This window comes from Phragmites australis, chromosome 16 (assembly GCF_958298935.1).
Source record: "Phragmites australis chromosome 16, lpPhrAust1.1, whole genome shotgun sequence".
NCBI lineage: Eukaryota > Viridiplantae > Streptophyta > Magnoliopsida > Poales > Poaceae > Phragmites > Phragmites australis.
In genome coordinates this window covers 20,571,184-20,643,272 of record NC_084936.1, presented here as the reverse complement: position 1 = coordinate 20,643,272, position 72,089 = coordinate 20,571,184, and the positions used below count along the sequence as shown (strand labels likewise).

Sequence of the window (72,089 nt, the reverse complement as noted above, 5' to 3'; positions counted from 1 at the left end):
AAAGAATTTTATCATAAATACGTGGCTACAAACCAAACAAACATTTGACCTAGTCAAACTTACCTAACTCGGATTGCGGCATAGCGTTATAACATGAGGCTACAAACTAAATAACTTCTAATTGTTTTGTTGTTTTTATTACTCTCTCCGGTCATAAAAATTGAAAATCGATTTAGTCACTAACACACTATTTTGACCACTATTACTAGTATAAAATAAATGTAAAATAATATAGAAAAGTTGTAATACTTTGAATATACATTTCAAGCAAATATAGTTGTATCATTTTTAATATTCAATCGAAATATTCAAACAGTAATTGATTATCAAAGTTTAAATAATGTGTTGACCAAAATGACACTCTTCTAACTGGAGAAAGTATTATAAGGATCAAGGAGACAAGTAGCAGCTACCACTCGCACGGCCACAGCCAACGTACGTATATATAACACATATATCTTGGGTTAATGCCTAGGTTGTGTACCTAGGGCTCGGTTTCCGCAGACAACAAGCTAGTTAGGCCATCTTCAGTAGCTACTTTAAATTTTTATCCTCAAAAATACTATTACAGCATCCCCTATCATTATTATAGCATCTCTTATTTTTTCATCTCCAGCAGCTACCCTATTTTCTACCTTCTACTCTTCTTTTTCTCTCTCCAAACCCGCTGTCAGCCTCCCTGAACAGTACAGCTACAGTACAGCTACAATAACAGATATTGTTTTCTTCCTCCGGGCCCACTGTTAGTCTCTGTGAGCAGTGTTGGTACAGTACTACTACAGTGTTGCTACAGTATTACGTGCTGCAGTAGCTCCGCGAATTTGCAGATTTAATTTCTCTCTCCGCAGTACTGTAGCACCGGTACCGATTCTGCTGGAGTTGCTACAGTACGTGAACAGTACGCGGCAAATCATTGTAGCACCCGAATCTGCAAAAATGCCTCCTCTGCTGAGATGGCCTTAGGTGAGTTTATGCTGTGAATTATTATTAGGATTCAATCATGTATGATGTTTTAGTTGCCGAGCCTTTAGGATAACTTTGCATGAACTAGCGAAGTTATATGCTTCGACTCCACTGGATGTATGCGAGTATGCTTACCGGGTAAGTACAACTAGTTTGATAGGCGCGTTTACGTCGTGCCCGTTTTTATTTTACTATATAGAGCATAATAAAAAAAGACTAAAAAATTAGATTCACAAATTTTATATATTTCAATATTTATTTATAAAATTATTAATGTTAAATATATTTAATTAATTATAGAGAAAATAATAGTATTTTTATGCATGCATATAGTTTTAACATATAGGTGAAAGTAATACTAATCTAAAAAAATTTGTTTCATATTTTTTTGAGTTTTAGATATTTTTCTTTGCATTTTAGATTTTTTTTCAGCTGATTTATTAATGTAACTAATATTCATTTCGACATTTTTCTATAATTTTTGAAAAAAGTTACATATATATGCATACCTATGCATATATATACATATATATGAATACTATATATATACATATATACGTATACATATACAGAACCTACTGCTACAGTACTACAGTAGCAGGGGCATGAGAGCTTGTCCATTCCGTCAACGTTAGTAGATAGTATTAATGTACCATGTATGTATAACTCTTGCGTTAGTTATGGCCGAGCATCTAGCGGCGAGCACAGGTATTGGAGTACACGTGTGTGCATCCCAATGCGGAGGAGTCCAGAAGCACCCACGCATGTATGGACGCAGAGCACTAATAGGTATCCATAGATCTACGCTAATATAATTTAATTAACTAATTAATCATTTTAATTAGTCAAAATAATTAATTAGTTGATTGAGTTGAACTAAAATAAATATGTGTTATCATTTATGTGCATCGATCAGGAAAACTGGATCCACGCCCATTCCTAGTTTACATGCATGTGGATCGATCAGGAAAACTGCGTCTCACCGCAAAGCAGCTTTGCAGGAGAGTGACATACATGGCTTCGTTTGCACAAAGTCAAGGCTGATATAAACACATGACATGAATTGTCTACTTAGATTATTTCATGTGACGACCCATATTTTCATAACAGAACCCTCAAATTAACTGGTCAGCCTGAAGCCGATGGAGATGGTTTCTGAGGAGTCGTACTAGATTACGACATTGGAGATGATACGGCCTTCTCGATTTGTTGGAAGTAAATCCAGCTGCGGTAGAGAGTACTCCGGTGAATAGGATGCGTCCTTCGAGAGCTCCTCCGGTATCCACATGCTGCAGCGTGAGCCTTTTCCCGTCAACGCTCGCGAGGGTCCCACGCGCGAGGGATCGCGTGGACCAGGTGGGAAGGCAACATAGCCTGCAGGAGGGTCCGGAGCAATGGATTCCATAGGGTAGGGTTGGAACCTTGCTTGAGGGCAGTTGAGGGTTTTCGCCATGGTGGTTCTAAGATCCCTATTTCTCTTAGCAATCGCTTACAAACCCTAATCTAGTGTCTTCCCTTGTCGTCCCTCTTCCCTCAACTTCACCTTGCACTGCCTGATTTACCATCTTTGTCCTACTAGATCTACTTCTTTTGCCTCCAATTTTTCGGGTTGGATCTGTGACCGGAGATACGAAAACGTTCTCGCAGGTTGTTTTCTCTTTGTCAAAGTGTTTGGTTGCCCTGAATATCATGGTTGGTCATCATGGACAGGGTGCCGCATGGAGAGAGGCTTTCGGATCTGGTCATCATGGCCACAGATCTAGAAGAATATCTGCTCGTGAAGGTTTTCACTGTGAGGGTTAAGGAAAATTGTGGCAAGAGGTTAGGTCTTCAGGAGTTCCTAGACCTGATCTGCAGCAGAAGTGTATTCCAGAAGTTCCTAATCCACCTCCCCCCCCCCCCTCTCCCAAAACAACAATCTCCAGATCCTTGGACTGCTGTTGTGGTAGGGGCTAACTGTTGGTCGGATGGATCATCGTGACAACATGAGCTAGGAGCGGTTGCCTACCCCGTAAGTAGGTGAGGATAGTGGCCTTTCGGGGGAGAGAGCTCCTCAACCCCGCTGATATCTTCTCGGGTTCATGTGCGGTTGCTCCTGTTGTGCAGGAGCATGACATTCAAAGGTACAACTAGTCTTCCTACTTCCTAGGCAGATCTAGAGATCTATGAGGCCTACATGGGGCAGATTTTGATGTTAGGGGCATGTTATGGGTGTGAATCTTTCGATCATGTCGTTAGTACTTGTCCTCTTGTTGTTTGGTATGTGAGACGTGGTAAAGAGGGGCATACATAATGTCTCTGCCCAGGAAACCATGGGAATTCATTGCGCTAATGTGGGGCACTCAAAGTGATGATCATGCCTTCTTCTTCATAGAAAATATCCCTAATGCTAACGTTTTCAAAGAAAGAGAGAGTCTAGCTATGATAAAAGTTGTCAAGGGTTCTGGTTCTAGTTCTGCTTTACAAATTGAACAAGAATTTTCAGGACATATTTGGTAGTGCCTGGAGATGTCATGCTAAACAATGGTGTGAAAACTAGTTTACCATGTGTTTTTCCTAATGCTAGAAAGATCGAGAAATTGGCTTATTTTAAAACTATGGGAATGAGAAGGGCCAATGCAAAAATCAAAGTTTTTACATGGGATCCTACAGTGAGGGCTATGGGCTCCTTACAATATGCTTGGTTTCATGTTAAGGGTATTCCTCATGAAAGTATATCAGAACCAGTGTTGGCTTATGTTGGAGCAAGATATCGTCTTGCGCTAACAAGTGCGGCGAGAGTTTCTTCTAAGGAAGAGACTCAAGCTTGGAGACAAAGTTTGAGAGGAAGAGACACCAACAATGTATTGATAGTAGAAAAGATTGGTCCTTGGTCTGATGGCCATGGCCCTGTATTTATAGGGCTACCCCTGGCGTAGCGTAGAAGTTATCGCTACTAACAAAGATCTAGGACCAGCCGACTTACATGACGCAAGTCCAGGTAAAACTACTTTTTACCTTACTTAGGAGATAATATCTACCACAGCAAATACAGGGGCTGAACCAACCTCGGGTCAGTGCTAGGCCGGTCACCAAATGCGTCTCAGCGTTGTGTTGTCCCGTGTGTCAGGCGTCCTCCACTTGCGTCATCATGTTAAGATGGTGTCCACTAGCCTTTGTATGGAATGCCGATCGCATCCTTGCAGGAGAAGGATAACCGGTGTTCCCCTTCTGGTAGATCTTTCTTGAGGCCTGATGACTCACCCCGTAGCCTTCGGAAAGCCTGCTCGAGCTCCGGAGGCTCGGGCTCCAGGAGGCACGGCTCTGGGATGCTGAGACTTCCTCGAAGCCTGGAGGTCCAAAAGCATCCTTTGGGGGTTTAGGTCCATAGGCATAGACTAGCTGAGCCAAGGGGCCGTTGAGGGTCCTTAACAACGACCCCCAACAGTAGCCCCTCGCGAGGGTGGACAGCGGTGCGGTTGGGCCCGTGCTTCTTTTGGAGCAGGGCCTCCGGCAGTCCCTGCCTTCATTGCTAATGGCTTATGGCCCATAGTATCGCTTGGCTTGCCTTGGAAGATTCAGCCCGCTTGATTAAACCGACCGTTCGGTGACGATGGTGACAAGGGGCCTTGAATGCGCCCTGTGAAAAAGGCATGATTACGCCTTGTCAGGCGGACATGGGACGTGTGGCATCTTCTCGTTGGGGGGGGGGGTCGTAGCGGGTGGTTCTGCTCCCCCATGACCATAGCCTGGCAGGTGAAGGGACAAGGCGTGCGCTCATTTCCTTAGAGGAAGTAATTTCTCCCTTATCTTTATAAGGAGAGGGATTATTCCGAGCGACGATGTCGCTTTGCGTCTCATTCTTATCTGCTTTTGTCTCTAGTCATTCTTGTCTTTATGCATGTGTCCATCGATTGCTGTTCTTCCCTCTTTCTTGCCGTCTGGTGCCTTTTGCCACCTTCCTATGATCCACATGGCTAGCTCAAGTGCCCCGGGTGGAGCCGGAACTTAGGCGGCGAGCGAAGCTACCAATGTGGCCGTGTCGGTGGGCCTTCAGATGGCACCGATTCCTCCGCTGTTGTTGGGGCCACCGCCAGGAGTGGAGCTCCGCCGTGTCAGCAGGACGCATCCCCAGCAAACCATCGTGCTAGGTGTATCTGCCATTGATGATGAGGAGCTCAACCGGATGGTTAGGGAGGGGAAGATTCCCTCTAGAGCTTTCGCCTGGTCTCCACTGGAAGAGGAGGTCCCGGAGCCTCCAACCCATGAGGTCGTGGTGTTCGAGGCCTTCTTCAAAGCGGGCCTGGGCCTCCCGTTGGTGATGTTGCTCCGAGGAGGTGCTCTGCCACTTCTACATGGAGCTTCCGCAGCTCCATGTCAATGACATCGCCTGCCTAGCCACCTTCAAGTGGGCCATGAGAGTGGAGGTGCGAAGGGAGGGCAGATTTCTTCGCAGCCCTCCACTTCGCCAGCTGCCAGCCAAAGATGTTCAAGGAGGATGGGGGTGAAAAAGGCCTCAGCTTTGGCAACGTTAATTTTTGGATACAGCCACAATACCACAATGCCTTTCCGATGACGGCCATTAACAGCCGGTGATACACCGGTTGGTCCAACTATGGTTTTACTATAACGCCGGCCTCCAAACCCCCTTTCGCTCCACAAACCGGGATATCACGTATGTCCAGGAGCCAGAGCCGGACATCACGTATGACCATTTTACTTCACGGATGGCCCTCTTTCAGAAGGTGGCTGGAAAGATGAGCATGCGTGACCTCATGGAGGACTTTGTCATCTTGCGCATTCGGCCCCTTCAGACCAGCTGGGACTATGTCTTCGAGCAAGGTGTGGAAGGGTGGCCGAAGGTGTACTCTAGAGTCCCCATCAGCTTTGGTGAGTCCTCTTCGTTGTCTAGTTTTGGATCCACTGATGTGAGCCTCCTTTTCCTTTTAGAGAGCTGTCTTCCGCTGGAGCAAGTGGCTGAGATTGTAGAAGTGATCCTAGGCCCACCTACTGATGCAGAGCAGAAGCGGTGGGTGGCTTTGACAGGGAGCTGGGAGCAGTACAACCGTGTCTGCTATCATCTTGGAGTGGTGGCTCCGACGTGGCGGGATCCGCCAGAGCTTAAGGTCATTGGGAAACGAGCGTGCGTGGCTCCCGCGACTCGTGCGAAACCACTCCGGGCTCAACAACCTTCTATCCCCAAAGGCTCGCATACCAGCTCAATGGCCGAGTCGTCTGAGGTGCCAATGGTCCACAGGAAGTGCCAGAGGTGGGCTGGAAGCGTAGGCTACCAGTCCGAATGTGAGGGTCAGCTCAGAGGTGGTGACTGGGGGAAGGGCCTGGCCCCTCCAGACATTACCAGCCACAGCCAGAGCCAAAGAGGAGGTGTGGCCTCCATGGAATATGACTTTGGGTTTTCTGGTTCGTACGTCGATGACGTCTTGAGCCCTTCTATGAGAGGGGTTGAGGGACTTGGCGAGACATTGTTACTTCGTTAGTTATATCTTGTTTTCGTCGTGCACCAGATCTTGATTTGTGCTTCTTGCGATCTTGCAGTGACAAGCGAGGTGGATGTGTCCTCGACCCCTCCTCCAGAGGTTTCAGAGCCCCGGCAGGGGTCGGGGACCCCTCCGGAGGTGTCCTTGAAGGCTTCTTTGGAGAACGCAACCTTGCCTCCATGGAGCATTGAGCCAGTTTATAACTTGACCCTGGCGACCTATGCTGGGGGCACTAGACCCTCCGCAGGGGCACCCTTTTGCCACGGCCGAGGGGGGCCCTGGCATTGAGGTCTTGACCCTAGATGACTTTATGTTGCGCCCGGAGGCATTAAGGGCTTTCATCGTGGCCTCATCTCCCCTCCGGAATGGAGTGGTTGAGCGACCGATGGCCTGACATCCTCTGGAGGAAGTGGAGGCACGCCTGGCAGCGACGGTCCTATAGGTCATTATTTAGCCGTGATATGCCAGATCCAGTATCTGGTTTTAAGCAGCTTATCTTGTTTTTTTTCTTTTTGTGTTGTGCTTCGTAGCAAGTGATTTTGATGAAGGCACTGGGAGATGGGGGCTCCAGGCCCTCGCCGTGGCCCGCGACGAGGTGACAGGCTTTCGACAGGCCTTGGAGGAGGCTTGGAAGCAGGTGGAGTTTGCGGAGGGTCGTCTACAGGAGGAGACACGCTCCGCGAGTGTGAGGAGGGTCTTCGGCGGGAGAAGTCGAAACGGGAGCGCGCGAAGGCTGAGGCACGGAAGGCTGCCGAAGATCTCCAGGAGGCGAGGGAGTTCGCTTACACAGCCAACGCAGCTCGTGTGTCGGCCAAAGGTGAAATTAAGACCCTTCGAACTATGGTGGTCGAGGCACAACGAGAGCTAGAGGAGGCTCAAGCATCGGAGGGGGCATTGTGTCTGGAGTGCCAGTGGTTAGCTGCACGTGCGTTAGAGGTGTAGCTCTACGTAGGCTGTTGTTTTTGGTTTTCTTTCCTTTACGAAGGGGGTCAGAGTCTTAGTGTGTTGACTACTCTCTTCTGCTTCATGTATTTGTACTTTTTCTTGCCAAATGGAACCATGTATGTCTCCTTGTGGTTTGCCTGTGTTGTTCTGGAATGCTCGTGCCTTGAGGCTAACTGGAGTCTGATTTGTGCACATAGGTGTGGCGACCTGAGGCCGGAGAGGACCTCACTTGTGCCCGGAACGGTGCCTCTGGGGAGGGATCAAGTGTGTCTGGAGTGTTTGGGGCCACTCCATTTGTCCGGCGGTGGAGTGGCTTCATGATGCCCTGCGATTCCAATGGGTGTGTGGATTCGATGGTGGCCACTAATGTCTTGGTCAAGGTTGAGCCGGAGGAACCCCCTATGTCTGATCCGGATGTGTACTTTGTTGAAAAGGACGACTAGTGTACAACCTGGATAGCCCGGGAGGTTGCCGGCTCACACTTCCTTCAATGTTTTGTCCTCCCCTGAGATTCTGGCGGAAGGGTCTTCGGAAATCCTTGAGCCTATTCTGACTGGAGTGAAGGTGGAGGAGGTATAGGCTGCGGAGTCCCTGCCGGAGGAGCAGGAGGAGGAGGAGATGGATTTTTTGGCCTTCGACTTGTATCCCTTCCCAGTGGAACCTTTGTCTTCCCGAGCTTGGGGGGGCTCTATCTTTGGCAATAGGCGTTTGTGTGGAGGGGATTTGCATCGACCCTCAGTGTGTCGTTACCGGGGTTAATCCTCTAGATCCCGTGGTACTTCTGGGAGGAGTGGCGGTCAAGCACCCTCCACATCCGGTAGTGCTTCAAGGAGGCACAACAGGCTAACAAGTTTGCTAGGCATAGATTCAATAAACAGTGACTATCCCAATACAAACTTTTGTATGTCATGTATGAATAAGCTTGCGTTGTGCTAACTTTGTTTTTTTGGCGTTTTAATTTTATTGCATAAACACCTCACCTGTGCCCCTATCCTAGTCCCTTCGCATTCTACAGCTGTTAGCAGCCGTGGGATGCGAGATCCGAGGGGCACTGAGTTGCATTAGGTGCGAGTAGGTTAAAGCAACTCATTTACTAATGTTGTGATGTGTGACACCTCTATAGTACGGAGTATATGCCTTCAAGATACCGGAGGGGTCAGATGATTTTGGCATGGAGACTTTTAGTCTTCATGATGCCGGAGGATCATAACTTTGTTATCAATCCTTTTTGGCGTGGAGGCTAGGCCTTCAAGACGCCGGGGAGGTTATCCCTCCACCTCATAGTTCAGCAAGTCCTTAAAGATGACGGAGGGTTTATGCCTGTTCGGCACGGAGGCAATACCTTAAAGATGTCGGAGCGGTCTTTGCCTCTCTGCCACGTAGGTTAGCTAGACCTTAAAGATGGTGGAGGGTATGTGCATGTCTAGCATGAAGGCAATACCTTCAAGATGCTGGAGCAGTCTTTGCCTCTCCACCATGTAGGTCAACCAGGCCTTAAAGATGATGGAGGGATAGGGTTCATGTAGGCTTTGTGTGGCTATTTCCCGTGTATGTAAACCTATGACTTTTATTGTCTTGGACCTTTAGAGAGGACTGAGCCTGGGGTCACCTCCACATAGTATTTGCAGAGGATCTCTACATTCCAGCTGTGTTCAAGGGGGGTCCCTTCTGTATCGGTCAGATGGTTATAGCGAGGATTGACCTGTTTGCCCTAGGCCCTTTCACCGTTGTATCGCTCTGCGGTGGTCAAGGCGTAGGAGGTAAGGCCAGCTGCGTAGGGTTCTGTAAGGCCAGACGATCAACCTGTCGGCTTCCTGATGACCTGTGATCTTCGGACCGCTCATCAATGCCCTCCTCAGCCATGGCGAAGGCTACCTACCTTCCAAGGTACTCCTCTCGGAAGGTTGTGAGGGTCCGGCAGTTGTCGGTGTTATGTCCTCGTCCCGCTCCTTGTAGAGTGCACCAGGATTCCTCCTCGAGATACCGGCTCGGGGCGTGGTTTCGCTCTGGGAGGGCTCCAGAGCATCCTCAGCCACGCCGTCTATTGCTGTCGCCCCCTTTGGGACCTGGAGATATGAGCCTCCTTGAAGGCCCTCTTCACTAGGGGAGGGGGTATGTGTGATGATCCCGTCTGCGAATGTGATTTCTCGGGATCAATGCGGGAAGTCTCAGTACCTCGCGAGAGCCTCCGACGGAGGTTTTCCTCCTCTACGCATGCATATTCCTTGAACTTGCTCATGAGGACGCCGGTTCAGCCGATCGTAAAGGGGTCCTTCGGCCAGACCCTAGGTTGTAGTATCGATGACCAAAGAGCCTGATATGCCCCTAATCTAGGCCTTGATTTGGGAAAACCTTTGGAAGTAATCCCGGAGGGTTTTGTATGGCTCCTACCTGATAGTGAACAGGCTTCTAGAGGTCACTGGCTCGTCAAAGGTGCCCTGGAAGTTGATGCGGAAGAGGTCTCAGAGTTGGGACAAGGCGTGAATGGCACCAGGGTCCAGTGCCCAGAACCAGTGTATGGCAACCCCTTCCAGGGCGGGAGGGAAGCATTTAGCCATGACGGCTGATCCGCCTCCGCTGGCCTCTATGATGAGGGCGTAGGAACGGACAAACTCATCAGGATCTAAATCGCCCTTGAACTTAGATAGCTTCGGGATCCGAAAGCCCTCCGGGAAGGGCGTAGTCTGTAGGTTGACCTGTAGGGGAGAGTCGTAGTCTTGTAGAGGATCCTCGTGACGCCGGCTTTGAGGTTCCGGAAGCTGAATGTGATGGGTCCTAGTGTCAAAGAGGTCATCGGCCCTTAGGACCCGGGCCGGAGCAGCGTTGGTCTCATGGGGGCGGCAGTGCCCGTGTGGGTAGCTTGCTGCTCGACCCGCAGGGCCGTCTGTAGCTCCTCCATATTGGCCAAGAGTGCTTCCAAGTGTGATTGATGCTCGGGTGGAATGGTGTTTTCAGCGGTAGCACTAGCTGTAACCCCTAGGGGCGTAGTGGGGCCTCACTATGTTGCTGGGTCTCTGAGGAAGGGAGCCCTTCAGCGTCGGCCATAGCTATGGTCATGGCCAGGTCGGTGGAGGCCGTAGCGCCCTCGTTCCTCCCAGTTAGAGGGCCGTCGTCAGCATGGCCTATGCTTAGTCGCTCGGACTTTCGCATAGGCTTGAGCGGGGGGTCGGCCACCTTCGCTGCAGCCGCGTGTGGTCTTCTTCTTGGGTGGCATCTTACCTCTCTTCGCACTTCTGTGCCCGAGTCCCCACGGACGGCACGTTGTTTGAGTAAGAGATCATCTTGCGCTAACAAGTGCGACGAGAGTTTCTTCTAAGGAGGAGACTTAAGCTTGGAGATGAATTTTGAGAGGAAGGGACATCGACGATATATTGATAGTAGAAAAGATTGGTCCTTGGCTTGATGGCCATGGCCCTGTATTTATAGGGCTACCCATGGCATAGCGTACAAGTTATCTCTACTAACATAGATCTAGGACCAGCCGAATTACATGGCGCACGTCCAGGTAAAACTACATTTACCTTACTTAGGAGATAATATCTACCACGACAAATATAGGGGCTGAACCAACCTCGAATCGGTGTAGGGCTGGTCGCCAAATGTGGCCCAGTGCCACGCTGTCTTGTGTGTCAAGCATCCTCCACTTGCGTCATCATGTCAGGATGGCGTCCACTAGCCTTGGTATGGAATGCCAGTCACATCCTTGCAAGGAAAGGATGACCGGTGTTCCCCTTCTGGCAGATCTTTCTTGAGATCTGAGACTGACCTTGTAGCCTTTCGGAAGCCTGCCCAAGCTTCGGAGGCTGGGGCTCCGTGAGGCATGGCTCCGGGACGCTAAGACTTCTCCGAAGCCTGGAGGTCCGAAAGCGGCCTTCGGGGGCTTAGCTCCATAGGCATCGGCTAGCTAAGCCAAGGGGCCGTTAGGGGTCCTTAACAACGACTCCCAACAACTTATGTATGCTTTTTAGCTGGGATCACCTTGGAGATTGACAAAACAAGCTTGTATAAGCAAGATTATGTTTGGATGAAAATTCTGTGTACAAATTTTGCTAAAGTGCCTATTGTGGCCGAAGGTTGCTTAGCTATGCAAGATGGGTATTTTTCTATGATTTTCTGTTTGAAAGAGAACTTCATGTATCCGAGATTCAACTTGTGGAAAATATCCCTGTTTCTATGAAAGATGAGAAGTCCAAAAAGTTATCTCTGCTTGATCTTAGTGAAAGAACTCCTGAGAAGGCAAAAGTTTACTTTGGTATTGGTGGTACACCTACTTATGTGATGTTTAGTGGTGAGAAAACTGGCATTGAAAAATGAGGTCCTTTCTCTAATGTAGTTGTTAGTGGTGGTCAAACGTATCTAAAAAATGCCTCCTCTCTCATTCTGGTGAAAGATCCTGCCAAATATGTTCCTCTTATACTTTTTATTGGAGGTCAAAGGCCTTTTTATGCTGGGGAATCCTCTTTCACTTGTAGTGGGGAAGCTCTGATGGTTCAGGGTGGTCATGAGCTTACTCCTCTCCCCATAGGACCCATGGATAAGCCTCGGAATGATAAGAGCAAAAAAATAGATTGAGGCTTTACATGATTTGGAGCTTAGTGAGGTTGAAGATGATCTTTTGTCTTATGACAATCAAGAGGCTAGTAGTGACACAATTGGTTCTACTTCTGAGGATACCCAGTTTGTTAGTTTGGTGAGATGCCAGCTGATGTAGAAACTTGGTCTGGATCTTGCTGCTAAGTTGTTGGCTCCTGCTTATGTTGACCCTTTATCTTAAACCCCCTCCCTCTCTTCCACAGCAATGGTTAAATCTGGTTTGGATCTTTTTGTTGAGCTGCTAGCTTACACTATTGTTGAATTTTTATCCAGCAATCCCTTGCTCCCATCGACAATAGTGGATGCAATTGATGTTCAGAAGTTTGAAATGGTGGCTGAGGTGGATGTTCCCACGAAGGATGGATAGATCACTAATGCTTAGATATTTGTGGTTCCCTCTCAAGCTTCTTCACTGATGCCTGGTCTTACCAGAGCTAGTGAGCATTGTGCTCATCTGGAGGGACAAAATATAGCTGATGTGCTACTAAAAGAACAAAGAAAAGAAAACTTGTGATTCTCCAATCATTCCTTGCTCCTCCTCTAATACTAATACTTTCAATACTTTTAATGCATGTGATTTAGCTGATAAAGATGCTGATATGGGGGTTACTTGACCTACTTATTTTGAGATCATTAATCTTTAAAAAAAATGGAAGATGTCAGATGTGCTTTAGTTACTAAATCCAACGTGTCTTCTCTACCTAGTGTTTCTGCTAATTTAGTTGACTAATCTACTTCTCCTAAGTTGTTAGGTTGGGTGGATGATCATGGCTTATATGTTTCTGATCCTGATGCTTTCATTGTGGTTAGTTCTACAAACAAAATTGAAGGATCGAGGTGATGGCCTACAGGGGATGAATAGGCATTTTTCTAATTTTACTCAAAACAAGCTAAAACTTCTTCTTAATGAAATTAATTATGAAATTAAAGCTACTTTAAGGCAAGCTATAAGATGCAATCCTATATGAAATAATCCCAACTAGGATTTACACTAAGCAATATAACAACTTGCAGAAAGTAAGGAAATAAGTGAAATAACCAAAGACAGAGGTAAGTCAATGTTGTTCCCAAAGTTCGGATCCTTGAGGGGACCTAGGTCTCCATTGAGGGGCTCGATCACACTTGAGTCAGGTCTCTTTCAACCATTCTCCTTCCAAGGTTGCACAAAGCACTCCTCGGCTTCCTTGTGGTATTTCTATCCTTGCGGAGGCAAAATCCATAATTCACAATCCTTCTCGCGATGCACAACAAATGAGTCAGTGGCTCGTGAGCAACTTCTAGCCGTCTAGGAGTCCTCAATCTCCAAGAGAAACAAATGCAAGCAAAAGATGAACCCTAGCGCTCAAAGATGAACTCTTCTCTTTCTAGCACTCAATCTCTCTTTTCAAATCTCTTTCTAAAGATGAATCACTTTCTAGGGAGAGAAGAGGAGCTTTTGCTTCAAATGTATGCTCAGATTCAAAATGGCAAAAGTTTGAAGTGGAGAGGGGAAAGGGTGTATAAATAGACCCCTTAGAAAACTAGCCGTTGAACACCTTTTTCAAACCACATCAGAACTTCCAATCCCCACGATCGAAACACCAAATGTATACAAAATAGCAGCTTCGGACTTCACTTCCTAAACCAGAACTGGTAGATTCAACACATCGAAACTTTTAAGGTATGTGGATCAAAACTTCCGATTTAGAAACTAAATCGAAATCGAGATTCCTATGTTCACAAAAACCAAATTTTGCGACCCCTATCAGAACTTCTAATCCAAATATCAAAACATCTGATATAGGAGGTTTGAAGATTTTAATTCAAACTTGAGAACTCTAAGTTGGTAGAAATCGGAGATTTCGACCCTGATTGGAACTTCCAATGAAAACATCAGAACTTCCGATGTTAATTAACACATCTTCTTGATAACCCAAAGTTCTCAAATTTCGGACTGTCCAACTTGATTGAAACTTCAGATATACATGTCAGAACATCATATTTCACTAACAATCTTTTGACTCGGCGTCTGTGTTGTGAACTCTCTCTCTCTCTCTCTCTCTCTCTCTCTCTCTCTCTCTCTCCTCTCTCTCTCTAATCTGAGTATAGATCATTTTGAGCACTAAGTTCATGACAAAGCTACTACGTTGCACCCCTCTTAATAGTACATCAGTCCTATACTTAATTTAAAAACAAAAGAGTACTTTATAAAAGTAAAAATCATTTGTCGTCTTCTTTCTTCAATTTTTGGGGGTTTCCAACATCATGATGTTTTCATCAATGGGACTTTCACCTATTTAAATACTCATTGGATATATTAGTCCCTTAATCACTTGTAGACAATCATCAAAACCCACATAGGGGGCTTAGATGCACTTCAATCTCTCTCTTTTTGGTGATTGATGACAACACGATTAAAACTTATAAGAGATTTAAATAATTGTATTTTTTAATACCAACATATATGGTGAGCTCCCCCTAAAAGTGTGCATTAGAAGAAATTTATTTTTGAAAAACAAACGCACATCTTCATAATAGATTTTTGTGAGAGGTCCCCGTATATCTTCACATCCATGGGGTGCAAGACATTTATGAAATATGATTGAATTTAAACAAGGCATGGATGCTAACATATCATTGGCATAGCGGAATAAATAACATTAAACACATGCATATCATAGCTTTCATACATAGAATCCATACATAAGTAGCACATCATTAAGACCATTTAGAGTTCCAATAATTTAAGAGTGAATTATACAAAACTACAAGTATTATGACATTTGTAACACAAAACTACAAATATTGTGCATAGTAACACAAAACAACAAGTATTGTGCACTAATTTTATATAAAACCCGATTTTAATTGAATTCATCTAAAAAGTGGTATTATATTTCTCCAAAAAATCCTAGAACTTTTTGTACATGTTCCATAATTCATGAGACATTTTAATTGGATTTACCCAAAAATATTGTGTATAATTTAAACTAAAATTCTCCCAAAAAAAGGCTACTTTATAATTCCTAACAATTTTTAGGGCCTCAAATAAAATTCCCAAAATATGGAAAAATTCATTAATATTATTTTTATATGATACACTAATTTCTAAATTATTTTCTGACCTAGGTTATAAAGTGAAAAAGTGAGTTCCTTTGTATGGAGCATATAAATAAAGCATTAAAAAAGAAATCACTTTTTCACTATATAACCTAAGGCTAGAAATAATTTTAGAAATTATTCCATAATATAATAAGAATATTATTGAATTTTCCCATATTCTTGGGATTTTATTTGAGACACTAACAATTGTTAGGAGTTATAAAAGTAGCCTTTTTGGAGAATTTTACTTTAAATTATACACATTTTTTTTTTGGTGAATCCAATAAAAATGGGTTACACATGGATTATGGAACATGTAAAAAAATTCTAGAATTTTTAGATAAATATAATACCATTTTTGGGTAAATCTAACTAAAATCGGGTTTTGTGTGAAATTAGTTCACAATATTTGTAGTTTTGTATTACTAGGTACAATACTAGTAGTTATGTGTTACAAATGATATAATACTTGTAGTTTTGTGCTATTCACTCATAACTTAAACAAGTTCTGATAGAATTAAATAGGTTCAACAACTGATATAATGCATAAATAAATAAACGGAGGACTAAATAGCAACTAAGCTTTTCTCCCCTGCCCTTTGGCATCAAGACACCAAAAAGGAAGAAAAGAACTTAGCTAATGGACTACGCGTCGCTCTCATCCTCACTGTCTTTATTCAAAGCATCTCCTTCTTCTTCTTCTTCTTCTTATAATTCAGAGGCAAGAACAAGTGTGGGTGCTTCATAGAATGGATCTTCAATCATGTCTTCCTTGCTAGATACCACCTCAGAGCCATCCGGAGAGAATGGAAGTTGAATATTGAGGTACCTATGAATCTCCTTGGCACAAGAGGTAAGTTTCTTGTGAGCCGCTCTCTCCTTTTGGAAACGCACAAAAGTATTATTGCACTTGCAAAAAATTGCCTTTAGTGCCCTCCTAGTAGAGGAGGAGGAAGAGGACTTGGGTGGAGTCTCCCATCTCAGGGAGAGCAGGCTCTCACTTTTGCCTTGGTTTGCTTGATAAGGCACACTTGCAAGCCTGTGTGACTCTGCTCGTTGTGTAATGTTAACTTCGTGACTTTCTCAATCATACACATGATATAGGGAGCATATCCATATCCTCTCTTGGGGTCAATAGAGATAAGATTGATCTCCTCCCAAATGAAATCAAACACATCAAAGCTCCTCTAGTTTTCCTCCATCCTATCAAGTAAGTCCTTGTGTAGGATAGAATGTGGCTTGCATCACCATCCTTAGGAACTAAAGTCTTCCTAAACATTCTGTTCAAGTAAGCATAGAGAGGAAGGAGACCTTTGGTGCTTCCAGGCTTAGTCTTCATCCTCTTTTTACATGTACTCCATAGCACTTGTTGCCATCACTTGCTGATCATTGATTCTCTCTTTGTTACAGAGGTCATCAGGAGTAAATCCCAAAATTCTTGAAAAGCTATCATATTTGACCTTATAGCAAGTCCCATTGATCATCCAGTGTATGGTCCTTGCTGCATTTGTCCCCACATATAAGGTGGCATAGAATTGAGCAATCACCTCATTGCACCACGGATACTCAAAGGCCATAATCCACTTGAGGTTGTGATGTTCAGAGACAGTTACCACTTCATTGAAGATTGGATCATCTTTATTCTACATATAGGACCAGTAAATCCATTGCATGAGAGATATAAGAGACTTCCTTGGATAAACCATGGTCTCATAGAAATCCTAATGGAAGACTGTCTCGAAATGATTATCTGTAGAAAAATATTTAATATTTTTGAGGATCTTCTTCTTATTCTCTCTCTCTCTCATAGCAGTTGATATGTCCTTATAACTTATAAACGTCTATTATGATCACTTGATCTCGTAGGCTTTGTCAACCTCAATGGCATAATTTCATCTTGTTCCTCAATCTCATGTTGTGTACTTGAGCTTGTTCCTGGTCCTCTTGTTCTTCTGGTTGGCAGATGACCACCTCTAAGAACAATCATTGTCTAAGCATCCCTTTCAGACCCACTAGGAGATAGTTTGTCAACCTGGGTGGCAAATGATTTGGATTCCGTCCCCTGTTGGATGGCCTATTTCCTTTTGTTTTATCCCTTGCAACATCTTTTGTTCTAGGGTCGGTCCTCGCTTTTGTCCTCCTTTCAAAAGATGCATCTCAACTTCAATAGGACCCTAAAAAGGATACTGATAGAAGTATTCATCCGGATGTTGATGAGGATAGTCATCATCACCTCCCTCCATATCAATAGTTCCTATGAGATGATGGACATACATACATGGAGTAAAGGCTAAGAATCTAGAAGGAAACACTTGCGAGGAATGTTAAGCTTATGGCTGAGATTTAGTGAATATCGGAAGTTCTGATTAGGTTGGAAACTGCTGGCTGCCTCGATCGGATGTTCTGATTTTCACAAACTAGACCTAAAACTCAAGATTTCTCCAAGATCAATCAACAACTTAGAGAGGAATCGTAGGATCTAGCAACTAGGATGCAAAAAAACATCGTATACAGAAGGGATTTGAGATCCTTGTGATATTTTGAGGAGAGGGGATCCCAGGTTCAAAAGTATTATAGGATCGAGAAAGGCAACTAGAGCGGGGGGTGAATAGGCACCTCACCAAGTTCTTGGATGGCCTTTTCCTAATCTTTCACCCAGCGCACCTCAAAACAAAGAGCGGAAGCAAGAATAAAGAGAAACATGAGTAAATCCCGATGAGCATGAAAATAACATAGTTCCACTAGATGAATTTGAACACTAGGTTCCATGGAACACCAATCAAAGTATCAAAGCTCAAAAAAGCTTGCAACTTGATGAAGGAAACCTCAGATCCAAAGAAATAAGCAACGGGTGAAGAAACTATCCAAGTTCATGGTTCTAGAGGATAGGGATGGTTCAAGACTAACTGATATGTGATTCTTATCCCTCTAGAACAAGAAGAACAACTTCAACAAGGTGGAAAATTTAAGCTCTTCAACAAAAACGAAAATCTCCACAAAAATCAAAGAACTTGCAAACAGAGCAAGGGAACTAGGAGAGGGAAACTAGAAGGAGATGAACACAAGCATAAGAGTAAATAGAAACTTAATTGCTTGTAGAGGAACGCCCTATTTTCGGTGGATTATAAAGTATTTTTGCATACAAATGCTCTCACATAATACATAGGCTAATCACTTCTCTCTCACACTTCTAAACCCCTAGCACACACACTCTAATGGCTAGCTCACCCCACTCTAATGGCTAGCTCACCCCTCCCCCATAGCCATACCCCTCTATTTATAGGCCAAGAGAGGTTCCTTAGCCCTTAAATTTCTTTGTTCCCAAAATACCTCTCACTACCAATACACTCCTACCTACCAGTGGGGCATTTTGGTCCAAACTCTCCTCTGTCCATCAAACGACAGTGGCGCATTCATGAATTAGCTTTGCCTCGACACAAGCTTCATGATGATTCCACGTGCACCTCCAGTCTTTTCACAGTTTTGAGGCCAAATCGCGAAACCACCTTGCACGCTTCTCAAAGTGTGACTCACAGCCACTTGCTTACACCTTAAGTAAACGCTCCGATGTTGAGACATGTACTCTGTCTTGCAATATCGACTACCGACAAGCCTCTCGCACTCCCAATGCCTCAGGCCGCCTTGTCACTTGCACCGGCATCCCTTTCGCTTGACTTTGTCAACACGTTATCTTCATCCGTCTTTCAATGCTTTGCCTACTCTCCATGTGTACAGCTAGGATCACCCTTGACTCCACCCAGCCTCCTGATCATCTAGCACCAAGCACGCCACTTAGCCCCGATCATCCCGCCATTGACTGTCAAATTGCATCCATCAATTGCACATGACAAGACAAGCAAAAACATATCTCCAACTCTATCTCAAGCTAGTCCAAAATCAGAATTCTTAGTTTAACGCACATCCCAGAAAAATTATGAACACTGGATGATCCGATGTACACTCCTTCCGAGCATCGAACCATCTAGTGTGTACACCACTTCAATCTGCCGAAAACTCTATGGAAAAAGCTCCGGCGATCCCCTGATGTTAACACTGCCCATCACTGGACCATTCGGTGAGTACAATCACACAAGACATGCTAATTTGCACCATCTCCTGGAAAATGTTCCAGTGAAGCCTCCGGTGTTCACACTTTCAAACACTAGATCATCCGGTGTGTGCTAATTCCTTGATGTACTTAACACCTTCTGCAAAACCCTTCGGTGTTCATCATCGGATCATTTGGTGAACACTTCAAATTTTTGCTTCTAAACTGAAATGCTCCAGCGCGAAACCTTCTAAACACTGGACCATCCGGTGTGGTCAACTTCCCACACACAGGACCATCCGGTGAGTGCATTTTTTCTAAACTCAGAGACAAAAATGCCAACTCCATTTTCTCTCCAACTTTGGTTAGTCATAATCATAATTTTAATACATAGACATGCTAACGCAATACTAGAAATCATCAATCAAAATCAATAACCTTGTAATCACTCATCACATATAAACCAAGGCACATTTCAGCTTGGTTTCTTAACCTCCCCCTTGATGAGTGTATTGACAACTTTCAAAGTACAAAGATTTTGGTTTTGAAAACTTCACAAAGAGAAGCTCATCCAAGTGATCAAAGACTCAAGAAAGAGCAAAAAAAAAAGATCACTTGGCATAATAAGGATTGCAGAAGGCCGAAGGAAAAAAAAACAAGCGAAGAGCCAAAAACTCCCCCTTGATGAATGCACAGTTAGATTTTATTTTCTCTTTTCAGTATGCAAGATTGTTCTTTGTGGCTTAGTGCGTATTTTCTCCCCCGTTGGCAATGCAAACTTCAAGGACAAAAGCACATGCAATGCATGAACATGCAACCCTAATGAGCTTTCACAAGTATATCACAAAGCATTTGCAAATACTAAAAACATCAACGGGCTATAGAAAGTAGAAGATGGAGCTCAAAATCGCACAAATGCTCAAAAAGAGATAGTGACACAAGAGCTTGAAGTTATACAACTAAACTTGAAGACTCGTTGGTGCAGTTAAGTTCACATAGCCGAATCATGGTAAAAGTGACCACCAAGCATCCACTCGTGCTGAGGCAAAACAAGCATTAAGAACTAACAAACTTCAATCTCGAACTAGGCAAACAATCATTCATGATAGTATGCTTTGCAATCACTCACATATGAAACCAAGACTTAGTTAGATCAAGTAATTTAAAAAGTGAACATTTAGGCATAATTCTTTGTAATTCATTTTATCCTCAAGTTGCCTCTTATTCAAGCAAAGTGTCACACGACTGGGTACAACAAACACCTCGAGGCATCAAGACGACCATATTAGATCACATCTTAGTACAAGAAACTTTATTACTCAAGATTATTCAAATTACACAATTTATCAAGTTGTCACGATATCAAGTTGAAAGGATCGAATGGCTGAGGGGGGAGGTGAATTGGGCAATTAAAACTTCTACCATAATCTAGAACAAATAGCAACCTTAGCCTAGAAGAAAGGAAATATGACTACACAATCAAGCTAGGAGAAGGCAACAAAACAAGCAAGCGAAGACACTAAGAAAATGCGGAATTGAAAGCTTCCAAGAATGTAGGTGCTCAAATTTAATTGCAGAATAGTAAAGAGATGGACAGGAAAATACCAAAAAAAATTCCCAAGGAATCAAGGAGTTGGCACTACCCCTAGTCCTCGTTGGAGAATCCAACAAGGATATCACTCCCCCTTGAGTCACCAAGACTTAAGTGCTACCTCATAATTGTCACTTGTCTATCTCTGGATTGACGGGCATCAAACCAAGTACATAGCTCATTTTGGGGCTTTCACAAGAACTCCAAGAGCTCATCAAGACACCTCCAATCACCAAAGACTAGTTAGGTGTTGCCAACCACGAAGAGTAATAAGCTAATACCTTCACTTGACCAAGATCGAGCCTAGACTACAGCTAGATGCACACTTGCTACTCTTCAAGTACTAATGATGTCCTTAATCTTCAATTAGGGACTTGAAAATCAACTCAAGTGCTCTCTCGTACTTCTTGATGACACACACAGTGTATGAACTTCTCTTGGTCGAGAGAGAGCCAAATGAAACCAAGTGGAGGGGTATTTATAGGCTAGAGATCCAAATTTTAGCCATTGCCTAACCACCCACTTTTTCTGTTAACATCAGATGATCCAGTGAGTATCTCCTTACTCACATCGGACAATCCAGTGAGTACAAATTTTAATCTCCACTGTGACGGCTATCATTAGCCATTAGTACTGAGAAATAGTCCGATGTTATCATCCGATGAGCACACAGTTAGCACCGGACCATCCTGTGAGTACAACATAGAAAAAATACCCTTTTGCAACCTTCTCTGGAAAATATGCTCCAGTGATGATTTCATTGCCATCACTGGATTATCTGGTGAGTTGAACTTCTGCCCTCAAAAACTTCTCTATAAGAAATGCTCTGATGTACATATTTGTCCATCACTGGACTATCCGGTGAGTAGAACTCCTTCACACCATCCGAAACAACCCTCTTTAGAAGTATTGCTCCGATGATGAGAATCTAGTGCACACATCATGATCACCAGACCATCCGGTGAACTTCATAACTTGGAATCGCCTCCAGAATAAATAGTCTAGTGATTTCATTAGTGCATCATCGAATAATCCGGTGATTTGAACTTAATTTTTCCTGGACAATTCCATTTCTACTTAAATTAGTCTGATGCTCTAAACAAACTAACACCAAACCATCCAGTGTAACACTTCTAATATTTTTGGACACGTGTCACCTAGAAAAGCATCCAGCGATTCCACAACTTTAATCACGGACCATCCTGTGCATGAAATGTGCTTTCTGACTTGTTAGGCAAACATGATCCGGTGAGAACAAACTTCACAAGACCGGATCATCCGATGAACTAAAAAGACTCTGAGCTCGTCCAATTCAAACTTTCTTTAGTTCCAACTTCTCGACGTCTAAACCATGGGCATGTCTAAGCTACCTAGTGCTAGAATTTCTTAAGTGTGTATCAAACCAAGTCTAGACTCACTAAGTCAAGTGACTATTCTTAGCCTCTCTTTATAATATGGCCAGAAGACTAAGGAAATATACCTATACTACTCTAAGTGTCATTCATCTCCTTTTGTGACATTTAGAACTAGAAGATCCTTAACCTTGACACACATGTCATTTGATCATCTATATAATCGCTTTAGGGACCAAGCATACCCAATTATCATTGTGAACTAAATTTTTGATTCTCTTCAAAACAAATTGTTAGTCACAATAATATGGTTGTCATTAATCACCGAAACACTTACCTGAGGGTCTAGATGCTACACAAGTCGAGTAGTGTATTTGGGACACAAGGAACACAAGTTCCCCCAAGGTTCTATCATGAGCTGAACATTTGACGAAGACAGAAAATATAGTGCAATGTTCCCCAATCAACTGACTTGAATCAAGAAGCTTAGAGCAAGATATTCATCAAACTAGCCTTAGCACACGTATTGACTAAGCCAAAATAATTACGAACATGGTGATCAAGAATGTAGCATCTCATAGTCTACATGATTCATAAAATTGCCAAATTTTATCTTTAAGAAAGCTAGCTTGCTTGAAATATTTCATGTAAAAGCATCAAGAAGAGCCAAAGTTTAAAAGCTTACTCCGTACAACTACTCAACTCTATCTAAATTCAAGACTAGCAACTGAAAATGCTAAAGACATATAAGTCAAAGCTCAACTACTATGATTATCTTACAAAATTCTATGCAATGCAAATACAACAAAAATAAGATAGAGTATGTAGAATGTCAACTCCCCCTCACACAATACCATAGGGATGACGCACTCTAAGCTCTCCCCTCAGAAAAGCAAACCTGTTTGCATCTAGAGGTTTGGTAAAGATGTTAGCAAGTTGGTGTTGGGTATCTATGTATCTCAAGTCAATGTATCCCTTCTCATTATGATCTCGCAAGAAGTGGAATCTCACATCTATGTGTTTGGTTTTGGAGTGCTAGACTAGGTTATTGGCTAAGCTTATGGCACTGATGTCATACAAAAGTGGCACACTCTTGAAGTATAAACCAAAATCTTTCAAAGTAGCAACCATCCACAAAATATGAGAACAACAGCTAGCGGTAGCAACATATTCAGTTTCAACTGTATACTACGTAACACTAGACTGCTTGCGAGAAGACCAACAAATAAGAGACGTACCCAAGAATGAAAAGTACTAGAGGTACTCTTCCTATCAATTCTACAGCCAGCAAAGTCGGCATCCAAAAAACCTCGAAGAGAAAGCAAAGATGTAGAAAACCATATACCATACTCAAGGGTGTGTTTGAGATACCTCAAGATGCGTTTCACCGCTTGGCGATGAGATGTCCTTGGTGATGCTTGGAAGTGGGCACACAAGCAAACGGCCAGGTACAGGAGGGAGCCAATCATGCTCCTATACTCCCGCTGGTCTACCGCCTCGCCATCTTCATCCGGGTCAAGCGCGGTCGAGGTAACCATTGGTGTCACCAAGGGCTTCGCATCGGTTATGTCAAACTTCTTCAGTAGATCCTTAGTGTACTTCCTCTGGTGGACGAATGTACCTTACTTGTATTGCTTAATTTGAAGCCCAAGGAAGAAATTGAGCTCACCTATCATCGATATCTCAAATTTTCTGCTCATAGTTTCTGCAAACTTAGTCTCAAGTGAATGAGAAGAGCCACAAAAAATGATATCATCCATGTATATCTGAACAGGTAGGAAATCATTGCCATGCTTGAAAGTAAACAAAGTTTTATCCACCGACCCCATCACATACACATACTCTAACAAGAAAGACTTAAGCCTATCATACCAATCCCTAGGCGCTTGCTTAAACCCGTACAAAGCCTTCTGAAGCTTGTTTACTCTATGTGGGTACTTGGGGTGCTCAAAACCAGGGGGTTGCTTGACATAGACCTCTTCCTCTATAAACCTATTTAGGAAAGCACTTTTAACATGCATTTGATATAACTTGAAACCCTTGGATGTCAAAAATACAAGGAGAATCCTAATGGCTTCTAATCTAGTTACTGGTGCAAAGGTCTCTCTAAAGTCTATCATCTCTATTTGAGTGAAACCCTGACCACAAGCTTAGCTTTGTTTGTAACTACAAATCCAACCCCCCCTCCTTCTTCTTGAAAACCCATTTGGTGCCTACGGTATGAATATATGGGGGTGGTTCTACAAGGACCTAAACTTAGTTTCTCTTAAAGTTTTGTAGCTCTTCATGCATGGCATTGACTAAATTTGAATCAAAAAGTGCATGTCCAACATCATGGGGCTCAAAAGAAGCAACAAATGTAGAATCTATAAAATGAGCATGTTGAGCAGATTTAGATCTTGTTACCCTTTCACCAAGATCGCCAATCATCAGCTGTGGAGAATGTATCCACTAAATGTGTTGAGCAGCCTCATGCTGAGAGATGATGTCCCTCTCAAACGCTGCTAGTGCAGGCTTGAAAATAGTTGAAGTGGAATAAAGGCTGTAGGACCTACCGGTGTTCATCACTGGACCATCCAGTTAGTGCAACACTCCAAACACTCATTGCAGCATCTCTTGGAAAATAATCCGGTGTGCACTTCACTCTAGCACCGGACCATCCGGTGAACACTTCAAATTTTTGCTTCTGAACTGAAATACTTTGACGTGAAACCTTCTGAACATCGGACCATACGATGTGGTCAACTTCCCACACACCGGACCATCCATTGAGTGCATTTTTCCAGCACTTAGAGATAAAAACGCCAACTCTATTTTCTCTCCAACTTTGATTAGTTATGATCATAATTGTAATACATAGATATGCTCATGCAATACCAGAAATCATCAACCCAAATCAACAACCATGTCAATCACTCATCACATATAAACTAAGATACATTTCAACTTGGTTGCTCAAGTACCTTGGTTCGGTTGAAGGAGACGATTGAAGGAGGAATGGAGTTTCCGATGAGGAGTGTTGCCGAGGGTGAGGGATATTGGAGGTTTGGATCCCTCGGAGGTTCCAGTTGCCGTAGAAGGTGTCGGTGAAACGAGTGAATGAGGATAAAAATGGTTCACCAAGGAGTAAATAGTTGTTGCTGAAAACTATACATCCAAAGTTCCGATATATGTAAAGTTTTAGATTTGATTCTGGTGGAAATCAAACATCGGATGTTCTGATGAAATATCGGGTGTTCCAATATGAGGAAAGTTTCAGAAATCAGAAGTTCTGTTATGAGTAAAATTCCAATTTTTCAGAAGATCATGAGATAATAGAATTGAATTTTGGACAAGATTTAGCAGGAATACGCTAAGGATATACTTTAGGTGTTTTGTCCACTTATTATCAGTGAACACTCATACAAACAAAACAATGATCATAAGTGAATTAAACATGATCTAATGATCAAAATGGATAAGTTGGCAAGAAAAGAGCCAATAAATCTGACAGGAGGCTTAAAAGATCAATAGAACCAAAGATGGTGTTTTATCCAAGATTTCAAACTTGTATGAATCCACTCATTGTACTAGGACTAAGATTCAATTAGAATTAGATCCCTAAACACTTAAATTCACTTTTAGCTCATAAGTCACTCAAGGAGGTTCTTATTTGCTAAATTATCGATTTATTCATACCTTGTGGTTTGTGTGTGCTCATTGAGAGAGCAACATTGTACCAAGATATGTTCCCCATCTTAAGTTCAAGAATGCCTAGGCAGATGACAAAAAAGGTATGCAAGGAGTCAAGCCACGTTTTGAGAATATAAGATATTTAGTTCATTACTTAATGCAAAAAACATGTGCTCAAATGAATCTAGGGGCACAGAATTCCGTTAATTGTTTTTCAGTCCTTAAATAGCTTAGGATTATATCACCTTTTGTTGTGTGTTCTCTAAGAAAATAATGTCGGGTATTTATGTGCTTTGTTCAAGAGTGTTGGACGGGGTTGTTGACTATTTTGATGGTGCGCTCATTATCAAACAAAAGAGGCACATGATTTATTTGAATTCCATAATCTTTCAATGTTTGCCTCATTCAAAGTAGTTGAGCACAACAACTGTCCACGGAAACAAATTCTGCTTTGGTGATGGATAGGGCTATGGAGTTCTGTTTCTTCGAAGACCATGAAACTAATGACCTACCTAAGAATTTACATGTACCCAATGTGCTCTTCCTGTCCATTTTATAACCTGCATAATTGGCATTTGAATATCCGATAAGGTCAAAACTCGAACCCTTAGGATACCAAAGCTCTAAGTTTGGGGTATGAATGATATATCTAAGAATCCTCTTAACGACTACTAAGTGGCACTCCTTAGGAGCGGCTAGAAATCTTGCAGGTGTGCACACACTTAACATGATATCTGACCTAGATGCATAGAGATAAAGCAATAAACCAATCATGGAATGGTATACCTTTTGGTCAACAAATTTACCATCATTATTGAGGTTGAGGTGGCCATTTGTTTGCATAAGTGCTGATGGGTTTGGCATTCGTCATGTCAAACCTCTTTAGCATGTCCATGATGTACTTTGTTTGACATATGAATGTCCCTTCCTTGAGTTGCTTTATTTGAAATCCTAGGAAGAATTGCAACTCCCCCATCATGAGCATCTTGAATCTTTTAGTCATCATTCTACTAAACTCTTTACTAAAAAATTTGTTAGTAGAGCCAAATATAATGTCTTTGACATATATTTGGCACACAAATAAATTATTATCAAGATTGTTAGTAAAAAGAGTAGTATCGACTCTCCTAATTTCAAAATCATTCTTGACTAGAAAACCCTTAAGATATTCATACTATGCTCTAGTGCTTATTTAAGCCTATAGAGTACCTTATGAAGTTTATAGACATGATATGGGAATTTGAGATCCTCAAAGCCTGGAGGTTGTTCTACATGCACTAATTCTAAGATAGGTCTATTTAGGAATGCGCTCTTCACATCCATTTGATATACCTTGAAATCATGGTGAGTACACTATTCCAGAACAACATATTAATGATGGGTGATAACCATCCTATCACTCTGAATGTGTCACTAATGATGACCCATTAGTGACGGGTGCCGACCCATCACTAATGACGATCACCAGTGATGGGTCACAATTGTGACCTGTCACTAACGTGCATCTCCTATGCCCTAAGCAGGCATGTTGCCCGTCACTAATGGTGGTCATTAGTGACAGGTGCATTTATCACCCATCACTAATTCTCGAGTCCCAGTGATGAGTGATAACCTCACATATCACGATGACTCAGTCATTAGTGATGGGTGATAACATCACCCCGTCACTGGTACTTGGTCATGAGTGATAGATGGTAAATGAACTTGTCATTGTGACTCGGTCGTTAGTGACAGGTGGTAAATGCACCTGTCACTAATGATCAAGTCATCATGACGCATGAGGTTACAACTCGTCACTGGTGACCTCTTTAGTGACGCGTGACGTTTTCACCTGTCACTAATGTGCTCATCCCCCGAAAGGTTTTACCTATTTCCTGGCTACATCCTGAAGCAATATAACGATTTGGCATCTGTCTTGTTCTGCAAACAAGGTAATATAGATACAGATATCCGCATCGAGATCACTCATAACATTCATGCCATAATCACCATGTATTTCAAGATATTCATATTGTAGGGATCAAAGTCATGAGATATCCACATAATCAAAACATACGACAGCACAAGTCCACATCAAGAATGGAACTAAAAATTACATCAGTCAAAAATAGAACCACAAATTACATAAGTCAGCATGCCGCCTCCCGACAATGGAACTCGCCTTTCGAAGATATGACTTTGATCATTATGAATGAGGCGATTTGTCCTCGAATGTTGAAGAGTGAAGACTCATCGATGTTGCCATCCGCTAAGCTGAATTCCTGTTGAATGAAAATAGTAATGGAAAAAGTATGCAATTAGTGTGAGTAAAATCATTTTATCATCGGATATTAGTAATGAATTAAAGTAGTTATGAAAAGACTATGCAATCATCTTACATCTAGGGATTTCATATCCTTTGCTACCAATGTTAGCAGCATATGACCCGCAACGTAGAAGCTACGGGCGTTGACCGGTGGTTGTTGGTGGCACTGGAAAGAAAAAATAGTCGGTTCGAAAGAGAAAAAAAAGGGAACAAATTCCTATTGCACCAGGAACAGTGGACTGTATGGCATACATATCTAAGTCAAGTAAAGCACAATGTACAAAAGACAAGTTTGGTAGGATCTTCTCAGACTGTGATAGCCATCAGCATCATCTCACTCTTGCATATATAGCTCTTCATCTCCAGTTAAAAGGGAAAGCTAAAAGTAGCATTTTCTTGAATGATAATTACATCTTATTTCTTCTTCTTTTTTGCGAATACATCTTATTTATTTTTACATGTGCCAAGAGCTACATGTACATGCAGAAAAAGAGAAGGCTAGAGTTAAAAAGAAGAGAACAAATGGTGAAAAGAAAATCAACTAGTAACTACTACATAACATGTTTCTTTTTCTCTCTTATTACATCTAGCTAGAAAATTATGTACGAACATTAGTCACTGCACAAATAGAGCACCAAGGAAATTAACCAGAGATGTTAAAAGAAAAGGAAATTAGCCAGAGAAGCCGTGCCAGTGAACAGAAGGAACTGTCCTGTTTAATTACTTGTTTAGGGCTGTGATACACTGCAAATTTGATTTATTAGAAGGGTTAACTAACTAACTAACTAGAAGAGCTCAAGCTTGTTCCATGCCTCCTGCTCAAACGCCGTGCCACTCCTCTAAAACTGATATACCTAAGGTGTCGTCGTACACCGGCGACCGCGGCGGCGGTGGCTGCACAAAGCAGTCGTCCCACGGCGCGATCATGTCGTCCAGCCCCATCATGAACATGGTATCCGGCCACTCCATGATGGGGAACGGCGTCTCCTCGTCGCAGCTTGACGACGTCGAGGCAGAGTAAGACGTGGTCAGTGTCGTCGGCGTTGGTAATGTCAGCCCCTGGTCGCACAGTGGCACAATGATCTCGTCCGGGTGAATCATCGGCACCTCATCGGTGCAGAAGCCAGGCGACGACTTGCTGAGGAGGAGCTCCTCGTCGTTGTTTCGGCTGGTCGCGGCCGCCTCGTTCTTCTCAGGACGCTTCTGCTCCGGTGATGATGGTGCCCGTGCTTCCGGCGAGTGGCTGATGGGCGGCGGACACCGGTCTTGCTGCTGCGACGGCGGCGGAGAGGGTGAGAGAGGCTTGTGGGTGAGAGGGTCAATCCCCATCTTCTTAAGCTTCTTCTTGATGTGGGTGTTCCAGTGGTTCTTGATCTCGTTGTCCGTCCGTCCTGGCAGGTGCGACGCGATCTTCGACCACCTAACATTTTTAAAAAAAAGAAACTGTTTTTAGTTGTAATCCAACTAGTAACATAATGCACCACACTTAGAGATATGTGCATGTATAGAAGTAGCAAATAATAAGTTGGATCTGTTTTTTCGTATCGCAATTGCACGGGCAACTTTAGCCAGTTTATATCTATATATAGATATAGACACACACACAATAATGTATCGGTATGTTACCTGTTGCCCAGCTGGGCATGTAGGTCGATGACGAGCTTCTCCTCGGCGTCGGAGAGCAGCCCCCTCTTGAGGTCCGGCCGCAGGTAGTTCGTCCACCGCAGCCGGCAGCTCTTCCCGCACCGCAGCAGCCCTGTTTTTCCCACAAACGCGACAATTTTATCATCACAAAAGATTACGAAACCGAGATGGCTATACGCAGAGTCTGGTGACGGATGGACTGCGGATAGGGCACTGCACCGGCGAGCTTTGGCACGGCGCGCCAGCAGCACTGGGCGTTGCCGAGGATGAAGCTGACGAGCTTCTGGTCCTCCTCCGCTGTCCACGGCCCCTTCTTCAGCCCCACCTTGTCGCAGCACGGCTGCCTCCCCATTTGCGATCGCAACTGACCAAGAACAAACTAATCAAGAACAAGCAGCCAGGCTGCAATGCCGGCACGAGCTATATATGTCAGATTGTGAGTTGAGATGGATAGACGAGGAGGTCTAAGGATCAAGTTGCAGTGCTCGCCAGCCTTTATAAGGGAGCAGAGGAGAGCAGGGGACAGGACAAGTCGCCAGCAGCTAACTACATGCAGGTGCGGTAATCTGATCACCAAGGCTCCTCCTTTTCCTCGCTAGCTCCGTGCATGCGTGCGCGTGACGTCGAACCCAAGTCTCAGCAAATTCTATAGGATCCGCTAGTCCATTGCACACGTGTCATGGCCCTGAGGCTGAGCGGCGAGCCCGGGCGGCCGTCGGCACCGTTGAGCGAGCGTACGTGCCGCCCTGAGGCCTCGAACTTCTGCTCATGGGTCCCTTTTGCTTGGGTTGCAATTGCAAGTGCTGCACTGCAAAGCTTCTGCCTTTCCCCTTTGTGCTTAAGAAAAATTATCTCCGGTTAATCACAGAAAAATTATCTCCGGTTAATCACCGATTTTGCACCTACGCGGAAAAGCTGCACTGCCGACTAGTTTTATTGCGATCCTGTTCTTGTCCAGTTGTCTGATTCGATTTACACGGTAGTTGTTTACTTGACCTCTGCAGAGTGTTCAGTCATTGTTCTAGACGTTCAGATATTTTGTCCCTTTTTTTTGCTGGTCCTGAAATAAGCAACTTCGATGGAATGTGCATGTGTAGGATATTAAGCATTGGCCAGCGATTCAGAGGTTTGCAGCCCCCATCTGCTGGACTTGGTGGACAAAATTTTGGCAGCCAGAAGGCTTCAATTTTAGAACGATGCCACAATGCAAACAAAGAAAAAAAGGCTGAGCATTTTCACTCTTCTTGTCAGTATAAGGAGCTTCCCATGACATCACAGAATGGGATGCTCGCAAGCTTGAGCTCCGGATCGATGATCTTGACATTTTTGTTCTTGAAAACGTTGTACTGGAAAAAATGCAGCAAGGACAGCGCTGGATTCGGGGTGACTTAGAAGGACTAGAAGTAAATGATCAGCGATAAAAATCCAGAAGTATAGCTCTGGATTTGTTGTTTTAGTTGACCTTGGATAATTGGATTTAACTGACCCACCAACCAACAGTTACAATCAAGACGTCAGGTCTTCAAGAACAGGTCGAATGAATGATCAATTCTTTAATATTTTCCCCTCCAAATTTGACCATATGAATTGAGTGACTTCATGTATTGACTCTTCCAAGATAGGCAAGTTTTGTAATTTTTGGGTCATTGGATCGACTAAAAACTCAAAAGAAAAAATTAAATATTCACTCTCACTCAATTAAATTACGGAAAAAATAAATTAAGTGCTAACTCAGAACTATCCATCGGGTACGCATCCCTACTTCCAAATGCATGCTAAATCTGAATTTCCAAGTCAATGTCAGTGTATGTATAGCGGTCCACTTTATCATTTACCTCTTGTTCGACACTAATCAAGGATGATGAAATTATCCTAGCTATCATCTGGGTCAGAATAAACATTTCTTAGTTAGCACACTACCAGCATGATTAGCACTCTTCGGACAAACAAAAGCATCTGACTTGACCCTATCCTTGCCGTCAGTGCACCGTGTTTCGGTGTCGTTTGGAGGCCAATCCGCCACGGATCAGAGATAATCCTTGCGCTTTTGCTCCTATAATCCATTCACCCATCATCATTTCTCAATCGAATGGGTTGTTAAACTTTTGACATGGGATGAGAAAGGAATCAGCGACCAGAATTAGGAGTGGCCAGGTGCCGGTGCCAGCCATGCAGGTTATCCCTTTCCTTGAGCCACTTCCACACAAAGGGAGATATCACAACACATGATTGGGGGGGGGGGGGGGGGCTGGCCCAAAGATTGTGTTCTCCCAACCAACAAAATACTTCCTCAGTGACGCATGCAAAGGATTAGAAGATTGCATCTAGCAAGCTCATGGCTCACCATCACAAAAGGCTCTCTTTTTGCTGTTGCTCCCTGCAAATCCAGTCTCACCGGACGCGTGTGATCGGGGAGGTGTTGGTGCTCATATAAATGTCATGGATTGGTGGTTAGTTCTTCGGTACCCGACGGCGGTTACCGACTCAGGAATGAAATTCGTTCAGCTGATACAGCAAATTTTTTGTGTGAGAAAGAAGAGGAGGTGTCCTTCACTTCAGTTCATGGCAAGGGGCAGGGGATTGGATGGAACAGCCCAGCTGCTGCCTTGCCTTAGAACTCACTGGTGAAGGATGTAGTAAGATGTGTCAGAATCTTCAGTGACGAACCGGGTGTTGGCACCTGTTCGATCGGCAATCTTTTTTTTTTTCAGAATGGTTTTAACAATTCGCACGGTCATGCTACGGTGGTGGTGCCATAGCGCCTATGTCTGATTTTACTAATGTGGGGACATCAGGAGATGGAACACCTGTTTCCTCGTTTCGCATCCAGGACTCATGATCTAAGATTTAGATGTGGTCTGAACTCTGAAGACTCAAAAGTGTGTGATATCTCCATCAGACAAGTCATATCCGGGAATCGTTTTTCACCGTGTTAACCAATAGTTTCCCTTGTGAAACTGAAGAAAGAACTTGAGAAGTTTTGCAATGGTCTTTCCCCTACTTTTTTTTCATTTCAGATGTTGCCTGCTCCCTTGGAGGGAGATGGTAGCCTGTATTCTGGGATCAGGAATCTGGGACTAAATTAGTCTGGGTTGTACAATATTGCTAGCAAAAAGCATAAAGAAAATGATAAGATTATTGTTTAAGCAGATAGAATATGAATGCTTCAACTTTTGTATAAACTACCAAAATTTTGAAATAACCAATCCCAACGCAAATGTTTTTTTTTTTTGGCATACCTGTCCCTGATATATTATCTCCATCCAGATTTTAGACAGATTAGTAAAATAGTTTTAGGACACAGCATTGCTCTTGTGAAAGTTAGCGCGAACTGGACAGAAGACCAGAAGCAAACGCTGAAGACATGAAGAGCGACAACTATTGGTGCAGTAAAATTTCTTGCCAAATTACAATTCTAGTTCCAATGAGTATACAGGACACTAAAACATTGGGAAAAAAGGAATAAAATAATACCAGTAAGTAAAATTTGTTAGATATATATTGCCTTTTGTGTAATATCCATGTCTCTTGGTTCTTCGCATATTACCGCATGTATATGTGTGTGTGTGTATATATATATATATATATATATATTCTAACAAGGTATTAGAGTTAGATTTTTCTTTGCGACGTAGCTACTCGTCCCAACCCTAGTCTACCCACCATTTTTTTCTCCCATCACCTTTGTCCTTCTTCCTCTTTGCCGGTCAACTTTCTCCCGGTCAAATATGCCTCCTCCAGCAGTCCTCGTCTTCAGTCGGCTTCCTCCTGGCTGGATCCAGCCATCCCCGACACCCCCGCTTCCCCACTTGCCTCGCCGCCGCTCTAGCCGAATCGGCCTCAGCCACTGCTCAATGTGGCTTCACCCTCCCCCTTGCCAAATCCACCTTGCTGCCATCGGATCTGACCAGGCCAACCCTCTTTAGGCAGGTCTTGCCGCTCTGCGCTGCCAGCTTCCCGCTGCCTCCCCACCGGCAGAACTCGGTCGGCTTCCGGCTTCCTCTCGCTGTCAGTGTGCCGCCGCCTTGTTAAGAACAGAGAGTAGACTGTAGATTCTAAAAAAACATGGTTCCTATTCCTAACAAAGTTGACTATCAGTGTCCTTGAACTGCCATGTTGTTCGCATTGTGTCCTTCATATGGCAGTTGGAGCATTACTTTCATTCAAAATAGTTGCATAAGACTGTGAAGTCTGCACCTACTTTGTTTGACGAAAGCAATAGGTTATTAAGCTTCTAGTTCATCCATTTAGTCTCATAGCAACTACACATATGTTTTACACACATAGAATTAATCTAAGATATAGCAATTTAAAGAAGTAAAAGAATATAGCATAACAAAAGAGAGATTTATATACACAAAATTTATAACATGATCATGTAATTTTAGGAAGAATGATAATGTCGAGTACCTAGACAGGAGGGTGAAGAAGACCGTATCATCTAGAGTTGGCCGTTAATAGCAACACTATAAAGAGGATCAAGATGGTGACCAATTTGTGAGGGGATAAAAATAATTTTCGCGTAGTACATTGGTGTAAAATAGCGTGTTAGAAGCAACCTCCGTGTTAGACGACGGTGAAGGCAACATGCGGGCAGCGCTGCACCCTCTCCAGAAAGCCGACGATGTAGACGAAGTGCGGGAGGCGACGCACCATCTGAAGAAACTTGGCACTGTAGATGAAGTGTGAGAGACAGCACATGCACTGTAGAAACCCGGCGATGAATATATAAAAGAAAAATATTGGACTTCTAATATGATAAACAAATAATAAGAGATTGAATATATTTTTAACATGTATTGGATGTTTTTTTTTGCATACCTGTCCCTGATATATTATCTCCATCCAGATTTTAGACAGATTAGTTAAATAGTTTTAGGATACAGCATTGCTCTTGTGAAAGTTAGTGCGAACTGGACAGAAGACCAGAAGCAAACGCTGAAGACATGAAGAGCGACGACTATTGGTGCAGTAGAATTTCTTGCCAAATTACAATTCTAGATGCATGTTTCAATGAGTACACAGGACGCTAAAACATTGGACAAAGGTACCAAAATAATACCAGTAAGTAAAGTTTGTTAGATATATATTGTCTTCTATATAATATCACCGTCCTATAATAGTTTTGCATATTGCCACATATCCATGCATATATATTAGGATGTAGCTTAAATAATATAAGTTGTTATCCCTAATATAGTATTAAAGTTAGGTTTATCTTCGAGACTTAGCAACTCATGCCAACCGTCTACCCGTCGTTTTTTTCTCTCATGTAGGCTTCCTCCTTCTTCCTCTTTACCAGTTGGCTTTCTTCCAGCCAAATCCACCTCCTCCAGCCGTCCCTACCACCGGTCGGCTTCCTCCTGGCTGGATCCAACCACTCCTGATGCCCCAACTTCCTCGCCCGCCCGGTTGCCCTGCTGCCAATCTAGCAATCACTGCCTTAGCTACCACCCGATCCGACTCCGCCCAGCTGAATCCGCCCCGCAACTGCCAGATTTGACCAGGCTGACCCTCTTCGAGCTGGTCTTGCCGCAATGCACCGCCACCTCTCCGCTAGCTTCCTGTCGTCTCCACCGCCTCCTTACCGGCCGAACTCAGCCCCCTCCCTGCTACCTCTCTTTGTTCATGTGCCTCCGATTTCTATTCGTATGCCGTCGTATCAAAAAAACATGCTGCCTCCGTCCTAAAATATAGGGCATATTATGATTTAAAAAAGTCAAACTTTGTAAATTTTGACCAATAATTAGTCAATTTATATGTATGTTTTAATGTAAAAATGTTATATCAATAGATCTATATTTCATAGATCTTTTAATATGGCATTGATTTTATAGCAATTGATAATATATTTGCAAAATAAATTAATGATCATTTTCACAAAAAATTCAAATCCTACTACGTCCTATAGTTTAGGACTGAGGGAGTGTTGCTATTCCTAACAAAGTTGAGTATCAGTGTCCTTGAACTGACATGTGCCATGTTGTTTGCATTGTGTCCTTGATATGGCAGTTGAGAGCATTACTTTCATTCAAAATAGTTCACTACTACAGAATAGTACATTACTATCGGCTCTAAAACTCTGTGGACTGGTAACGGACAGTGATAGTCAGGGACTATCACTGCCGGCTCCGTGGACCGGCAATGAAAGTGGTTATCACTGCCGACTGAAGGATTTGGCCGGCAGTGATTCCTTGGTATCACCGCCGGTTAGTGATTTTAGCTGGCAGTATTGTGCCTCCCCCTTCTACTCCAGCCCTGTCCTCCCTCTCTATCATCCCTCTCTCTCCTCGATCTCTCCATCTCTGTCCCACTTAATACATGCATACAATGAGATATATGTAATGTAAATCAATAATAAAGGCACCTTCATTAATACATAGTAATTCATGTCACACATATATACATAATAGTTCTCACATATAATATTGTAAATGAGTACGATACGACCACATTTAACAAAAAAAAATCACATCTTACATAGCAAAATAGGCATAAAGGTACTAACAATTGACACATTGATCTTACAAGTCACATCATCTTACATAGCAAAATAATGATGATTACAACTAGAACTAGGATTATGACATCTTTACACGTGAAAGCACACTTCTTCTTATTTTCAAAGTTAGTCAATTTTAGCTTGGCTTGGATAACTTGACTGTTGTATGTCGCAACAGCTTCATGTTTAGACTTGTATCCTTTGTAACATGCTCCTTTGAATCTATTAACTTGTGTGTGACATTCCTCCTAACTGGAGAACACTTTACTTTGCCGACCATGATGAACAACATACCATGTCATAGCAGTCCTAAATTTCAGAGAATATGCAAAATGATATACTATAAACCACACTAACACCAAAGAATGTTCTTGCAAAAAACTATTAGGCACAGTGACTCTAACAGATGGCCTTGTTAGGACTTCAGTACTGATTACCTGTTCATAAAGAAAGCATTCTTCTCAAGTTAGCATTTATGTGCCAATCCTACTAGTTCAGAGAGCAGCTTCTCTCAAGGTGAGCTGGACGCCCTATCTGAGGTTGATCTCAAGAGTTTTCTTTTAGGTTAGATAGGGCATCCAACTTATCTTGAGAGAAACTGCTCTCTGAATTAGTAGGACTAGCACATAAATACTGATTTGGGAAGAATGCTTCCTCTCCGAACAGGTAATTAGTACTAAAGTCCTAGAAGTAATAAAGAAATACGGTCTCAAGCCATATCATGATCGCCACTATTTTATTGTATTTCAAAAGAAGAAAAGCAACAAACAAAAACAAAAACAAAAACAGTCACCAGCATCATATGCAACTATCATCCAACGAAAAGTCTATTATTTGATTGGTCCGCATCAGATTATGGAGATAATTATATACAACTGTAGGCTTGACTGGCATAGTGAAAATATATGCAAGGTGCATGTGTAATAACCATCCTAGTTGAGCTTTGCAGCCATATGTATGGTAAATAGTTCTCCAATTTCATCATTTGCAAAAAAACAAAACAAGTAAGAAAATAGTGCAGTTTTCAATGGCTGAGTTTTGAATGAACTTAAAAACATGTCAGCTAGTTGATTGAAGTTCCCTTCCTATAATGTCCTAAGCAAATGCATAACTTGGGATATACAACAATATAAGCAAGTAATCCCATATTTACTTTCTCATTGCTGAAAGGATTATATAGCTCTTTTTGACTGAGAACATTGATGCATCCTTTACATTAACAAGTAGGACTTAGTTTGATAGAGCATTAAAGGGGAAATTAAAAAGGAGACTAAATATTATAATAGTCTTACACTCAAGTTCACCACTTATAAAGAAAGAGGGGAGTATTGGAATAGGACACATGCATCTGTTCAGTTGAAATTGGACTGGTTTTACAAATTATAGTTCTACCTACTTCTTAAATTGCTGCAAAATCTAACTCGAAGTGCAAATAGTTGTCCATCAGGTCAATACACACAATGAATATTATGAACACATCCAGGACCCAACAGGCAAGAAAATACAGTTGACTTCATGAACTCGATGTGCTATTAAAGATGACTTTCATCTTCCTGTCTATGGCAAAACATCCATCGAACATGCATAAATGCACAAAAGCATTCATTCGGGAAATCTGTACAAGAAACGGCCTGCGGTACAAGCAACATCCTATGGTCTACATCAGTACGAGGTCGCGGGAAATTGATGAACAAGAAGAGGAGAGGAAAGGAGAGGAGAAGAGAGGAGAGGAGGAGGATGGCGGGAGATGTCGTCACTAAACTTGGGAGCGGAGAAGGAGTGGACAGTGGGGCTCCGGGATGGGGACGACGGGTGCAAGAAAGGGAAAAAATTTCTAAGTGTCACAGGGCGCGAGGCGTCGAGCAGTATTATAGGGAGAGGACTTTCACTGCCAGCTGAAGAAGCCCATCGCTAGTGAAAGATGACCTTTACTGCCAGCTCAATAGGACAACTGGCAGTGAAAGGGGTTTCACTACCAGCCCAAAGTCCACCAACAGTAAAAGTGGTTGCATTGCCGGTCAAATATGTGCACCGGCAGTGAAACCCCTTTCACTTCAGGTGCGGGGAGCAAATAAATTTGATTTGGCTGCGCACGCGCTGAGACTTGGACCCACAACTTGCTCAAGTAAAACCGAACAAACCGCTATCCTCAATATTTTCGATTGATTTTTTACTATCTGTATTTATTAATATTATGTTAACCTAAAATCATAATATATATTTATTTTTTAAATTACAAATTGAAACTTCCATAATATAAGTGAGGTATAATTGCATCTGAAACAAATTCATGCATAGTAATTAATATAATTTAGCTACTTTAGCTTAACAATTCACCCTTAATTATGATCACGATGTACATAGGGAGGCTCATCAGTGTCTTCCATGAGAGCTAGGTCGACGTCCTTTCCGATAGGAGGTAGCGCGTCGAATTGATTATAGTCTTTCTCGTCAATAATATTCTCCACTTCAACAATCCTTTTTTTTTTTCTTAAAGAATCACGTGGCGCTCATCCTTGTTAGTCGGATCCGGGTCGTTTACATAGAAGGCTTGCATAACATCATTTCCAAGTACGAATGGTTCTTCTCTGTATCCAACTAATTTTTGGTTCACTATAGTCATACTGTACTTGTGAGGGAGAGAGTTCTGAAATGGTTCTGTTAGCTCAAGGTAGAAGAAGATGGAGAAGAGGGGAACATCACTGCCGGCTCATATAATCCATCAGCAATGATGTACATATATCAATGTCGGTCAGTAGATTAAGCCGACAGTGATGAGGGTGCTGAATATCACGACCAGCTCAATCCATCAACCGGCAGTGATGACCTTTATCACTATCGGTTCATAAGCCACGATGGCTGATTTTTCTCACGTGGCTTATGTATCAGCAGTGATACTCTATCACTGTCGGTACATGAGGAACCAGTAGTGATAGGACGGAATAAATCCAGTTCTGTAGTAGTGGTTGCATAAGACCGTGAAGTCTGCACCCACTTTGTTTGACGAAAGCAATAGGTTATTAAGCTTCTAGTTCGTCCATTTAGTCTCATAAGCACCACATGTGAAGATTAAGTCAAATAGAAAGGCTGTTACAGGATAGTCAGTCATATCAAAATACCGAATTCTTAGTTACCGAAAGAGGACAAAATTTCACTTCTCATACCCTTCTTCCGGACTGTCGAATGCGCATTCCTGACATGTAAACTGGCCAGTTGGCGATAAATTTTCTTTGAAATTTGACTACTTCTCACAGTAGGGACGGTTGCATGTGCAGCATTTCTCGAGCTTGAGCCAGCAGTCAATGCACAGAAAGTCAGAGCAGGCAAGTCCAGTCTCACCAAGCTCCTCTAAGTCCATGCACCCACCACATCTTTCACATCTAGCAACACAAGAGAAGCAGCCTCGACACCGGGACCGACTGTCCTTCATTTCCCTGACCTATAATCAGATCATCAGAATGGTTCAGGTCAAGTCAATAGACCTGCAGAAATACAAGACTGTTCCAATATTTGAACCATCTATTCCAAAGACGAGCAACAAAACAAAAACTAATCACCAAGTTAGTTTCATATAGTCCATAGGGGCGAAGAATATGAGTTTTGGGACCAATGCTTATGAAACACCGATATGGATACGACTTGGATACGGCACCGATATGCATTTGTGAAGTATAAAAATAAATAAATCATAATATTTGGGATACATCCAGGATACTTACCCCGATACTTACTCGATACGGCCCGGTCCAATTCTGCGCTCTCCGACCCATTAGCAACCCTAAAAGACATCGCATTTTGATACACCGCCGCCCGCGCCCGCATTGCTCCGTTCTCCCTCTCCTCTACTCAGCTGCCGCCCATGCCCCGCTGCTCTCTCTCGCCGGTTGCTACCGCACAGGCGACGACGTGTGAGCCAACGGCGAGCCGGAGCCCGGAGACACCGTCATGCCTCCACATGCTATCTGCCTTCCTGTCAGTGGTGAGCCAGAGCCTGTCGATGCCCTCCACCTAGATCCTGTGAGTTCCTCACTTTCTGTCCTCTGCTCCCTCTTTTTTCTTCCTTCTTTTTTTCCGTATCCCATGGTGTGCCCTAATTTGAATGCCGTTGATCCAAATCATGCACCTCGCGACGGGTGCAGGTGCAGGCTCGGTGGGTTCACCGCTGGGTGCACGATGGTCTTGCCTGATACGGTAACACGCCGCCTGAGGTGAGTGATACGGCGGGTGTTTTGCGGAATGCCCGTGCGAGCAGCAGCTTGCCCCGCAGGTGTTCAAAGAAATGCACAACCGAGGATGGGCCATCCTGCGGACGCGAGATCGCATGCCGTTCCAGTTCCAGCCCATCTTGCAAGATACGCAAGATGCATGATGGCATGCTCCAATGCCAAGCTGGACAGCACTGGCTGCAACTGTAGCAGGTATGTGCCCACTGCCCAGTCGCCTTCTTCTGTCAATACATGTTGCTGATGGTGTTGCTTGCAAATGGATGTCTTTGTTATCACGTCCACAAGTTGAAAGATGTTCTTTTCTTTTCCTATGTGGTCGATTCAAAAAAATGGTGTTTCTTTTCATGTTAGGACTTGGGAGACAGAAAGGAAGACTTGGATTAGAACGTCTTTAACGAAAAGCTGTCGTAGGTGTGAATGTTGTTTGCGTCAGAAGGAATTACTGCTGCTTGTGATTAATTAGAGATACCTTGCGAAGAATTTGTCACTTGACTGACACGGTCACAGCAACGCCATAGATTGATAGATTGGGTGGTGAAACCTCACTTTTATTCTGTCACTAATAGTAAGTTAGTAGTGATGGATGATAACCTATCACTATTGAGATCATTAGTGATAGGTCATAACCGTGATCTATCACTTATATTCAGTTATTAGTGATGGGTCGTAACTGTGATCTATCACTATTAATTGAACATTAATAATAGGTTATAATCTTGATCTGTCACTAATGATCGATGAATATTTTTCATATTTTTGAACAAAAAAAAGTTAAAAATAATAATTTTTCATTCGAGCCATCCTAACGCAAGTTCATCTCATATGCCTCAAAGTTTGCGTTCTATAAGAATCAAACTCACGACCTCCTCCTCGTGTGTGTAGCCACCTCACCACCTCTGCTATCACGTAGTTACGATAGAAACTGGATATTTTATCGTTTTAACCTTCTTTGCCAAAGGTCAATAGTAACGTGTCATAACTATCATCTGTCACTAATAACTAATTTTACCAAATTTCGTATTTTAATACTGTTGAGGTGAGAAAAAATAAGTGAAAAATAAAATAAAAATAAAAATATGTGTGAATACCGTCATTAGTGACTGGAGTAGGTCATTGGTGACAGATTACAACTTGACCTGTCACTAATTACTGACCTAGGATGACTCGTCACTGATGATCTTATCATTAGTGACAAGTCACAACTTGACCCATCATTATTATCATCAGTGACGGATCATGTTACGATATGTCATTAATAACTATTTATTAGTGACGGATTTATATCTGATCCGATCAGAAGGCACATTACTAACACGTCTTATTGAATCCGCCACTAATAAGATATTAGTGACGGGCGTAACTAATATGATAGGTGCTTTGCTGGTTTGTTACGTATGAATAGTTCTTCTAATAAACTGCAACGGGAATTTCCAATCAGAAGATTGAATGGGAATTCGAAGGATCATAGGTACAGACCTACAGTCATCCCTTGTACAATCAAATACCAGCCTCACATTTCTGCACAAAGGGCAGGCATCTACATCAAATAGGACGCTCATCGTCCGTGCTGAGCACTTCATGGACTCTGGTTGTAGAAAAGTGCTTGAGCATCTTGTAATTGTTGTTACTCTTGGACATGAGAGAGTTGATAACATCGAGATGGTGGTTAGTCATCTTGCAGATGCCATGGAGTCGGAGACAGCTTAGATTGCCTTTATGCTCATGCAGAAACTGAATAATTTTCACCAGACCATAAGCAGTTAATCCTGTAGATCTGGGCACGAAGAGCTGCAAGTAAAAGAAAGACTAGACGCACCTAAAGGTTACTGGAATTATTGAATAGGTGAAAGTGATCAAATGAGCATGAGTTCTCAGTAAATGTTATATTCCGCGGTAGTTGCAGAATGTTTTCACGCACATGAAATCTAGATTCTAATCCAGAGGTAATAAAATAGCGATCAAACAAATAGATTTGTATCCAGCAAAAAACAAATTTATACAGATAGAAGAGACATAAACGTTGTACTACATCTATCATGCAAATAAAGCATCAGGACCAATAAACGTAGTTTGAGGCGACAATAGTGTTCAAAATAGGTGACAATGAATCAAGGATTTATACAACAATCAGCTCATCTAAGCATTTCTCATTTTTCTTTTAGCTAGAACTTCTAAGATCACTCCAACAATTCAAAAGGACAACTTAACATTTAACTTTAGTAACCCTTTACAAAGTTGGGATCAACAATCATGGTTTCAGACTTTCAGTATGAAGATGGTCCTGATTGGTAACCCGTTACTGGTTCCAGCTAGTACAGTACAATGTACTGTATATGGTTTCATACATCCAGGGCAAATTTTTCCATATTTTCCACAGCTAGGTAGCTAAAGACAACAACGATGGCATCTCAAGCTGAATCAACTATAGGTTATGGTTTGCAAAAGTTGCAGTGTTCCAGTTTTTTTTTCTTTTCTTTTCTTTTTTGGTAAAGTGTGTTCCAGCTTTTCATGGCCAAGAATAAATAAGCACTTCCAGTGCAACGGAGCGTGTAGGGTAAAAAATGCAAATCTATCAACGTCCAATCAATGCAGTTTTTACTGTAACAATACAGATTGTTAGTTCTGTAATCCAAATAACCACCTCAGGAGCTAGACAAGCTCAAGCAAAAAAAAAGGCCAAGAAGCATAAGAGAATCCCAATCCAAGAGAAAGTAAGAGAAACAAATCCAGCACGATTTTGTAATTTACACTATTTTCAAAATTAAATAAAGAAGTAACTGCCTTGAGATACTTGTGAAGTAGCTTTGCAGTAAACTTCTATGCTTCAAGAAGAATTTACTTCGCAATGGCGTACAGCCTGTCCATTAAAATTAAATATTCAAAGATAATAAGTCAGCAATCATTAAGATCATGCTAAAGTCAAGTTAAAAAAGCAAGAATATTGAATGAATTACTGCAGAGACTGGCTATGGTGAGCATAAAGACAAGTGTCATTGGCATTTCGGAAGTCAGGGGCTTGTACAATGAGAACTTTTTATCACATCATCTCTATCAGTGTGCTGTGAGTGAGAGAATGTCTATACTCTGAAAAAGTAAGATCAAGATTTTCGGGTGGCAGAACTTTTAGAATAAGATTCAATCTGCCTCACAATTGAAGTGGAGGAAATGGAAAGGGAATTCGTATGTGTTTTGTGTGGTGAAGACAATCTATCATAACTTATTTCAGTGTGTTATTGAAATCTGTTTGGACTTGTGTTCGTGAGGCTTTAGGGTGGCCTCGGAGGCCAAATTCCATGTCGTACTTTGTGCAGGATTATTTCCGCCTCTTAAACGATGGACCGGAAATCAAGAAAAGACTTGGTCGGCAAGCCCTTGGTCATGATGTCAGTGAACTGCATGCTAGATGGGACATGGAGAGCATGCACATGGCCGAGAGAGATCTTTTCCCTGACGAAATGAATATCAATGTTAATGTGCTTCGTTCGTCGATGTTGAACAGGGTTGGCTAACATGTAGACTACATTGACATTGTTATAGTAGATAACAGTGGCAAACTGCAATGGCAAGTGAGTTCTTGGAGAAGCCAACATATCCAGCAATGTTTGCAACAGCATGAGAAACAACCCGATACTCAGCCTCAGCATTGGAGCGGGAGATAGTCATCTGGCTCTTGGAAGACCAAGAAATTAGATGATCCCCAAGGTAGACACAGAAGCCTGACGTAGATCGCTGAGTGTCAAGACATCTAGCCCAACCCGCATCAGAGTAAGCGGTGAGAGCCATGGTCAAGGATGTGTGAAGATGCAAACCATTGTCCAATGTGCCCTTGATGTACTACAAGATACACTTGATGAGCGCTAGATGAGGCTCGTGGAGATCAATCATGTGAAGACATGCCTGCTGAACATCATAAGAGATATCTGGCCTTGTAAGAGTCAGGTACTGTAGTGCACCTGCGAGACTCTGTACTTAGTGGCATCTGCAACCGAGCTGTTAGTAGAAGAAGACAACTTGGACTGAGTGTCAATAAGAGTGGTGGTAGAATGGCAATCACTCATGACAGCCTGCTGGAGAATATCAGACACATATTGTCTTTGAGAGAGAGAGAGAGAAATCTCATAAGTAGATCATGACATGGAGATGCTGAGGAAGTAGTGAAGGTCTCCAAGATCTGTCATGGAAAACTAGTTGTGCAGTCAATTGGTGAGTCAGGTGAGGAGCTCAGTAGAAGATGCCATGATGATGATATCATCAACATATAGTTAGTAATAGAAATGTTACCTCCTTCCCAGTGTGAAGAACAAACATGGATGTGTCAGAGGCGGAGATGAAGGCGATGAATCCCAATGATACAATGTGGGTGGTGAAGCACTAGTACCAGGCACAAGGATCCTGCTTGAGACCATAGAGGGATTTTGGCAGTCGATAGACGTGGTGTGGACATCTTGGATCCACAAAACTGGATGGTTGTTCGCAATAGACAATTTCATTAAGAGTGACACTAAGGAAGACATTTTTGGCATCTAGTTGATGACCAAGCCAGGAGCGAGAGACGACGATGATGAGGATGATTCGGATAGTGAACGGTTTGACAATCTGGCTGAATGTCTCATCATAGTTGATCCTCAGCTATTGGGAATAGCCATGGACAACCCAACAGGCCTTGTAGAGTGCCAAGAATCTTTGGAGTTGAACTTGTGCTTGAAGACACATTTGTCATACACGACATTGGCACTAGGAGGCTGAGGCATAAGGGTCCAGGTGCTATTATCAATGAGGGCCTTGTGCTCTTCTTCCATAGCATGTAACTAGTGCTCATCCTGCATGGCAAACCGATAAGATTTTAGCATAGGAGAGATGCCGACATTGAGGACAGAGAAGTCATATTTCTGAATAGGGACGATGATGCCATCCATGGCTTAGGCTCGCATTGGTTGCGGACCAAGAACAGTGCCCACTACTGAAGTTGATGCAGCCAGGACAGGTGTTGGGGCTGTAGGAGCAACCGCACCTAACATGGAGGCCACATGGGACCGCCTGTGCCTGTTGAGAAGGTAGGGTAGTCATAGGAACCAGTTGAGGCACAGGCAGACCAGGGAAGATATGGTTCGTCGAAGTTCTACAAACAATCCATGTCTCGGGCTAGAGGAGATGGTGACGAGATTGGTGTTGGAAAGGGGAACACATTTGTCTAACACAACATGACAAGAGACAATGGTGCAGTGGCTGCATGGATCGTAGCAGCGGTAGCTGCGAAGATTAGTGGGGTAGCTAAGAAAAATACAAGCAACATAACGTGGCTGAAGTTTGTGGGTTGTTGTGGAAAGTTAAGATAACAGAGGCAGCCAAAGACCCGAAGAACAGTATAGGAAGGATGGTAGTCGTGAAGAGTGAAATATGGTGTGGCAGAGCTTAGAGACTTACAAGGCCACCTATTTTAGAGATATGTGGCATCTTCTAGTGCTTTGACCCAAAAATGAGGTGGGAGCTACGCCTGAATTAGGAGGCTGCACACGGATGGCACGCTCAAACTTGCCGTTTTGCTGAGAAGTGTAGGGGCAGGAGTAGCAAAATGTCACCCCATGTCGAGTGAAAAGGGTGGTGGTCTTGTTGTTGACAAACTCTCTACTATTTTTGGTATGAATGGAGAGGATAGGAACACCAAATTGTGTGTTGACGAAGGTGAAAAATAACACTATGTAAGAAACCAACAAAGGTGACATGACATTAGTGATGACTGCTCATTATGTGCCACTAATGATCCATTAGTGATGGGTCCAGTGACGATGCGTCACTAATATTACCCTAGGCTGGGACCCATATCAAACCAGTCACTAATGATAGATCATTAGTGACGGATGAGGAAATCACCCGTCAATAATGACAACAGTGATGGGTCCGTTGATAAGCCATCACTAATGACATAGTCATTAATGACATAGTCATTAATGACATAGTCATTAGTGACGGGTAGCAACGACTAAGTCATTAGTGATAAGTGATAAAGGATATCCGTCACTAATAAATTAGTCATTAGGGACGAGTATAAAAAATGATTAAGTCATTAGTGGTGGGTATCATTTATCACCCGTCACAATGTTTATTTCATACCTGTGATAGGTCGCAAGGCATCTCAACTTGGGCCTAGGCTGCTGCGGCCTTTGAGCATGCCTAGAAGGGGGGCACCTGTGCGTCCACACGAGGCTAAAAAGGGCACAAGAGGGGTTAGGGTTTCCCTGCTCGACCATCGCCCCTGCCTCTCCTCGCCTCCTCTCATTTACACCAATCCACCGTGCTATGGGACCGTCTCTCCGTCGCCCTTGGCATCTCGCTTGCTCGATCGTCTACGCCGGCGTGCGCACCCAGTCGACTCCGCTGCCACGCGTGCCACCGCAAGGGAGCCCAAATCAGAGCTCGGCAGGTGCGTCCCCTTCCACGGCGTAGCCAGCCACCGATGGTAGCAAGGCCATCATCCTAGACGACAAGTTTTCCCTCGCAAAGGTGAGCGGCCAGAGTATTTCTTGCTTCTTGGAAGATGGTGAAAGCAAATGACGATTCTCATGCTGAGCAATTATGTGCTGAATCGCTCCTACTTTGCAGGTGTCCTTTTGTGTGATTAGGCTCTGTCTTGGGATCTCGCTCCTATTGTGAGTTCAGACTTCCTTTCAATCTTGATGTGTCAGTTTAAGAGATTCAGAATGCTCTGTCATGGATATTGTAATTGTGAGCTCACATGTTCTTGCATCTCAGGTATGGATTTGGGTCATATTTCAACCTTCTCCCTGGCTCCGAGTGGTCTGCTCTGCTAACCTGGAGATCAAGTCCACCCTTCTGGATGAAATCAAGCAAGCTCAGAAAGGTGATAAGGGCATGGCCTGAATTAGAGACAAGATGAAGGAAGGCAAGGCCACGTGATTTTCTGAAGATGCCCAGGGTGTTTTGTAGTTTGGGAACCAGCTAGTGGTTTCAAATGTCCAAGCATTGAGGAAGAAGATTCTTGATGAAGCTCATAACTCGTTGCTATCCATTCATCCGTTGAGCACAAAAATGTATGAAGACCTCAAGCCACGGTTTTGGTGGACTCGCATGAAGCGAGAAATCACTCGATATGTTGCTAAGTGTGATGTCTGCCGAAGAGTCAAGGACGAGCATCTCAAGCTGACCAGTACGCTCTAACCTTTGCCCATCCTCTCCTAGAAATGGGAGGAAATCGGCATAGATTTCATTACCGGTTTGCCAAAGACTTCTCAAGGGTATGACTCGATTTGGGTCATCATTGACCGGCTTAAAGTCAACACATTTCCTTTCGGTGAAGACTCGATACGGTGCCAAGGACTATGCCGAATTGTATCTCATCAGAATTGTTTTCCTTTATGGGATTTCGAAGAAGATCATTTCTAATTGAGTCACTCAGTTCACTTCCCATTTCTAGAGAAGTGCCACACCCAGTTTTAACGGCCAAAACTAAATATAGCCTATGTGTGCCTACGATGTTCAACACATATAAGGATGTTACAGGTGAAGTAACAATAGCAATACTTTTATTAAGTAAACAATAACTCTTCCAACGATTGACATATATTGTCTTCTATGAAGATATCTGCAGCGGAACAAAAGCACTGGTGTCCAACAACACTGCAGGCAACCGACCGGGAGACATGCGCCTAGAACGTCACAACCTCGTTTTGATAGTCTTTAATATCTTCACTCACTGAGCAGCAGCACACATATCGCATGGCATAGAGAAAATAGCAAGTGTGAGCACATGACGCGCTCAACAAGTGTGAGAAAGATAATGATTTGCAGGCTTATATCAAGAATAGGCTAACACATGGAATATTTGCGTAAATGCGAGTAATGAAAAGATATTTGGACTCAAAAAACATTAAACAATTATTAAGTGAATATAATCCATACAGTCCAACACCCAGTATATAAGGCTCCCCACCTTGCATATCATAGCCGCCTAGTACTCCCTGTACTATAACCAAAACCACAACCCACTAATCATGTGAGGACCAAGTCTCCCACAACCACGGGTACGGCTATTATAATAGTTTTTACACTCTACAGAGGTTGTCCAGCTTTCCCCACGAGTCAGTGAATTCTATGTTGCCGTGTTCGCAAAACACTTAACACACGCCAGTGTTATGCCACCAAAAAATCACTGAATGACATTTTCCACTAACTAGAACCTAATGCAGTATGCATCTGCCTACTAGGTTTCACCGCTAGGGTTTACGCGAGTATAACTCCTACCTAGAAGCCCCTTTTTGTCCTGACACAACACACACAGGATAGACTCTAACTAGAATATCACACCTTATCCATATCAGCCTCATGGTTGGTACGTTAATTCTTGAGTTATCGCTCCACGAACCGGTCCTTACTTAGGTTACTTGAGCAAACACTAAACCAACAACATAACCATGACAACCACCAAAACCACTTTGCTCAAGGCCTAATGTTCCATGTTGCTAGACCATTAACACATTGATGACCATTATTGCATAAGTTCATTAATCAAGTATATGACATTTCCCAACATTCCAAAAGCATAGCTAAACAAATCTACCTAAGAGACTCATATCAACTACTCCTTAGGCTTCAAGGAATGTAAAGGAAGAACTAGGTAAACTCTAACATAGGTGACTACTCATCCCATCAAGTTGACAGACATTGCATACAATTTTGTAAAACAAAACATTTAAAACATAAGTCCAAGATGATCAAGGACACTTGTCTTTACCCAATGCTGCTCAGTGTTGACGAAACCTTGGTCTTGAAGTCCCTTGAACTGCTCAAGAACGTTATCGATTAATCGCGAGAACTACCGACAAACAACACAAAGCAAACACTAAGAACAACATACCAAATATCATCAAAACACTTTAAAAATACTATGGTTGGATAGATATGATTTTAGAAATATTTAGACACAAGAATCGCCTAAATCAGAATTAAGATGAAAAGAGAACAGCTTTTGGGAGATGGATTAGACTGAAAAGAAAATGCTTATTTACTGGAACTATCTTCCTATGGGAAAAGACTTTATTGCACAATCACTGTGTTAGGCTTGATAACATCATAGCACAAGATTCAAGAAGTGTAGGGCAGACCAGACTTCGCTGATTAGGCTAAGGAGAATGATGTTGTGCTCACTTAGCATGCTATGCAAGTACCGTCATGAATTAAAGAAGGGATACGCTGAGATCTAGTCTCGACCACCCATGATCAAATGGCCGGGGTTACGATTCTATGTTAAAGATACTACCGGTGACTCTGTATAGCGGCGGTGGTTCAAGTTTCGTCGGAGATGGCAATCGGGTGCGTAGCCACTAACATTGATGTCGAGCTTCAAGGGTGTTTCAGTGAAACGAGGGAAGCATGGTGTAGAACGCAGAAAGACTAACTCAGCCGTATGGTTGGTTTTGGAAGGGGTCATCCAAGGTAGCGACAAAGACAGCGTTGACTGCTGCTAGGTTTGGTGGTGACCGCAAACAGACGCAACAACAAAGATGCTCGCATTCCAGGAGATTGGCTATGAAATTTGAGAAACCGTTTGAATAGAGACATTCATATTTCCTGGGAACACAATGGAGATGAGATGGGTGACGGCTGTGACATGCTGTGGTTTGCAATCGCATTCCAGTCGTGTCGCTGTATAAACGGGGATAGGCTCTTAGGGTCACATAGAAGACTCGATGGGACACGCCGTAACGTGGTTGGTGCATCCATACGGCTTTTAGATTGATGGGAAACGCGAATGCAAATCCGATGCGCGCACAAAACACATCCAGAAACTGGACAGGGCATGGTGATTAGACCTATGGTCGGCCGTGAACGTCGATGCCAATTGGCTACGACGCAACTGTCCACGACGGCGACAACCGTGGCGGTGTAGATCAGGCTTTGGCCAGGGCTCGGGCTTGACTAGGGACTTAGTATGATGGTAAAATAGTAGTAAGAGAGGAGAAGAAGGAGTCCTCACCTTGCTTCAATGGTTGAGGAAGAAGGATTCACGGAGAAGACAACATAGCGCATCACGGGCGGCGGCACACGGACAGGGCAACAGCGGCGTCTAGGGCTTGGGGGCATGGAATAGGGGTAGGAGAGAGCGTACAACTTCTATTTATAGGGATAGGGGCGGTTGATTGAGGTGGAGTCCAAGCCGGACACGAATCATATTCGAGTTCGAGTCAGTTAGAATTTCCTTTTTCGTAGCTCTCTATTTCAAGGACGATATCTCCACTGTCCGGACTCTAAATTGGACGTTTCTAGAGTCAAAATTGTATTACTCAAAAAGATCTACAAATTTGGTATTCATTGGGACTTCTAAAAATGTCACCTTAAGTTTCAAAAATGCACCACAAGATAAAATATTTAAACTCAGACTTATCTGCGCAGCACTGATTTTGGGGGCCATAACTCCCTGCTCTATTATCCAAAAGGGGACTTCCATAGATTCAAATCGAAGCTCTCGATGAGACCTACAACTTTGGTATTGTTAAGATTTTTGCATTTTAGACCGTTTTGGACAACGAAACGTCATGGGAAGTTGAGGCTGTCCAGGACTCTACGAAAATTTACAGATTTCACGGATCCTTTGTTTTGGGCCTTCTAGAAGACTTGTGTGCCGGCCAAGGGCTTGGGCTTGGGTATGATTGAGTCTAATGGCACCTTAGCCATATCTAGGGTTTTAGAAAAAAGAAACTTTTGCAAAGAAATTTTAATAGGGTTTGAATTTGAATTGAGCTTGGAGTGAATTTATGAGAAACGAAAAATGAGGTTGAACAAAAATAGGAGTAGATAAGAAATTTGAATTTGGATTTGGGTAGAATTTGAGAAAGAGGAGAGATTGAGTTTAAACAAGGATTTGGATAAGATTTGAATTGAATTAGAGAAGGATCAGGTATGATCAAGGATTGAATTGATGATGAATCCAAGAATTTTGAATTCCAACCGTTAAGACCTTTAACTTATTCACTATTGAGTTTTGTACAAACCTTTTCAAAACCTATTAAACTCAAAACACCAAAGAGAAAGAAAAAGAAAACGAACTCTAATGCATCTACTTAGCTCCTAACAAAACTCAGCATGCAATGCACACAAATAATAACCTATTTTGATTGATTGTTTATGAAAATAGATTTTAAACCTATTCTACTGGTGAAGCTATTCAATAATCTTGGAAAATTTTAGAAATATGATAAATCTGAAAATTAGGGTGTGACAAGAAGCCTTCATGAAGCCTTGTAAACCAAGCTCTTCTGCAACACTGCTTACCACCCTCAGACCGAAGGTCAAACAGACTGGGTAAATCAAATCCTAGAGGATATGTTGCGAGCTTGTGTTCTCACCTATGGAAAGAGGTGGGACATTTTCTTGCCATTTGTCGAGTTCTCCTACAACAACAGCTACCAAACGAACATTGAAATGTCGCCGTTTGAGGATCTTTATGGCCGAAGATGCTGAACGTCGTTGAATTGGTCCGAATATGGCAAACGGGCTTTTCTAGGCCCGGATTTGGTCAAAGAAGGTGAAGAGCATATTCTAGTTATTCAGAAGTGTCTTCTCACAGCACAATCACGGGAGGAAATTGGTATGAATTTTATTGTCGGTTTACCCCATACACAAGGGGGATATGATTCAATATGGGTTATAGTTGATCGATTGACTAAAGTCGCCCACTTTATCCTAGTTAAGACTGCATACAGTGGAGCCAGACTAGCAGAGTTGTATATGTCAAGAATAGTATATTTTCACGGAGTGCCAAAGAAGATTGTATCGGATAGAGGTACACAGTTTACATCCAAGTTTTGGCAAAAGCTACATGAGTCTATGGATACGAAGCTGAACTTCAGTTCCGCCTATCACCCTCAAACAGATGGTCAAACTGAGAGAGTCAATCAGATACAGGAGGATATGTTAAGTGCTTGTGCTCTAAAGTACGGTAAAAGTTGGGATAAGAGTCTGCCATATGCAAAGTTCTCATACAACAATAGTTATTAGGCCAGTCTTCAAATGTCTCCGTTTGAAGCACTGTATGGAAGAAAGTGTAGAACACCACTGTTCTAGAATGAGACCGAGGAAAGTCAAGTCTTTGGCCCAGAGGTTATACAAAATGCAGAGAAGCAAGTTCAGATAATTCGAGAGAATCTAAGGATTGCACAATCAAGGCAGAAAAGTTATGCTGATAACAGGCGAAGAGAATTGGTTTTTGAAATAGGAGATTTGGTCTATCTCAAGGTTTCACCACTTAGAGGTCTTCGAAGATTCAAAGTCAACGAAAGTTGTCACCAAGATTCATTGGACCTTTCAAAATAATAGATAAAAGAGGGGAAGTAGCTTATGAATGCCTAAAGAACAGTTGCCAATGGAAGAGCTAGATGTTCAGGAAGATCTCTCCTATATAAAGAACAGTTGCCAATGGAAGAGCTAGATGTTCAGAAAGTGACTAGAATGAGACCGAGGAAAGTCAAGTCTTTGGCCCAGAGGTTATACAAAATGCAGAGAAGCAAGTTCAGATAATTCGAGAGAATCTAAGGATTTCACAATCAAGGCAGAAAAGTTATGCTGATAACAGGCGAAGAGAATTGGTTTTTGAAATATGAGATTTGGTCTATCTCAAGGTTTCACCACTTAGAGGTCTTCGAAGATTCAAAGTCAACGAAAGTTGTCACCAAGATTCATTAGACCTTTCAAAATAATAGATAAAAGAGGGGAAGTAGCTTATGAGTGCCTAAAGAACAGTTGCCAATGGAAGAGCTAGATGTTTAGGAAGATCTCTCCTATATAAAGAACAGTTGCTAATGGAAGAGCTAGATGTTTAGAAAGTGACTAGAATGAGACCGAGGAAAGTCAAGTCTTTGGCCCAGAGGTTATACAAAATGCAGAGAAGCAAGTTCAGATAATTTGAGAGAATCTAAGGATTGCACAATCAAGGCAGAAAAGTTATGTTGATAACAGGCGAAGAGAATTGGTTTTTGAAATAGGAGATTTGGTCTATCTCAAGGTTTCACCACTTAGAGGTCTTCGAAGATTCAAAGTCAACGAAAGTTGTCACCAAGATTCATTGGACCTTTCAAAATAATAGAAATAGATAAAAGAGGGGAAGTAGCTTATGAGTGCCTAAAGAACAGTTGCCAATGGAAGAGCTAGATGTTCAGGAAGATCTCTCCTATATAAAGAACAGTTGCCAATGGAAGAGCTAGATGTTCAGAAAGTGACTAGAACCAAAATAATACCAATGTGTAAAGTGCAATGGAGTCACCACTCGAAAGATGAGGTGCCGTGGGAAAGAGAAGAAGACCTGAAGATAGAGTTTCCTCATCTTTTTTCCAATCTGTCCGAATCTTAAGGGCGAGATTCATTCCAAGGGGGTTGGTTTGTAACACCCTAATTTTCATTCTTGGAAATTCATAAAAATTTGCTAGATTTTACTTTGAGTTAAACAAATTTTTAAAAAGGTTAAGCCTGTTTTCTAAAAAGAAACTCTAATTTGACATAGGAAATATTTGAATAATGTGCATCCATGCTGTCCTTAGGCATGTAAGGTTTTTCTTTGTGTAGTGTAGTCCTTGTTTGAGTTGAATTTGCTTCAAATTCAAATTTCAAATGAATTTAGAAAGTTAAAACAAAAAGAAAAAGATTAAACCTTACCTCGGGCCGCCTCCTCCTCTTTCCGGCCCATCTCCCATGCCAGCCCGCTCGCTCCCGCTTCCCTGGGCCATGCCGCGCGGTCGAGTCAGCCCAGCCGCGTGCCCGCGCTCCGCCGAAGACGCCTACTCGGTCTTCACCATCGTCGTCTCCCACTGACCAGTGGGGCCCGCTTGTCAGAATCTTCATCTCCGAGTCGAAGAAGCCACCGCGTCCGAGTCTGAGTTCGCCGCCAATATCGAGTCCCAGGCCTTCCCGTGTCCTCCTGAGGCCCTATAAATATAGGCCACCTCTCCCCGAGCAGATCCAATCCGAGAAGTCACCGAGATCATCTTGAACCTATGTTTTTAAATGTTTTGTTTTACAAAATTGCATGCAGTGTCTATCAATATGATGGGTAGTCACTTATGTTAGTGTTTTCCCTATATTTTCCCTTATCATCTCTTGGAACCTAGATGGTTATGGTTAGGTATTTTTGTTGGGTAGATTGCTTAGCCATGCTTTTGGGATACTGGGAAGTGTCATAATCTTGACTAATGAACATATGCGACAATGGTGGTTAACTTGTTAATGGTGTAGCAACATAGAACCTTAGGCATTAAGCAAAGTGGTTTTGATGGTTGTCATGGTTATGATGTTGGTTTAGTGTTTGCTCAAGTAACCTAAGTAAGGACCTGTTCGTGGAGCGACAACCCAAGAAGTAATGTACCAACCACGAGGCTCATATGGGTAAGGCGTGACATACTAGTTAGAGTCTATCCAGTGTATGTTGTGTTAGCACAAAATGGGGCTTCTAGGTAGGAGTTTAACTTGCGTAAATTCTGGCGGTGAAACCTAGTGGGCAGACGATACTGGATTAGTCACTGGTTAGTGGAAAATGCCATTCAGTGATTTTTTGGCAGCACACCACTGTTGTATGTTAAGTGTTTCGTAAACACAGCAACATGGAATTCACTGACTCATGGGGAAAGCTGGACAACCTCTGTAGAGTGTAAAACAGTTATAACAGTCGTGCTAACAGTTATGAGAGACTTAGATCCTCACATGATTAGTGGGTTGTGGTTACGGGTTTGGTCATGGTTTTGGTTACAGTACAGGGAGTACTAAACAGTTGTGGTATGCAAGGTGGGGAGCCTTGTATGTTGGGTGATGGACTATTTGGGTTACATTTACTTTTTTAATATTTTTTGAGTTCAAATATGTTTTCATTACTCGCATTTACGTAAATAAACCATGAGTTAGCCTATTCTTGATATAAGCCTGCATATCATTACTTTCTCATACTTGCTGAGTACTCTATGTGCTTAACATTACTATCTCCTACAAAATATATGCTGCTCAGTGGAAGACTTTGGAGATTTCCAAGATGACGACCTAGCGTTCTAGGAGCGTGTCTTTCGGTCGGTGCCTGTGGAGTGCTTGGCCGCCGATGTTTTTGTCCCGTTGCTGTCGTTTAGATGCTGTCGTTTAGCTTTTGAAGTTGTTTAGTTGAAATCTTTATTGTAAGAAGTGAACGATTATAAGTGAAAGTATTGATTTTGTTAATTCACCTATGATGTACTTATGTGTGTTAAACTTCCTAGGCACACATAATCCACAGTTGTTTTTATCTGTTAAAATTGGGTGTGACACCCTACTTCTGTGAATTCTATGCGGGTAGCATCAGGTAGCCAGCAGAGCAGCAAGGCAAGTATCTAAGCATATTGAACCCTTGTGTTGAATTAAATGAAGTCAAATTTTATAAATTATGCTTATGTATGTTTGCATGAGTAGCGAGTCGATGTCAGGCAAAAATGGGTAGAACCTATGTTGTATTGCATATCCTCTACCTTGAATTGTTGATTATCCTCACCCTTGTCACCTCAATAATATTATTGATGTCTAGCCTAAGAGTTGTTTGATATGCTTAGCAATGCATAGGTCCTCGGTAGAAGTTGAGCAATGGTGATGCCGTTGTTCGTGAGCTTAGGGCTTACTTAATGTTTCACACTATTGATTATGTTGTTGAGATGGTTAAGATGTGAGAATGAGACGAGATGTTGGCGGTGTTAGGGGTATCATCTGTCGTGGAGGAGATTCCCGGGGTAGTTCATGGAGGGAGTCCGGATATTGTAGATCGTCTTGCATTGGTTAAGCACCGACCGTTGGCCGCCCTTGGCTTTAGCACTTACCGTACTCACTACATGCCTATCTAACTGTAAGGTAAGCCAAATACCTCTGTAGCTGTGATCATTTGGGTATGAATATCGATGGTGTGAGCGAGCAGGCTTGTAGAGGTATATAATTTGCTCCGGGAGTAGTTCTGGATACCTTCGCGCCAAGCAATGCATGTATCAAATAGTTGGGGCTTATTGGGAAAGGTTGTCACGAGTACCCCTTATATGGACCTTTGTGGTCATGCAAGCTAAATGGTCCTCATGTCGTGTGGGTAAAGGAGTACCCCCATGTAGGGTGTAAAAAAAGTTTGAATTTCCACACTCTCGGTCACAAGTGTGTCTTCTATCCATGCGCACCAACGTAGAGTCACGAGTTGTGGTTTGTGGTTGGATATGTTGGTCATGGGGAAGATGGTTTGTGTTACATACATGTTCATGATGATTCCAGTTACATTTATGTGTAGTTGGTCATTGCAAGGTATAATGGTATTATTGTTAGTTAAGTTTAGGTGATCACACATATGTTTAGGTTGCTTAAGCATACTAATGTACTTAACCTTGAGATTCTTTTTCTTGCTCACAGCTCAACGCATAATTTTTGGAGTTGAGCTATTTATATGTGCTCTTTATAGATTAAGTCTTGCGAGTACCTTCATACTTGGCATCTTACATGTTTTGTAGGTGAGGAGGAAGCAGTGTTTGGTTACTTCACGCTTACCGAGGGTGGTGACGGGTCTGAGTAGTGCATCCTACTCAGTTGACGTACTTTTGTGATGGAGCCTAAGGGTATATGGCTCCATCCTCCTTTTGTCGTTTATAGCATTAGCTTCCGCTGCGTAGTTTCTTTTGTTGATTAGGAGTTGAGCAGGTTTTAGTCTCCTCCTAGCTCTCTTTTGCTGTAAATTATAATAACTTGGTAGTACTTAAGAACTTGTAATATAATGTTAATTACTTGTTCTTTCTTAAGCTGTGTTGTGATGCTATCTGTTGTAAAGGCATGTGTTCCGATCTTAAGCACAAAACACAAGTTAGGACTATCGGGATGATATTCTAGTTAATTATTGATGTTGTGATTATGAATAATAATCCTCCTAGTGATTAATTAGAATATTATTTGGATGGTTCCCCCACATATACTCTCAGTCACCCATTGTTGCAACATTATTTTAATGATGCAGGAAAAGGTGGCAGCCATGATCTACATGAAGTCCATCTTATCTCGGAGACTATATAGGAAGCAGATGTTGACGACATGTCCAGTTCTCTTTTTTGCTAATACAAGAAAAAATTGTCTTATTTTCATTAATAGTTTTGAGGAACTTAGTTCCTCTTAGATAGCTTAAGTTGTTGTGCCACTTTTTGAGTATATGTAACTAATGCATATTTGCTTGTAACCCATTTTATTTTTATTTTTTATTTTTCAAAAACATATCAGTCACGGGTCTAGACCCGACCCGTCACTAATGTATAGTCATTAGTGATGGGTCGGGATCCAGACCCATCATCGAGGATTTTACCCGTCAGCAATGAGTATTATCACCCATCACTAAAAGTTATTCTGACGTAGTGTGATTCTAGTTTCGTAAATACATGGGAGTTGGAGTTCGACTTCGGTGCGGGTGTCCAACTTGTCAAACTCAAGAATATATGATTGGGGGATTCTTTTAATATATACACACATATATACATATACATATACATATACATATACATATATATATACATATACATATACATATACATATACATATACATATACATATACATATACATATACATATACATATACATATACATATACATATACATATACATATACATATACATATACATATACATATACATATACATATACATATACATATACATATACATATACATATACATACATAGAGATACTCAGAAAGTATATACATAAAAGATATGTATAACATAGAGATCTACCTCTTCTTTAATACACTAGAAGGGGAAATAAAATTATAGTTCTGACTTACAATCAGATCCACTAAATTCGTCAAGGCTAAAAAGTAAAAAGTAAATAGAAAAGAATATAGGTTGAAATGGGGCCGCCATTTGCTGGCCCATCCAGCCAAGTCCAAGATCCAACTTAAATTGTCGGTGCCCTAACTCCTCCAAACCCACACGCACCCATGCATAGTGCAGGGGTGGCGGCGGCGGCATCGGTCACTGGCAACTGCTACATCGACCTGCTCATCTGCTTCGTGGCACACAACATGGGCACACTGCTTGACAGCTCCATCACCTTGCACCTCCACCCCATAGTGCTCCAATACATCGCCTCCCAGATCAAGGCGATGTGGGAGCTCAAGGTCGTGAGAGTCGGCGTGCCACATGACCATCTCCATCATCGGCCACCTCCCTCGTCTCTCGTTCTCTCCTCCATCTTAGACTCACTAGAGAAGAGTCCAGTGTGCGTTGCACCATGTCTAGTGCGTGTTGACATGAATCCATGGCAAAAAAAAAAATTCAGACTCGTGAGTCCTGGTAACACTGGTGAAGAGGAAAAGTCCAATAAAAGTGGGAGAAATCATCAAAAAATAAAGAGGTAATATTGATAACCGCACATGCTGACAACCTGAGAAGTCCACAAGTCATAGTGAACTAAGGCAAAGAAAGCCCTAGAGACAGGGTTGGAGGCACTAAATGCCATTCGAACATGTTTGCCTAGCTGACACGCATGGCACATGTGCTTATTGGGCCTTATTGTTCGTGGATGACCGAAGACACTGCTGAACCGAGATGGTGGTATCACGACCAGGATGACCAAGGCGGTGATGCCACATGTCGAAAGAAATCACGGACGACATCAAGGCAGATGCAGTGTAAGGTGCAGCAATGGAGGAGAAGGTGTTAAGTTCACCCCACTATTGCAGCGACATATTACACCCTTCGTTCATAGGTCCTTCATAGAAAAGTCAAAATGGTCAAATTCTATAGCTCAAGAATCATCACAAGTAAATTTGCAAACAGGCAAAAGATTGCGAACCAAGTAAGGGACATGAAGGATATTATTTAGATGAAAAGATGTCCCTGATAGTGTATGTAGGATTGATTATACTCTAATAAGGCAATCAGTAGGCTGAATGATCTTATCCCTATAGAGACCTAGGCAATTCTTCAAAGTTGATCCTAACAAACGATAGGAATAAATTTAGAAGTCTACGATATATACTTCATTTTTATTGAATTTGAAAATTGAACCAGAAAATTTAGGTATATACAAAACTTAATTTTGGTATATAACAAGTTCAAATTTAAATAAATATGTATTAGGATTTTAGGTCAACAAAGTGTTAATAAATATAGATAGTACAAACTAAATCGAAATCACTTGAGTAGTGTAGCGGTTTGTTCGGTCTTACTTGGTGCAGGTCGTGGGTTCAAGTCTCTCTGCACGCGTGTGAAACTAAAACAAATTTTTTGCACCTTGCGGCGCCAACAGTGAAAGGGGTTTCACTGTCGGTAGACATATTGGGCCGGCAATGAAACTACTTTCACTGTCGGTGGATTTATTGAGCTGGCAATGAAAGTACTTTCACTACTGATGGTCCTCTTGAGCCGGCAGTGAAAGCCCTCCCCGATAAAATTGCTCGATGCCCACGCCCTCTGATTAGAAAATTTTTCCCCTTCCCTAATGTGCCCTCTAATGAAATGGCTCCCGACGCCGAGGAGCCCACGCCGCTGAAGGACCACGAGCCCGAGCCCACTGTCCCTGTCCTCCTCAACGCTGTCACTGTCCACCTCCCCGATGTCATTCCCGTCCTCCTCGATGTTGTCCTCCTCCTCCTTGGCCCATGCTCCTCCCCACTTTGGTCGCCTCCTCCTCGATCGACGCTCATCCTCGGCCCGTGCTCCTCCATGACTCCAGCCACCTCCTCCCCGACGATGACCGCCGAAGCCGTGTTGCACCATGTCTAGTGCGTGTTGACACGAATCCATGGCAAAAAAAATTCAGACTCGTGAGTCTTGGTAACACTGGTGAAGAGAAAAGGTCCAATAAAAGTGAGAGAAATCATCAAAAATAACGAGCTAATATTGATAACCGGACACGCTGACAACCTGAGAAGTCCACAAGTCATAGTGAACTAAGGCAAAGGGAGCCCTAGAGACGGAGTTGGAGGCACTAAATGCCATCCGAATGTGTTTGCCTAGCTGACACGCATGGCACATGTGCTTATTGGGCCTTATTGTCCGTGGATGACCGAAGACACTGCTGAAGCGAGATGGTGGCATCACGACTAGGATGACCAAGGCGGTGATGCCACATGTTGAAAAAAAATCATAGACGACATCAAGGCAGATGTAGTGGAAGGTGCACCAATGGAGGAGAAGGTGTAAAGTTCACCCCACTATTGCAACGACATATTGCACCCTTCATTAGTAGGTCCTTCATAGAAAAGTCAAAATGGTCAAATTCTATAGCTCAAGAATTATCACAAGTAAATTTGCAAATAGGCAAAAGATTGCGAACCAAGTAAGGGACATGAAGGATATTATTTAGATGAAAAGATGTCTCTGACAGTGTTTGTAGGATCGATTATACTCTAATAAGGCAATCAGTGGGGTGAATGATCTTATACCTATAAAGACCTAGGCAAATCTTCAAAGTTGATCCTAATGAACCATAGGAATAAATTTAGAAGTCTACAATATATACTTAGTTTTTATTGAATTAGAAAATTGAACCAGGAAATTTAGGTTTATACAAAAGTTAATTTTGGTCTATAACAAGTTCAAATTTAAATAAATATGTATTAGAATTTTAGGTCAATAGAGTGTTAATAAATATAGATAGTACAAACTAAATCAAAATCACTTGAGTAGTGTAGCGGTTTGTTCAGTCTTACTTGGTGCAGGTCGTGGGTTCGAGTCTCTGTGCATGCGTGCGAAACTAAAACAAATTTTTTGCACCTTACGGCAACATCAATGAAAGAGGTTTCACTGTCGGTGGGCATATTAGGCCGGCAATGAAACTACTTTCACTGCCGGTGGATTTATTTAGTCAACAGTGAAAGTACTTTCACTGCTGGTGGTCCTCTTGAGCTGGCAGTGAAAGCCCTCCCTGATAAAATGGCTCGACGCCCGCACCCTCTGATACTTAGAAAAATTCTCCCCTTCCCTCATGTGCCCTCCGATGAAATGGCTCCCGACGTCGAGGAGCCCACGCCGCCGGAGGACCACAAGCCCGAGCTCACTGTCCATGTCCTCCTCGACGTCGTCGCCGTCCTCCTCGATGTTGTTGTCCTCCTCCCTGGACCACGCTCCTCCCCACTTCGGTTGCCTCCTCCCTGGTCCGCGCTCATCCTCGGCATGTGCTCCTCCACGACTCCAGCCGCCTCCTCCCCGATGACGACCGCCGAAGCCGTGGTGAGTAGCCATCCCCCTCCCAGCTGAGCTATCATAGCTGGTGCTCTGGTCGAGCCATGTGATTCCCCTCCCTTCTTCTCTGTGTGATGTCGGCCATCGTGCCACTTTGATGCCCAGCCATCGTGTTGTTGTCATGTTATGCCTAAATTTACTCATCTTTTGCTTAAATTGATGAATATCTGTCACTTTGTTCCTAGCGAGCTAGAAGGGCTTGATTATACGAACTTGAATAGAATGGAGACTGAGCCAGCAAAACTAAATTATAGTGGCTTCCTTGCAAAAATTTGACGGCCTTATGCGCTTACATTGGCTCCTTTTTTCTAGTAAGTTGTGGATATTCTTCTCTAGTTTATTGCTTTGTATGTATTATTTGTTTCGAAATGCAATGAGAATGGCATGTAGATATAGAATTACTGATATGGAGTTGTGCTAGGCAACCTAATTATTCCTTTGGAAAGATTTATTTGTTTTCTGCATTTCAAGCAGTTGGAGCTTGACTTTTTTAGTTAAGCTCAAATGTTATTGTTTGGTGGACGCTGTGACATGGTATGTTGTTCAGCACTGGCATAGTTCAACTCCTGTTATGTGTTGTATTAAAAATTACACTATTTTCATACTTATTTTACTTTTTTTTTGTAAATGATGAAATTAGAGAACTATTTACCATACATATGACTGCAAAGCTCGACTGGGATGGTTATTACACATGCACCTTGCACATCTTTTCACTATCCCAGTCGAGCTTGTAGTTATATAATTATCTCTATAATCTGATGTGCATCAATCAAATAATAGACTCTTTGTTGGATAGTGATTGCATATGATGCTGGTGCCTGATTTTTGTTTTATTTCTTGCTTTTCTTCTTATACACCCTAATGTATAAATACTAATGCTATGCTTATTTTAGTACTGATCAATATAACATCATGATGAGTTTGTATGAAAAGCACTGTCAAGTATATCATTTATGCCTATTATCTGAAATTTAGGACCGCTATGATATGATATGTTGTCTATCGTGACCGGCAAAATGGAGTGTTCTCCATTTGGGAGGAATGCCACACAGAAGTCAATGGATTCAAAGAAGCATGTTACAAAGGATACAAGTCCAAACATGAAGTTGTTGCGGCATACAACAGTCACATCATCCAAGCCGAACTAAAATTGGCTAACTTCGAAAATAAGAAGAAGTGTGATTTCACATATAGAGATGTCATAATCCTAGTTCTAGTTGTAATCATCATTATTTTGCTATGTAAGATGTGACTTATAAGATCAATGTGTCCATTGTCAGTACCTTTATGCCTATTTTGCTACGTTAGATGTGACTTTTTGTTAAATGTGGTTCTAACATACGCAATTACAATATTATATATGTATGCATTCTATATATCGACTCCTTCATAGTTATCTCACTCTTTCGATAGCCTCTCTCCCTCCCTCATCGGCTTTATCTTTATCTCCCTCCTTTCTCAGCTCTCTATATGTAGACTACTCAACCACTCGTCGTCATCGTATGTAGAACTTTCAGGAAGGAATGGCACCACCAACCACCGATCCGGCCCAGGTATCAGGAGGAGATGTAGTGCCACCGCCAAACATTGAAGAAGGTAGCCCCAGCCACTACCTCAACTTGGAACCAACAGATGCCTGTGGAGGTGATGAGATAATTCATAAGTAGATGAATGTATCTATTCTACATATTATCGTATAAGTTCCCAATACTTTTTTCGCTTATGTGCAGATGTTTGATGCTCCGGAGGGTCATGACAATGAGCAATCCCAGGAGCGGCATGGTGTCTAAGATCCCTCGAAGATGCCTATAGGATGATTTGTGATCACAGAGGTCTCACCAGCAGAGGAGCCAACTGCACCTGAGAGAGTTCTGGGGCCATACAAGTTAGCCTGTGGTATTACCATTAAGGATCACATGCCCATCACCTACAAATTGTGGGCAGGCGAACGAGGTGATCCGCATGTGGTTCCTGATTCGATCAAAAACGATATCTTGTGGCCCAAGATATTAGAGAAGTTTGACTTCCCTGAAGGGACAGATATAGAAGTAGTTAAGCGTAAGATGCAAATGATCATGGGCATTTCATTTAAGAACTGGAAGGGCACACTGAATAGAACATATGTGAAGAAAGGTACAATACCAGATTTTTTCAAGTGGCCATAACTGGAAGATCATTGGTAAGCCTTTGTGGAGTACAAGTGGTCAGAAGAAGCACAGAGGTTGAGTGTGGTGAACAAAGCGAACTCAAAGAAGAACCTCTACCCCGACAAAGTCAGCAGTCTTGGGTACGTGAGGAAAGAACTGCAGAGGCAATAACAGCTAGATCAACTGCGATAGAGAGGTGTCACGCCTAAGACGGAGGGCTGGAGCGATCGATCAACGCGCTTCCTTCTTGGGAGGGGTGCTTCTTACTCGTATGATGGAAGCTTATGTTTTACGACCTCCAAAGACCAGGAAGTGACGCAAACTCTTGAAAAAAAGCTTGCGGAAGCCCATGAGCAATCTGCATAAAGCTCTTTCAAGCCAGACAGGGATAGGGACGAGCTCACCTTAGCCCTAGGAAACAAGGAGCACGGTGGTTGCACACGAGGCGTTGGGGTGATGTGTTAGAAATATGGATTTCCAGGTGACGTCGACAGTTACAAGAGTCAAAAGAGATCCCAAGCAAAGCGAGATGCAGAACGAGAGGCAGAACAAGCTAGAATGATGCAAATGCTTGAACAAGCACTACAACGTGTGAGGGAATATACAGACGAAAAGATAGACAAGCGGTAAAACAAGCCCTCGTGCGTGAACGGACTGCCATTGTGAGCGATCAGGAATGGCCCAGGGCGTCTTCTAATGTTGCGCACTCCAGCCCCAGTGCTCGTCAGAGTAACTGTGCATCCACAAGAGTTCCGAGAGCTGACCCTATCACTTATCCCGTGGACCTCATAACAGCACAGACACCATGTGAACTGCACATTGGTGCTAGGAACATTACCATCAAGGTGAATTCCGGCGTGGCTTATCCCCACGGCTCCCATGAACATTTGCACGGATGTTTGATACCAAAGGGCTACGCCGTGGTTGAAGTAAACGAGGCAGTTGACTAGTACCGTTATGTTGAGATGGACTACCCCGTAGAGGAGGGGGCGAATACTGTAGGAGAGAACGAGCACACATTCATCGTGTGGGAGAAGACCTACATAATGTTTCCACTAGGGATAGCTACCGAAAATCTCTATTCTCTACTACGCCCCGGGCCGCTGTCGCCTCAAAGACCTCCCTCTCCTCAGCCATCTCCCAAAAGAAGTTCACCTCCTCAGCCATCACCTCAAAGAAATCCACCGCTCAAGAAGCCAGAACCATCAACAAGGTAGCCATCAGCTCGGAAAATAAGATCAGGTTTTGCAACATCCAAGCAGACAACATCATCTAAGAAGTCGGTGGCATCTAAGAAGTTGGCAGAACCCAAGGATATCTATTCACTCACTGCTGAGGAAACCAAAAAGCTTGTAGACGCTAGTGTCACAACTCATTTACATCCTCCGTCACCTCCACCAAAGCCTGTTGTGCCTGAAGATACTATGAATTTTTTCATAAATATTGCCAAATCTAAACAGATGGGGGTAGCTTCAAGTAAGCCACCGAGTGACTACGAACGTATAGGCCAAGAGCAAATCAGGTCCAATCATTCAGGATGCTCTAAGGATTGGGGATTTCCTGGCTACTTCTAAACTATCAGCAGAAGAACTAGCACGGCTTACTGTGGAAGCGGATATTGCAAAGTTGGATGTTACTGGCCATTTGAGTTGACCAAACCTTTGGTCAAACCAGATATAGAAAGAAACTCATAAATAGGCGACACCTTGTAGGCCCCGCCTGTAAGTAATAAAATATCGAGATCTTACTCAGGTGAGTCCACCCAAAAGTTGTTGTCCACTGTTCGTACGATACCTTTTGGGCCAACACTATCTAGAGGGAGCACCGGATGTATTTTTAGGGTTCATTCGATGCGAGATATTTTAATCATAGCAGTGATGAGTGCGTGGTTAGGCTCCCAACATCCAAACAGGAATAACCATAAAGAAAAGGACCAATCAATAAGCTAACCACCTCTCTTTGCTTGGTCCAAATCTTGCATCCATTGAATCAAATCAACCCAATAAAAAACTCCTTTAGTGTAGGAGGCTATGCTATAGGTAAGAGTTAGGCACGAGCTTTAAATTAAAAAAGTGAACTAATGACGGGAAGCAATTAACAAACGGAGGGAACACACTAGTGCGGCCGATTAAATACCCAAAAGTTGTCGTCCGAACAATAGTTGCCACATGTCGCCCGCGCCCGCACCACATGTGGCAACCACCATTTGGGTATTTAATCGGTCGCGCTGGAGTGCTCCCTCCTTAATTGTTTCCGATCATTTGTTAATCTCGTCCTAGATTTGTTCTAAAAAAGTTCACTTTTTTTAATCAAAACTCTTATCTATAGCATAACCTCTTATGCTAATGGAGTTTTTTATTAGGTTAATTTGATTCGATGGATGTAAGACTTAGGTGGTTAGTTTATTGTTTGGTCCTTTTCTTTAAGTTATTCATGTCTGGTTGTTGGGAGTCTAATCACGTACTCACCATTGCTGTGATTGAGTCATCCTGCATCGAATGGATCCCAAAAATGCATCTGGCATGCTCCCTCTGGACGGTGTCAACCTAAGAGATGTCATCCAAACAGTGGACGTCACCTCTTAGATGGGCCAGCCTGAGTAAGATCTCGTTCATTCAGCAAGCGAGAGCATGATCTCGCCTGTTGAACGGGCGACATGTTGCAGCCACCAGATTTTTCTATTACTTACAGGGGGGTCTATAAGGTGTCACCTATTCATAGAGCGAGATCTTGATCTTGCCAAATGAACATACGACAATAGCCTATTGTTTCAATTTTTTGAAATTGCTATGTATTTTTTTTAAATATTAAAAAATAAAAATAAAAAATTATATGCTCTCGTCACGTCGTTGAAACCAAATAAAAATAATAAAGTTATTTTTTAAAAATATTAAATTATATGCTCGTGTCGGTCATCTGGTTGATTGCCTGCGCGCTGTCGTGGCTGCTCAACACGTTTGTGTTCGCGAAGGTGAGCCGCTGTGTGAACGGTGAGCGGTGGCGCAGCCGAAGATTTGACGCAATCCTAGACGGATCGGTGAATCAGATGGCAGCGCAGATGAACAGTTTGGGAGAGATGGAGCTGACGGTCGGGGTCCACCTCTCGGTGAGGTAGGAAAGGGAGCTATTGGAATATAGGGATTGGAGTATAGAGAGTTTGCTAGAGAGGGTAACAATATAGTAGTGAAATATATTGGAAAGGCTCCTTATACGGGGATATATGGAGTGGGTTTTAAAGAGTCTTTTGGAGATGCTGTTAATGATGATGTTTGGATAAATTAAGATTGTTTGGTGTGATTAGGAAGACTTAGGGGACGAGAAAAAAAATTGGGAGCCATACTACAAGGAGATTGTAGGAGGAATAATGTTTTTAGCATACGAACAAGCCAGACAAGCAGATTTGTTCTTTACAACCAGAAAAAAAAAAACTCCTGACCTGACATACAGGATGGGGCATAAGGAATTACTTGCTTCAGGAAGTCTCAACGCATTTTTTCCCCCTCCACTTAGTTAGATGGATGACCAGTGCTGGGCTGATATGGAAATGTACTTTTATTATTTTGTACTCCTTGTATGTTTACATCGTTACTATTTTTTTACATAAACACAGGTGGTTGCCTGGTTAGCAATATTGTTCATACTCACTTGATTCTAAATATACGTTATTTTAAATTTGTACATAAAATTTAAAAAAATAGATCAAATAATCTTATTACTTCATTTATACTATATTAGAAAGATGATCATTTGCTAAGAAGAGTTGTTGAATTTATTTAGCAGGAGCAAAAATGAATGAATTTTTTTTAAAAGTGCATAGAAAGTTCACTGATGACATGCATTAAGGAAAGAGGGAGGAAAGCTAAAACGGCATACATTTAGAACTAGGCAAACAAGCTGTAGGACAAAATATTTCATTGGATTATTGAGGAATTTCATTGGTTTTCTTGTGCATAAATACAAACATTTTTTTGAAGGCTTCCAAAATCCAAACACGCTCCGGGAGGAGCGATAGACCCCGCCATCCAACCAACCCCTGGCCGTCGGATCTCGGCCCTCCACGAGAAGAACCCCGCGCGCAGCATATTCCCACGGTCAGGATGGCTCCCCCACCACCAGAAGGCGACCGACAACCTTTCCTAGTCTCCTCCCCGAAGAAAAAACAAAAAAGCTAGGGTTTTGATCCCAGCCGCACGCCGCCTCCCCTCCTCCCTCCCTCCCTCCGCGGAACCGCCTCGCCTCCTCCCTCGCGGCATCCGGCGGAGGCTCGAGGAGACCAAGGCCGGGAGCGCCTGAAGCATCCTATCCACCCGAGCGCCGACCTCCCCCCCCCCCCCCCCCGGAGCGCCCCAAGAGTAAGTTCCCCGGCCCCGTGCTCTTCTTTTATCTCTTGCCCGATCTGATATGGCCGGCGGTGGTTAGTACGGCTGACGATGGGGCCGACGTGGGATTGAGGGGGGATTTAGGGCACAGCGGTCCTTGTAAGATTCTTCGGCAGCTTGTGTAACCCGGCCAGGCGGCCACGCCACGCGCGTCGATTGCGCTCTTGCCGTCGTGGGTTTGGCTGTAGATGGAGGAATAGGGAATGTTTGTTTTGATGTAGATTTCAGTGTAGACTGCGGTGACATGGATAGGTGTGGAGATGCTAGTTCCTTCGTCGGATTGGCCTGGTGTGAGGAACCGGCTCTTACATGTTCGTTAGGGCATTTGGTTTTGGGGAGTTACATCACTCCATTGGTGGGTTCGTTTTCGGTACCTCATCAGGATTCCCAAATAGGGGTCCTGAAAAGGAGGATAAGAGCTGTTTGGTTCGCTAGCCATGATCTTTCGAACATCTTTCTTAGAACCCCTGCCGCTCTTAAGTTGTTTTTTTTTTCTAAGCTGTGGTGCATAGAAACTGTATTGGTTTTTTATTTATAAATATGAACTGCATTAAGTTGTATAGTTAGATTAGCTGGTACCCTGATATTCCAGCTAGGAGCAGTTAGATACGAAGTAGTTGATTGTTGGTCTCAGTTCTCAAGTCTGTAGAATTCGTAAGCTGTGTCATTGAACTCTTTAGTACAACCCCTTTAGTATCCATTGTGAGCTATCTAGTTTCTTTGTTCCTGCTGCATTAGTTGTTTTTAAAATTTTTTTTATACCAATATCAATGCACAGTGGACTAGGTTGATATTTTTATTTCATTGGACTTAGTATCTTTAAAGATACATCTTCAGATCCAACTTACATGTTTGTGTATTTTCTCGCGAGTTTAGATTTTGGAGCTATGATCATCTCCCCATCTGCCATGTCTAAAAATTATCATCTTTACTGCAGGTTTCCATTGTATTGTTGGAGTTTGCCAATTAGTTTTTGACTGCGACAACTTCAGATATGTCATATTATTCCAGAAGGGGTGGGGATAGGGGTAGCGGCCGTATTCAAGGAAGTGGTGGGCGAGGTGGACACGCCCCGCGTGGAAGATCAGGACTGCTTTCTCGAGGAGGACCTCTTGGGGTTAACTCCCGACAATCTGCACGAACCATTGCTAAGGCAAGACCAAAACTGTCACTATGTTTTTGTTCATGGTCAGATTCCTGAATAAAGTAGAAACTGAATGAAGAGAGCATCTCTAAGCTTTCATTATGTGGAGGGACAGGAGTAACTGTGATGTCTCACTAATGGAACCTTTGTGGGTTAGAGCATCATTTTCTGTTTGGAGGCCTGGAGGGGCAGATGCAACTTCGGTATCTATCTCTAATGAAAACTTTGTCGGTAGAGCATCTCTAAGCTTTCATTTATGGAGGGGCATAAATAACTGGTGGTCATCTCTAATGGAAACATTGTTGGACACCAGCTTTTCTTCAAAGATATGGAAGGAAATTATTGGAACAGGAAGCTTGTGGAGTTTTTGCAATTTGATGTGTATAAATTATGGGGCACTGAATGAAAGAGTCCATCAATCCTCTTGCTATATATGAAACTTCAATGTGCCCCTCATTTGACAGTTCTGGATTGTGTTCCACACTTCCACTGAAGTTCTTCTAGGCTACCTCCAGAGCAAGTGCTTTAGCCATTTGTCTCCTGGGCTTGTGATATTGGTGGAGCTCTTTCCCTCAGCCGTTAACTTAGTGCAGTACATAGTTTAGCTGTTTCTCGGTTAAATATTGCTACTCCACCATAAAGATCGATAATAAATCAATATGGTTCCTGATAGTTGGCATGATTATATAAAACAGTTTGAGGTGGTATTCTTTTATGATGACATTCTCCCTCACATGCTGGATGTTTGGCATTTTTCAGTCATTTAGCAGAACTAAAGACATGACCTGGAGACCTGATCTATTTAGTGACAGTATGGCGGCTAGTGGAATAGAAACTGGTACAAAATTGTACATTTCAAACTTGGACTATAGGGTTTCCAATGAGGATATAAAGGTTTGCTGAAACAACTAGATAGTTCAGATTTATACTTTTACATTTAATTTCTTTATACAAAACTTACAAACTAAATTTATGTTTTTATTTTCTTGTAGGAGCTGTTTTCTGAAGTTGGTCATTTGAAACGCTTTGCTGTTCACTATGATGGTTATGGCCGCCCAAATGTTCGTATTTCTAGTATTCCATCTTTACACAATGTGCATATTTATGAGATCTTTTAAGAAACCTGTAAATTTGTCGGCATCATCCAGCTGGGTGTTCCCAACTTGATTTGTCATTTGTTTTACTGTACTGCTTATCAGATTATATTATTGTCATACTTTATTGAAAACCAGCACATCATTTATTTTTTTCACTTGCTTATGAGGGCAGTAAACTATTTTCCATGTGTATCATTAGTTACTTGATGCTTCTGTTAGCTGTAGATGAATATATTCACACCATATCTTTTTATTTCATATATAATAATTGTAGCGAGAAAACAATTTATATCTTGCAATTGAGATCATGAGGATTAGAGAAGAGTAGTACTGTAAAACATTTGATGTAGAAATATATGGCTAATGGCATGCTAGTTTCTTATCATACTGGACCTTGCCATCCATTAGAGCATTCAAATGCATGCCTAGCTGTAATTTCAGGATGGCTGTAACCTCAGCCTAATAATACTTAAAACAGTAAACTTCATTGCTTTTATTTTGCATGATGAAAGAATAAGCAAGGGTTGAAGAAATGTTAGCTGTAACTTAGGTAAATTGTTGAATGTATTATGGTTTCTTTGATGAAATATGCCATGGCTATGTTATCTTTTAGGGTTGCCTTCTCTGGTCACGGGTACATTTTTCTCAATAGCTACTTTTATATTCCTGAATTTTATATTAATGTGTGTTTTAAATTCCTAAAGGGCACTGCTGAGGTGGTGTTTACAAGGAGGAGTGATGCAATTGCTGCACTGAAACGTTATAATAATGTTCTACTTGATGGAAAAGCCATGAAGATAGAAGTCATTGGAAGTGACTTGGTCTTGCCTATGACACCTCGGATAAATGTTGTTGGGGCTTCTAATGGCAGAGCTACAAGAACAGTTGTTATGACGTAAATGATACTTTCACATTTCGCTTTATCATCTCTCTTTTCAATTTTTATCTCTCTTTTCAATTTTTATCTGTAATTCGACTATAAACTGTGTTGCTGGACCTAAGAAATTCTTTTAAACTTGGATATTTTTACTTGTCTAACAATGTCCTTGCCAAGTTAAAACTGTCTTTATTATTTCTCAATCTGTAGTTAAGCTTTCAGTACCAAGAGTTATCCTAAAATCCCCAGCTAGATCACAGTCACCAGAAACGGTTCGAAGCTGTGATCCCTGACCTTGGATCAAACGATTCGCATCGTGGGTCTGGTTTGCCGCTGGGACGAAGCCGTGGGATGCTGCCGAGAGAGAGGGAGAGATGGGTCGACGCCCCAGCTGTGCCGTCGGAGGTGGCAGCGGCAATGACGACCTCCTTGAGGAGGAAGACATAGGAGTCGATAGGGCCAGAGTCGCCGAGCCTACGAAGCATGTGGAAGCGATAGTCGTTGACCTAGACGTCGCCGTCGCCGCCGACACACGAGGAACGAGGGCGTGAGAGGAGGCGGTCTCCAGTGAAATTGATAGTACTGAAGGGGAGAGGACATGGGGAACCGATTTTGTTGGCCGCTGATGGTAGATGCTGGCCGGTGACGGCTGATTTGTGGCTGGCGGCGCTTCATTGCATGGAAGAAGAGAGAAACCGAGGAGGAAACAGAGAGCGGCAACGTGCGAGGTTAGAGGTGGGTTAGGGCAAAAAATAACTTTGGTAGGCTGGATGGGCCAGAAGATGGCAGCCCATCTCATCTCCCCTTCTCTTTTTTTCACTTCTGTTT

General features: G+C 42.7%; 2 protein-coding genes and 1 pseudogene across 4 annotated transcripts in view; 1 reads left to right on the top strand and 2 right to left on the bottom strand.

The window, feature by feature from the left end:
- Window positions 1–27,788: 27,788 nt before the first annotated feature.
- LOC133896475 (transcription factor MYB20-like) lies at window positions 27,789–30,166 on the bottom strand. Of its 3 annotated transcripts, XR_009905770.1 has the most exons (5): window positions 29,891–30,165; window positions 29,654–29,783; window positions 28,882–29,447; window positions 28,101–28,193; window positions 27,832–27,983 (listed from the first exon to the last, which is right to left on the bottom strand). XR_009905770.1 is itself a non-coding variant. In XM_062337090.1 (4 exons), exons 1-4 carry the CDS (start codon window positions 30,021–30,023, stop codon window positions 27,952–27,954), a joined length of 861 nt encoding a protein of 286 aa, XP_062193074.1. In that variant the 5' UTR covers window positions 30,024–30,166; the 3' UTR covers window positions 27,789–27,951. The 3 variants fall into 3 exon arrangements, 2 of the variants coding, with proteins under 2 accessions (XP_062193074.1, XP_062193073.1); XM_062337090.1 differs by lacking the exon at window positions 28,101–28,193 and having other exon boundaries at window positions 27,789–27,983; window positions 29,891–30,166; XM_062337089.1 differs by lacking the exons at window positions 27,832–27,983; window positions 28,101–28,193 and having other exon boundaries at window positions 28,722–29,447; window positions 29,891–30,159.
- Window positions 30,167–39,324: 9,158 nt separating this feature from the next.
- On the bottom strand, window positions 39,325–60,147 carry LOC133895127 (F-box protein SKIP28-like; annotated as a pseudogene).
- Window positions 60,148–67,905: 7,758 nt separating this feature from the next.
- Window positions 67,906–72,089, top strand: part of LOC133895306 (THO complex subunit 4D-like) — a 5,951-nt gene continuing 1,767 nt past the window's right edge. The window contains exons 1-5 of the mRNA XM_062335532.1: window positions 67,906–68,116; window positions 69,081–69,296; window positions 70,047–70,181; window positions 70,280–70,348; window positions 71,089–71,279. Of these exons, the coding sequence (XP_062191516.1) occupies window positions 69,138–69,296; window positions 70,047–70,181; window positions 70,280–70,348; window positions 71,089–71,279 (554 nt within the window). The 5' untranslated portion in view covers window positions 67,906–68,116; window positions 69,081–69,137. The remainder of the gene's footprint in view (window positions 68,117–69,080; window positions 69,297–70,046; window positions 70,182–70,279; window positions 70,349–71,088; window positions 71,280–72,089) is intronic.

Excerpts from the sequence above, each read along its gene's own strand:
- LOC133896475 (XM_062337089.1), bottom strand. The coding sequence starts at position 30,023 with ATGGGGAGGCAGCCGTGCTGCGACAAGGTGGGGCTGAAGAAGGGGCCG. Across the intron at positions 29,784-29,890 it reads CGCCGTGCCAAAGCTCGCCG|GGCTGCTGCGGTGCGGGAAG; the intron begins GTGCAGTGCCCT and ends TGGGAAAAACAG. Across the intron at positions 29,448-29,653 it reads CATGCCCAGCTGGGCAACAG|GTGGTCGAAGATCGCGTCGC; the intron begins GTAACATACCGA and ends TAAAAATGTTAG.